General features: G+C 39.0%; 1 pseudogene across 1 annotated transcript; it reads right to left on the bottom strand.

Moving 5' to 3' along the window:
• Positions 1 to 21313: 21313 nt before the first annotated feature.
• LOC307101071 (activated RNA polymerase II transcriptional coactivator p15-like) lies at positions 21314 to 66780 on the bottom strand (annotated as a pseudogene). The gene is made up of 3 exons: positions 66581 to 66780; positions 25126 to 25234; positions 21314 to 21759 (listed from the first exon to the last, which is right to left on the bottom strand). The product of its transcript is annotated as an activated RNA polymerase II transcriptional coactivator p15-like (transcript).
• Between the last annotated feature and the right edge of the window lie 5309 nt (positions 66781 to 72089).

Raw genomic sequence — 72089 nt, 5'->3', positions numbered from 1 at the left:
TAACATTATATTTGTTCCAGGTTATAGATTGCGTCAATGCTTCCTAGTTACCTAAATTTGCCCTAGAATTATAGTTGGTAATTGAATTTTCTTCTTTAGTGGTTGAGTTATATTAAATAGCTAATATGATGTACATAAAAAAAACAAAACCCATAACATCAAAAAGCAATGCACCTTAAGTTGTTAAGGCAGAATCACATAGAATTTTCTCAACTTTGATTATATCAGAGATCTCCAAGATGTTTGTAGTTTTGCACATTTTTGTCAGTTTTTTGAGTTGTAATTTATATAGAATAAAATCTAGTAATTATAAGTATACTGGTACAATCACAGGAATTTTGACAAATATATACTGTTATATAACCACCATCACAATGATGTTATAGAACACTTCTATCACTCTAAAAAGTTCCTTAATGTGCATTTGAAATAAATTCTCTCCCTGCCACTCCAGCCCCTGACAGGTAATCAACTATTTTATGTCCTTATTATGTCTTTTCTAGAATTTCATGTGAATAGCATTAAAAATACACATAATGTAATGTTTTGTGCTTGGTGTCTTTCACTTGGCATATTGGTTTTAAGATTCATCCATATTGTTGCATGTATCAATAGTTTGTTCTTTTTTTAAAATAAATCTTTATTGTTCAGATTATTACAGTTGTTCCTCTCCCCCCGCCCCTCCATAGTTCCCCTCCACCCGGTTCCCACCCCACCCTCTGCCCTTACCTCCCCCACACTGTCCTCATCCATAGGTGTATGATTTTTGTCCAGTCTCTTCCTGAATCCTCCACACCCTTTTGCCCCTGAGGATTGTCAGTCCACTCCCTTTCTATGCCCCTGATTCTATTATATTCATCAGTTTATTCTGTTCATCAGATATTTTATTCACTTGATTTTTAGATTCACTTGTTGATAGATATGTATTTGTTGTTCATAATTTTTATCTTTACCTTTTTCTTCTTCTTCCTCTTCTTAAAGAATACCTTTCAGCATTTCATATAATACTGGTTTGGAGGTGATGAACTCCTTTAGCTTTTTCTTATCTGTGAAGCTCTTTATCTGACCTTCAATTCTGCATGATAGCTTTGCTGGGTAGAGTAATCTTGGTTGTAGGTTCTTGCAATTCATCACTTTGAATATTTCTTGCTACTCCTGTCTGGCCTGCATAGTTTCTGTTGAGAAATCAGCTGACAATCACATGGGTGCTCCCTTGTAGGTAACTAACTGTTTTTCTCTTGCTGCTTTTAATATTCTCTCTTTGTCTTTTGCTCTTGGCATTTTAATTATGATGTGTCTTGGGTGGTCCTCTTTGGATTCCTTTTATTTGGGTCTCTGTGCACTTCCTGGACTTGTAAGTCTATTTCTTTTATGAGGTAGGGGAAGTTTTCTGTCATTATTTCTTCAAATAGGTTTTCAATATCTTGCTCTCTCTTTTTTTCTGGCACCCTCATAATTCAGATGTTGATATGCTTGCAGTTGTCCCAGAGGCTCCTTACACTATCTTCATATTTTTTAATTCTTTTTTCTTTTTGCTTTTCCAGTTTGGTGTTTTTTGCTTCTTTGTATTTCAAATCTTTGACTTGATTCTTGCGATCCTCTAGTCTGCTGTTGGATCTCTGTATGTTATTCTTTATTTCAGTCAGTGTATGCTTAATTTCTAGTTGGTCGTTTTTCATATCCTCTAGGGTCTCACTAAATTTATCGGTGGTTTCTAGAAGATACTTGAAAAACTTTATAAACGTGATTTTGATCTCTATATTCAGTAGTTTGCTTTCCTCCATTTCTTTCATTTGTGACCTGTTTCTTTGTCTCCACATTTTGGCTGCTTCCCTGTGTTGATAGAGTGGCTTTGTGTGCTAGGTGTTCTATAGGGCCCAGTGACTCAGCCTCCCCAGTTACCTGAGGTGGACACACTTGGTGCACCCCTTTGTGGGTTGTGTGCACAGTCTTGTTGGAGTTAAGTCTTGATTGTTGTTGGTATCACTGGGAGGAATTGACCTCCAGGCCAATTGGCTATGAGGACCAGCCGTGCCTATAATGGGAGAACTTCTGTGCTGGAGACACCCTTATGGGGCAAGACTTGCTTCAGTGGGGGCTTTGTTGCTCACTGAGTCTGCCCCCTGAGTGTGTCCCTTATGGATCTGAGGAGTTATAATCTGGATGGACCCACTCTGACCACTGGGTACACTGGCTCTTGGATCTCCAAGGAGGTGCTAATTTAGCTTCTTCCTGAGGCCACCCAGAAGGAGCTATGGAGAGATCTGCAGATTCCTCTTCTTTGTTTGGGGTTTGGAGGTGCCCCAATGAGGCCCAGCTGTGAAGCAATAGCAAGCTGCTGTGGGGCTTTGGGCCTTCTTTTGGATGTTCTGGGTCTCTCTGACCCAGCTACAGTTTGTTAGGTATATTTAGATTGCAAAGGGCCAGGCCATTCATATGCAAAAGCCACTGTGCACAGCTTGGGTGGGGTGGGGTCTCAGGGAATTAACAGTGTGGAGCAAACAGCTATGGATGATCCTCAGCCCTTCCCTAAGAGGCCTCGGGTCTCAGTGTCCCTTGGTAATCAATGCAAGCACCACTGAGAGAAATTGCCCTCAAGTTCTGCCCTATGCCAGTCAGTCCAGTTTCTCCCAGTATGAGTCTGGGTCCCCAGAGTCTCACCTGGAACTGGAGTTCAGAGCAGTTGGTAGCTTGTGTCTCCCTCCCGATTGAAAAGACAACTGTGTACTCAGTTGCCAACCCTTTCCGCAGGCACCTCCGTACCTGTGCACTTTACTTCCGCACCTCCACTCCTTCTCCGAGTCTCAGTGTGCTTTTCTCTTTCCTTCTAGTTGTAGAATTTCCACTCAGCCAGCCTTCCTGTGGTTCTGGATGTCTATTTTGTTTTTTAGTTGTAGTTTTGAAGTGGTTGTGTGAGGCAGCAATTTCAGGTGTTTACCTATGCCGCCATCTTGGTTTCTCCTTGCTTGTTTTGTTTTAAAGAAATAATTATAGGTGGTTAGATTAAATCTCTCCTTTCTTTTATTTATTTTATTTTTTAAATCTTCAATATTGAATATTACGTATGTCCCCTTTTTTTCTCCATTGACCCCTTTCAGTTATTTATTTTAAATTTTACAACTGGGATTAACTATTTAGGGCAATAATTTTTCATGACTTTGACCTACCCATAAGTGACATGAGTTTAAACCCAATTAAACACTTAAATACACTGGTTATTTGATTGTTCTGCTCATTTAAGTACTTGAAGTCTTTCAAAGTACAAATTTGAGTCTTCTCATGCATCTAAAATTGGTGAGAACAAGAAGACAAAACGCATCACCTCTCTTACCAGACGGCAGACTATGCATTTGGCATCTTGCCTGGAAAGTTGCAAACTCAATTAAATGCACATATGGCCCATAGCAGTAAGCATTCATCTTTGCCAAGGCACATTCCTCCATGGCATTTCCAAACCATGGCTATGCTATAAACCTTTTCCTTAATTAAATGGTATTTTTTGCTTAATAATTTCAGATTATACAATGCTTTCTCTACCATAAAGCTAATAATATAAATATATCTAATAGAATATCAATACAAATTCTACAAGTGTGCTTTTCCTACTGAGGTGCAGTTAATTTAGGAAATCAGATTGGGAGATATCTAGCCTTAATGAGAGGTAGTGGTAGAATTAATAAATCTCCCAATACTATTCCCTGAAGCAGCTGCTCTCCTTTGAAATAATGAGCATATGGTTTCATCATATTTTATTGATTTTATGCCCTTCAGCTAAAGACATATTTTAGTGGAGTGCAAACAACTTTCACAATTTTTGCACATTTCTCAAGCCCCCTGTTTTTCTTGGCTAAACAGAAAGCTAATGAACATACAAATAAAAGGCCAAAGACAGTATTTAGATTTCTTAACCAAAGGCAAGACAAAAGGGAAGATGAGACCCATGCAACATCTTTATTTCTGAGATGCCTACCTAAATATTTACAAGATTTGAAAAACAAAGTGGGAGGTACTAAAATAAGATAATGGTAGAAAGAGGCATCCCATGCTTTGCATAGATGCAGGAGTTGTCAGGGTTTGAGCTAATAATGTGTATATATTAAAAGGGAGAAAGTAACTATAACTTTCTAGCAAAGTGTGACCAGGGTTGATTCAAGTAACTAATATAAAAAATATGTAAGGACTCATGAAATGCTGGGCTGAGGTTGAATTACATGGGTATGAGTAGGAGTCCATTAGAAAATATACACACGCCCAAAAAGAATGGGAAGAGATTAGATATAATACATAAAAATAAAGAATGTTCTAATCAGCCCAAGATTGGGTTGAAGCAGCGAGTGAGTGGAGGAAAAATTAAGTCAGTATCAGAGGCAACAGACAGATAATTTCTGAGGGAGGTGAACTAAGCTATTTGAGATTTACTGAGCAAATTTGCCAGTTATTCTTTCAGTTAGAATTCCTCTTTCTACTATGGCAGGGCATAGTACTTCTCCAAGAATAGACTCCAGCGGGTGTGCTCTAACTAAAGATTGTTGATTTAAAATGTAGATGATTGGACCCCATTCTCAGAGGACAGATTCATTAGGTATGATGTGGGGCTAAGAGCTGCATTTTAATGAGCTCTCCCAAAAGCTCTGGACCTAGAATTCTTATCTTCTGGTTTCCTGCTACATGTGGCCCTGGAGGCTCTGAGTTCTGTAGGCTGTTTGTGAATACGATCTTGATTAATTACAAAAAAAAAGAACTACTTCAATGCACATTGTGCCAGAAGAAGCAAAGAGTTCAGTGTAATTTATTTGTTGTCTTTGAAGTCTGACAATAAAGGAAAATAGTAGGAATATATTCTAATGCAGAACCAAAAGAGGATACTGTTACATTTATTGTGTTCTTCAACCACTGTTTTCTCTATACCTCGCAAAATTAACTGGTTATTAATAACATAAAATACAACAATTATGATACTGGCCTGAAAGGAAAGATTGGGTAGTGAGCTGTAACAGATATAACAAAATACCCTTCTACTTTTCCGTGTTACAGTTTAAAGAGGTCATATACATCATGTGAGGGGCATGAATGAATAATTCCTCAAAATGAAAGATGTGGCCAAAGCTTAGAAAAATTTCCTTATAATACAAAATGTCATTGTTGTTTCTTGTATTTGTACAGGTTGTTTAATCAGGTCATATCTTCTCCTCCGCTGTTCATGGGAGAATTCTGTTTTCTATTAGGTTAGAAAAGTCTTTAATTATACCCATGGTTGTTTGGCATTAGCACATCATCCCGATCAATCCCTAGATGTTCTGATCTTAAACACTTTAGATCAAGAGCTTTTCTTGAAGCTACAATTATGAATAGCTACTATTTTCATTGGCTTTTCGGTCTGAGAATTCCATGAGATTAACATTATTTTCCCTGTTTTTCAAGTGAGGAGACTGGAAGACTTGCTTAAGTATCACAATCAAAGCAAGTCACTTGCAAAATTATACTTAGACTCTAAAACATGTGAAATACTGGTTTACCAATGACTGAATAAAGTGCATTTCTTTTCTTTCTTTTTTTTTTTTTTTTGATAATCCTCACCTGAGGCTATTTTTTCCATTGATTTTTATTTTATTTTATTTTATTTTATTTTACCCGATTTTTACAGACAGTGGAAAGCAGGAGTGTGTGTGTGTGTGTGTGTGTGTGTGTGTGTGTGAGAGAGAGAGAGAGAGAGAGAGAGAGAGAGAGAGAGAGAGAGAGAGAAACATCTATGAGATAGACAGATGAGACAGACACATCAATTAGTCGCCTCCCACACATAGCCCCACTGGAGCTGAGGATAGAACCTGCAACCCAGGTACATGCCCTTGACTGGAATCGACCTCACGACCCTTTGGTGTATGGGTGGATACTCTGACCACTTAGTAACAACAGCCAGGGCAATAAAGTGCATTTATTTTTTTCTTTTTTAAAATATATTTTATTGATTTTTTACAGAGAGGAAGGGTGTGGGATAGAGTTAGAAACATCAATGAGAGAAAAACATTGACCAGCTGCCTCCTGCACACCTCCTACTGGGGATATGCCTGCAACCAAGGTACATGCCCTTGACCGGAATTGAACCTGGGACCTCTCAGTCCGCAGGCCAACGCTCTATCAATTGAGCCAAACCAGTCAGGGCAATAAAGTGCATTTCTTATGCTCTAAAAATTCTTGCTTCTTTTTAAAAGAAAATATTGCAAATAAGAATCCACACTATTTTTTAAATGAATTTATATTTATAAATCTATAGAAGGCACTAGAAATGACAATAAATAAATATCTAAATATTGACAATTTGGGGCCATAAAGCAAGTTTTCAGAATATTATTAAATGCTAATTATTTATATCCTATTGTATTATATACATCGCTATCATTTTTCTCACATAGGCTTCAATTTTTATTTTTTGAAGAATTAGGAAAAAGCACACACACTTTTTAGGGAGGAAAAAAAAAATCAACACCAGAGTGTAGCATTTGTGCTTTCTGTACTAATCTGAGATTGAGCTTCCTCATGTAAAAACCAACTAGATCTCAGTATGAAAGGCAGGTCTTAAAATACCTTGGTTTTTTAGGACTTGTGATAACCAAGATAATCAAGACTTATTTACTTAAATATTTCTATATTAATATGTGTAACACAACTTTTGTCAGATTTTAGTGAAGCAGTTCAAGATTATAAGCAAAGGATTTCCCTCAGTGATATTAAATGGCAATAAAGGAGACAAAGGTATCACTTCATGTAATGTGATATTTATATACTATTATATATAATATATATACATATACATATGCACATACATATGTATTTGTAACATTTGGTACACATATTGTACTTAACCAAAATAATTAATTTTTACAAATTAGCAGCCTCGTAAATGTGTGGTAAATTAACAAATGATAATCTAGTGTAACTTAATAAAAAATAACTCTGAAATTATTCATCTTACTTTTGTCTTCATAAGATGATATAAACCATTTGGGTCCTGAGAACATCTGGTTTTAAGTGTATATATACTTAGGTAGTAAGCTCACATCCAGAGAATACACAGATAGAGCAGTGACAATGAATTTTTTTTAAAGTGAAAACCATTTTACCATGTTGATACTTGCCAAAGACTGGAAAATTATTCCTTTTTAAAAATCAACTGTTTAAACGTGCACATCATAGGAGATTAGTTGGAATGATAGATATGCATGAAAACATAAAAGAAAGGGAAGATCCATTTATCTTCAGTACATCAAATATCAAACATGATTTGCAATATTATGATCACTTTTTGTAGGCAGAAAAGAAAAATCCCATCTGTGCATGTTATTTTGATTTACAAGGGTGGGTAAAGCCTAAATAAGTAAATAAATAAATAAGTGGGTGGGTAAAGCCTAACTGTGAACAAAATAATGAAGAAAGTGTTTTGTTTATAAAGTATTTTTGTATATAATTTCTAATTCACACTCTAAATTCTTGAGCCCACAAGACCCAAAACTTATGCACAACCAAGTTTTCTTTACTTCGCTATCCCAACTTAGCACTGCTCTTGTGAAGGATGCAGTCTTTCAAAATTACTTTGAAAGGAGAACATAGGAGAAAAATAAATTTAATTTCAGAACCTATAAACATGAGACTCAATGAAGAGACTAACACAGATAGCTTTGATACCTTTTAGACAAGGAAACAATAAATTTGTGAAGAATTTACAAGAAAAAGGGGTTGGAGTTTGGGGTAGCAAGTCTTTCTATATTTGCTACCCCAATGCCTGTTTATATAGCCTTGTTGGCTATAAATTCCCTATGTCTGGTGATAAGGATGCCTTCTACCATCCTGGTAACTTTCATATGGGAGATTTATTTCCTACTTTCAGGAGACACAGGTGGACAGTATATCCTTCTTGTACAGGTTGTTTCTTAAGTAACTTTAATTCAAAATAATCAATATGCCAAAGTGACCTATTTTGGGGTGGCATATTCTTCTCTCCTGCAAGGATTAGAAATAATATTGTAAAACATCTAGCATACAGGGGAAACGTAATATATGGTAGGTAATATTTATACAATGAAGAAAAGGTCAGTATTTGAAGGAAGCCTTTAAATAATACATGCTTTGGAGGTTATTCATGGCTCTGGAAACATGTTTAATTTGACATTTAAAATAGTTTCACCATATGGTTTATTGTTTCCCTTATTCAAAATAAAAATGTCAAATGATGCCATAAACAGAACTAGCAAGCATTGGCCAGAGAGATTGGAAGAAGCAAACCTGGAAATTAGGTGCTTTAAAAATTTGAACTACATAGTGAAGAATCTAGAATAATGATGAGACTTCATCTTTAAAAGAACAGAATTTGATCAAATTTAGATTTTTATATTATGTTATCACATGCTCTTCTATATTATCCTATCAAATAATAGACAAATATGCAAATCGACCATACCTCCGACACAACCACAAGCCATGCCCACAAGCCACGCCCACCATCCAATCAGAGCGAGTATGCAAATTAACCCAAACCAAGATGGCTACAGCCACAGAGAGCAAGGTTTCCTAGGTAACAGAGGAAGCCAAGCTTTCCACCTGCCCTTGCCAGGCCTAAGCCTCCACTCAAGCTACAAAGGTTCAATTATAGAAGGTAAACAAATTCAAACAAATGGCGGCAGAATGGAGCTTGAGAGAGCAGGCCAGGGTTGCCGCCAGCAACAGGGGAAGCAAAGCTTTCCGCACACCCGGGCCATGCCCACCCGCTTAAGGCAACAAAGTTTCAATTATAACTCCAACACAAATGGCTGCTGGCCCTCGGAGGGAGCCCCAGGCTTGGCTCCGCTCCAGGCTACAAAGTTTCAATTGTAGAAGGAAAATAAATTCCAGATACCAGGGCCTCTGCTTGGGTTGCCAGGGGGCGTGGCCGGACTGCAAACCACCACAGGCCCCTCGCTCAGGCCGCCCCACACCCCAAGGGAACCCCCACCTGATCCGGGACACCCTTCAGGGCAAACCAGCTGGCCCCCACCCCTGTACCAGGCCTCTATCCTATCTAATAAAAGAGTAATATGCAGATTTATCATCACTGCAACACACAATATAGCTGCCCCCATGTGGTCAAAGATCCTGCCTCTATGTGGACACAAGATGGCCATCACAAGATGGCCAGCAGGAGAGCGAAGTTGGGAGGCACCCGGCCTGCAAGGGAGGGCAGTTGAGAGGGACCAAGCCTGCAAGCGAGGGCAGTTGGAGGTGATCAGCCCTGCAGGAGAGGGCAGTTAGGGGTGACCAGGCCGACAGAGGAGGGAAGTTGGGGGCAAACAGGCTGGCAGCAAAGTGGTTAGGGGGTGATCAGGCTGGCAGGCAGAAGCGGTTAGGGACAATCAGGAAGGCAGGCAGGCAAGCAGTTGGGAGCCAGCAGTCCTGGATTGTGAGAGGGATGTCCGACTGCCCGTTTAGGCTTGATCCCACCAGGCAGTCGGACATCCCTCGAGGGGTCCCAGATTGGAGAGGGTACAGGCTGGGCTGAGGGACAACCCGCCTCCGTGCACAAATTTTGTGCACTGGGCCTCTAGTTATTAATAACTCTAGTGGCAGTGAATAATGCTTATAGCTTTAGATAATAAAAAATTATATTTAAATTGTTTTATTAAATTTGATAAAGATATTTTGTTAATGTACACTTGAATATTACTTCCTATTTTATAAAATGATTTACGTAAATCATCTTTTAAAGTATAATTTTTTCAATTATAGTTTACATTCACTATTATTTTGTATTAGTTTCAGGTGTACAACATAGTGGTTAGACAATCATATTATTTACAAAGTGGTTCCCCTGATATTTTCAGTACCCACCTGGCATCAGACACAGTTATTACAATATTATAGACTATATTTCATATACTGTACTTTACATCCTTATGACTATTTTTTAACTACCAATCTGTACCTCTCAATCTCTTTACCTTTTTAACCCAGTCCATTAAACCCCCTCCCCTCTGGCAATCATTAGTCTGTTCCCTGAATTTGTTTCTGTTTTATTTGTTCATTTATATTGTTCTTCATATTCCATATATAAGTGAAATCATATGTTATTTGTCTTTCACTGACTAACTTATTTCACTTAATATAATACACTCTAGGTCCATCCATGCTGTTGCAAAAGGTAAGATTTTTTATGGCCTAGTAATACTCCATTGCATATATATACACCACCATTTGTTTTATTCCATAGCTTGACTATTGTAAATAATATGCAATAAGTATAGGGATGTGCATATTCTTTCAAGTCAGTGTTTCAGATATATTTGGATATATACCCAGAAGTAGAATCGCTGGGTCATAAGGCAATTCTATTTTTAATGGGCAAGGGGCATACTGGACAGTTCCATACTGCTTTCCATAGTGGCTGCACCACTCTGCATTCCCACCAGCAGGGCATGAGGGTTTCCTTTTCTCCACATCCTCACCAACACTGTTGTTTGTTATTTTATTGATGATAGCTATTCTGACAGGTATAAGGTGATATCTCATTGTGGTTTTAATTTGCATTTATCTGATGTTCAGCTTTACATATATCTATTGGCCACCTGTATGCCATCTTGGGGAAGTGTCTATTCAGGTCCTTTGCCCACTTATAATTGGATTGATTGTTTTTTGATGTTGAGTTATATGAGTTCTTTATACAGATATTTTCCTCTTATCTGATATATCATTGGTGAATATGTTCTCCCATTCAGTGGATTGTCTTTCCAATTTGTTGATGCTTTCTTTTGCTGTGCAAAAATATTTAGTTTGATGTAGTCCCACTTGTTTATTTTTTCTTTTGTTTCTCATTTCACAAATAATATTTTAATCCTCTAAATAGCTTTATGAAGATTCATCAGCTGAGGTAGTAAACATTTATGTAGCTGCTGTATGCAGGATATTCTTCTTAAAATATCTGTTGAAACCAAATCCATACTGCCCACATTTCAATATTTATTAGTCAAAATCCAACTTGCCCCTTGCCCATTGAGCCTTTCCTACACTGTAGTTCCTAACCTTGAGTACTTCAATGACCTGACCCAGGCCTCAAACTTTGGCCTATAAAAATGCCATGATTTAGGGAGAAGCTTTTTATATTTCCTTAAGGTGCTCCCTCAACCTCTTTAACAAGTGAAACTGGTTCCACCCAGCACACCCTATTTTCTCTCAAGTCTTCTCAAGCTTCAGAAATTCCTCTGTAATCTTAGGGTGTGTGATCTTTGCTCCTCCCCCCATCACCAATGCCTCTGCCAAAGATACTTCATTATCTTCTTAAAAAAAAGAAAGTCTCTGGGATTTATGGTATTCAGCTACAGTACCCTCTTTCCTTCCTTGTTCTTATTTAACAACTTTTATGTCACCCCCTCTCATTTGTTTATAATTTTATCTCTTGGCTTACAGACCTCCTCTGTATCCCTCTTCACCTCATATCTAGCCATTGCCCTGGTGACTTACATGTCTCATGAATGGCACGCTCTATCCAATGGCCTCCCGATGACTTAAATCATTCACCTCAGTGACTTTGGTTCTTGTCAACATGTGTAACAACTTTAAAACTAATAATCAAACATTTCACTCTGAATATTACCTATTCTCTTTTAAACTTGCTTATTTACTTTTGTTCTTTAACAAAAAAAGAGACTGCCTATTTTGGTGGTCCCTTCGCTCCTTTTCTGTTTGGATTTCATGGTACATCATTTCTGTAACCTTCTTGCAAAACTAAACTCCTTTGCCTTACTTTCTAATTGAACACATCTGCCCAAATCCCTACTCTGAGTGAACCTAACCATCTGTTTTCTCTAAGGCTGCACTGATTATTCTAAAACCACTGGAAAATGTCTCATTAGACAATATATTAATTCCAATGTAATCTGAGAGGGAACAATTTCAAATGGGCTCTCAGCTCTGCCACATTTCCTTAATTCTCTGATAACTCACTTTTACATTCTCCACAATTATCTTGTACTTCTCTATGATTTTTTTTTCAAACATTGGATGAACCTTATCCTGCTTACTCTCAGCAAGTAAACTTGACTTCTATTTTAAAGAGAAAAAAAATAACACCCTATCAGATGGAAACTTCCTAATTTTATTTATACAAAACATTCCATCTTACCCACATCTGTACATCTATTTTCTTCAGTTTATACTGTTAAGTAGAGAATCTGCCCCTCTACTCCCTTAAGGCAGATGATTCTACAGTTTTGGACTCTATCCCCTCTCCTCTTTTAAAATTATAAATAATCAATTATTCCATTTTTATTATTTAACCCTTTCTCAGGCTGTATTATTTCTAGTGTTTTTTTTTAATTGCAAAGAATAGGAACAATGGGAAGAAATCTTTATTTTTTACTGAAAAGAATAGGACGAAACCTTTGTTTAAATTATACAATCTTGACTAAAAATACCTTTCTTAGTGCCAGCTACTGCCCCATGATTGCCCTACGAGTTTTCAGAAGACTTGTTCACATCTCTTCATACTTCACACATCTCTCAGACTGTTCATGTCTGGCTTCCTTTCTTTTCTTTCCACCACAGTGACTCTATCGAAGAATTCCAATACATTTAATGTCACCAAATCAATTGACATTCCTCAGTCCTCACCTCGATGCAATCAACATCTCTTTCTTTTTCTTTACATTTTTTATTTTAATTTTTAAAAAATGATTGTATGTATTAATTACAGTTGACATACAATATCATATTAGTTTCAGGTGTCCAATACATTAATAGGCATTTATATAACTTACTAGAGGCCTGGTGCATGAAATTCGTGCACCTGGGGGGGGGGGTTGTCCCTCAGCCCAGCCTGCACCCTCTCCAATCTGGGATCCCTTGAGAGATGTCCAGCTGCCCGTTAAACGGGCAGCTGGACATCCCTCTCACAATCCAGGACTGCTGTCTCCCAACTGCTTGCCTGCCTGCCTGCCTGATTGCCCCTAACCACTTCTGCCTGCTAGCCTGATCACCCCCAAACCACTTCCCTGCCAGCCTGATTGACACCTAACTGCTCCCCTGCCGGCCCGATTGCCCCTAACTGCCCTCCCCTGCAGGCCTGGTCACCCCCCAACTGTCCTCCCCTGAAGGCCTGGTCCCCCCCAACTGCCCTCCCCTGCCAGCCCAGTCACCCCCAACTGCCCTCCCCTGCAGGCTTGATCACCTCCAACTGCCCTTCCTTGCAGGCCTGGTCCCCCCAACTGCCCTCCCCTGCAGGCATGGGTCCCTTCCAACTGCCCTCCCCTGCTGGTCTGATCACCCACAACTGCCCTCCCCTGCCGGCCATCTTGTGTCCACATGGGGGCGGTCATCTTGTGTGTTGGAGTGATGGTCAATTTGCATATTACTCTTTTATTAGATAGGATGAAGTGATCACCCAATGCCTCTAGTACCTATCGACACCACACATAGTTATTACAATATTATTGACTATATCCCATGTTGTCCTTTACATCTCCATGACTATTCTGTGACTACCAATTTGTACTTCTTAATCCCTCACCTTTTACACCCATTTCCCAACCCTCCTCTCATCCGGCAACCATCAAAATGTTCTCTGTATTTATGAGTCTGTTTCCGGTCTGCCTGTTTGTTTATTTTGCTTTTTAGATTCCACATATAAGTGAAATCATATGGCATTTGTCTTTCTCTGTCTGACTTACTTCACTCAGCACAATACCCTCTACATCCATCCATGTTGTTGCAGATGGTAAGATTTTATTCTTTTTAATGAATGAGTCATATTCCCTTGTATATATGCACCATTTCTTCCTTATCCATTCATCTCTTGATGGACACTTAGGTTGCTTCCATATCTTGGTTATTGTAAATAATGCTGCAAGGAACATGTGGGTACATATATCTTTTTTATTTAGAATTTTGGATTTCTTCAGATAAATACCCAGAAGTTTAATTGCTGGGTCCTTCTTTGTCTCTTCTTATAGCCAATTTATATACTAGGTGTACCGGTTAATAATGAGGGATTTTTAATCAAAGAAAACATGATAATTTCAAGAGAAACATCAAAAGTGCCTTATTCAATGTAATGTCCATCGATAGCTACACATTTCCCCCATCTTTCAGGTAATTTGTGGATACCGTCCCAATAGAGCTTTTCTTGTTTTGAGGCAAACCATTCAGAGACCCAATTTTCCACGTCTTTGTATGTTTTGAAGTGCTGCTCAGAAAGTGCGTGTGCCATCTATCAGAACAAGTGGTAATCTGAAGGAGCAAGGTCTGATGAATACAGCGGGAGGGTTAATACTTCCCAGGCAAGATCTTTTAATGTGTTTTTAACTGGTTTTGAAGTGTGTGATGGTGGGTTATCATGAAGCAAAATTACTTTTCCGTGTCTTCTGACACATTCTGGTCATTTCACAATCAAAGTGTGGTTCAAATAGATTATTTGTTGTCTGTAGCAATCAATAGTAATGGTTTCACCTGGTTTTAGAAGCTCATACTATACCACACCTTCTGATCCCACCAAATACAGAGCATTGTCTTCTTTCTGAAGCGATTTGGCCTTGCAGTCGATGTTGATGGTTGACCTGGATCAATCCATGATTTTGTGCATTTGTGATTCTCAAAATAAATCCACTTTTCATTGCCAGTCACAATTCGATGCAAAAATGACTTTCTTTCGTGCCATTGAAGCAACATTTTACTGATGACTTTTTGGTTTTCCATTTGTCTTTTGTTCAGTTGATGTGGCACCCATTTCCCTTCCTTTAAAATCTTTCCTATTGCTTGTAAATGATCAACGTTTAATCTTTCTTCAAGTTGTCTTTGAGTTTGACACGCATCTTCATTCAATAATACTTGTAATTGTGGGTCTTCAAACTTTTTCGGTTGACCTGGACATTCTTTGTTTTTCACATAGAAATAATCACTTTTAAAACATTTAAACCAGCATTCACAAGTATCTTGAGATGGAGCATGTTCACCATAAGCTTCCCGAAGTATACGATAACTTTCAGCAGCACTTTTCTTCAAAATAAAGTAATGAATTAAAACTTCCTGCAAATGCTCTTTTTTTTTTGGCACGAAATTCGACATTTTTAAGCGTAAAAATATCTATGATGTTAACACCTTCAGCAAATTTGACATATGAAGTTTTGAAGCTTGCTGTCACTACAACAAAATAGCATACATATCAAATCGCATATATATCAACATATGTGTAACTCCATCTATTGAAAAAAATCCGCATTATTAACTGGTATACCTAGTAGATACCATGGGCTTAGAGAATGATAAGAGCTGAATGGAAGGCTTTCTATGAATAAAATTTAGATTCCCTTAGAAAGCAACTCTGGCTCTGTTCTAGCACATACAGTATTAAAAAATAATTATAACCTAGAACACTGTTAAGAATATGAGTCCATTACAAAAAAAAAATTAAAATCTCAGTATGGTATCTACACAGCATTTAAGCAATGCAATGCCCTATTAAACACAGTTATGTATCCCTAAGTTATTAAATATCTGATGTTTTATATTGGATATTTAGATATAAGTCCATTAAGTAATACATGTCTGCAAATGTTTGTGTTGTGTTTTTTTTTTTTTTTTGAGTAATGGATATATTTTTGAGAGTTAAGATTCTTACTTTTAGTGTAAACATATACTATACATTTTTATAACTGCCTGGATATACCAACCAAAAATAACTTATACATTAAAAAAGATAAATTGTAACATTACTATAATATGCATAAACAAATCAGCAAGAGTTTCACATATTTGTAGCATTGTAGTAACAATGCAGATATCCTATATAATAAAGAGGTAATATGCAAATTAACCCTCACGCCCTCACAAGATGGCTGCCTATGACCAGGCTGGCAGGGGGGTTAGGGAGGGATGACCAAATGACTGAACAAGCAGGCTGTGTGGGGTGACCAGGCTGGCGGGGGGGGGGCATGAGGGGTGACCCAGCCGGCAGGGGGGGCAGTTGAGGATGACCAGGCCAGTGGGGGGTGCAGTTGGGGGCAACCAGGCCAGCAGGGGGGCAGCTGGAGGCGATTAGGCTGGCAGGGGGGGCAGTTAGGAGTGATCATGCCAGCAGGCAGAGGAGTTAGGGGTGATCAGGCTGGCAGGGGGGCAGTTAGGGGCAATCAGGCAGGCAGGCAGGTAAGTGGTTAGGAGCCAGCGGTCCTGGATTGTAAGAGGGATGTCCGACTGCTGGTTTAGGCCTGATTCCCGGGATCCCCGCCCCCGTGCACGAATTTCATGCACCAGGTCTCTAGTTTATTATAATTTTGTAGTGTGGTTTACCTTAAGGCACTTGTTAATATAGAAATGACATAAGATATAATACCTCCAAATTTCAAATATAGTAGTCCTGTTATTTAAAGACAAAAGAAAAGATTAAAAATGATACAAAAGATATTCTGTATATTAAATAAGTATTCTTTGTTCTTATAAGGGCTCAAGCATATCCAATGGACACAGACAGTATGGGGGTGAGGGCATGTACTGGGTGGTGGGAGTGGCCGGGAAGAGGTCAATGGGGGGAAAAGGAGACATATGTAATACTTTAAACAATAAAAAATTTAAATTAAAACATAAAATAAAGTGAAGTTATTTATAAAAAATAATAAAAATATAAATACATAGTTGTACACATAAGAAGCAAATATTGAGCAAAAAGAATATTCAAGACTTTGATATTTCTCCAAGCTTTGTAAAAGTATCTAGTGTATTACTTTGTAGAATTAAAAAGCTATACAATTGGATTAGATGTTTTGCTAATGATCATATTATTATTCAATATGCTAACATTTGCAGTACTGGCGTATAAAGCAATAAAATAGGCTGTCTTCTCATGATTTACAGCCACTAATGTATCAAATAACAAGGATGTATTTAAAACAGATTTTTTATTAGTTTTAATCTTTAAAGTAGCTATGAACTGTGCCTTGGAGCACCTAACAATATTTAACTGTAAAAACATGGCAAATGGTAAATCCTTGCATAGCTTAGAAGGAAACATATGCTCTAGAAGAGATAAGTGTAAATACATATATTCTAAGTGGTATTTCATTTTTAATCTCAAGTTCTTTAGGGTAAATTGCATTTTAAGCATTTTGTTCAGCTTATTTCAGTAAATTCTCATGCTTCCACAATCATTACTTCTTCTAGGCATTTTTTTTTTTTTGCAAAGAAAAGAATACTGATTCTTGTTATCACATTACATTGCCCGATGAAGAATTGTCAGCTTTTGTTGCTTCACTTCTTTCACGTTAGCTTCATTTAAAAAAAGTTTGCTCCATATCAGTCTGTCTTATACCAAGCTATTATATTTGTTAACATTTGCTATATACATTGGAATGTGGTATATTCCGTGCATGAGATACCCTATGTTGCATGCTTAGGTAATGTCACAATGTAAATACACTACTGGTTATTCAATTCATATGAAGAGATTTTCTGGGTATTTTCAACAAATATCTTTCAGATATATTTAAAATGATGATAACTTTACATGGTTCTCTCTATACATCATGCTATACTACATTGAGAAGTTTTGTATTTTTAAAGAGACATTTTTGCTCTCTCTTAAGGAGTTTGAGTGGCTGCTATTCAATACTGAAACTGGGTCATCAGTAGCAACCTACAATTTACTAGAAAACACATTTAAAAATTAATCTAAGAGTACAATGTGAATCTATTAATAGTAAATAATCCTATTGGTAGTTTCAAATTTAGAACTTTCTCCTCATTAGAGTAAACTAGTAAATAAATAGACATTTTTGTAGGAAAAAGTGTGTGTATACATATATTTTATAAACTGAAGCAAAATGCTGTTGACCTTTTCTATTTTCACTCAAATATAAACTTTATTATTAATTCTTTTAAGCATTGTACACAGATTTATTTTTTTTTTGAGAGAGAGTGTTAGATTCAAGCATTTAATCTGGAGATTAAAATATAATAACCAGCATCATAAAGTCACCTTGAGCTCCGAATGGAAAAAAAAATCTATGATATTGCTCCTGAGATAACTGAAGTAATGTAAAATGCACGCTAAGTGGAACAATTGCCTGAATCTCCCCCTCCTGCCCTAATATTTTGGTAAGCTTTATAAATTTTATTTAATTTTCCCCACCAAAGTTCAGTGTGTACTTGGGCGTAGAAGGCAAACTATAATACAAAATCCCATGATGGAAAACAAAATAAAAAAAAAAGAATTGTCCACAAGATGGGAAATTTCATAACCTTAGTCAAGAAAATATATCTATCTATCTGTCCATGTCCAAATTTATCTGATGACTCTTCATGAAATATTGGCTACCATAGATTATCATGGTGAGTTTGGGGTTATCTAACAGACACAGAACTTGTTTTGTGGGATTCTGATGGAGAGGCAACTCAAAGAGATAAACAGCAATTCTGACAAGATTTTGAGGAACTGAGAGACTTACGTAACTCATTGGAAAGAGACATGCTCTCTTAAAACTCCATGGACAGGGAAAATACCACATGCTAAGCACTGACACTGATTTTACCTGGATATTCTCTGGGTTTTGAGACTATGGCATTAGAAAAAAATCAGCATGTTTTTATATTATAAAAGTGCTAAGAAACTGCTTCAAGGAGTGGGTAGTAAATCCTCCGTGTCAGATGCACTTTAAATGTTGCCACTAAAACTTAGATGAAGATGCGTTCCACTCATCACTGAGAGCAGAAATTAGAGGTATCACCTGGCCAGAGTGGCTCAGTGGTTGAAAGTTGACCTATGAGCCAGAAGGTCAGGGTTCAATTCTCACTCAGAGTACATGCCTGGCTTGGGGGCTTGATCCCGTGTCAAGTGTGCATGAGGCAGCTGATCAATGATTCTCCCTCATCATTGATATTTCTATCTCTTTCTCTCTCTCCCTTCCTCTCTGAAATCAATATATTTTAAAAATAGAGTTGCATCTTATAAAAAAACAGAAATTAGAGGTATCAAGTTAAGATGGAGTTATTATATATCTGGCAGAAAATAGTTATTTTCTAAGAAAGTATCCATTATAGAGACTCCCTGGAATATATAGCAACAAGAATAGAAGTCACAACCTCAAGAACTGGTACCTTATACCCTCTGTAATTTGCTCTGAATAACTTCATGATATAAGGAACCCAGTGTTTTATCAAATCAGCCTATTGGAAAGAATTGATCTCTTTTGTGTTTAGAGAAAAGATCTCACAGAAGATGCTAACTTAAATCAACTATTCTAACACTGTCCTTATTGTCTAAAAAACAATGTTAACACTCTTAAGGTATTTTTTTTTAAGTTTTCACAATTTTTATTAAATCCTAGTCTAATTTAACATCTATTTTATAGACATCATCCTATGGTGAACATCTTCTCTAATAAAATGGTAATATGCAAATTAACCATCACTCCGCTACATAAGCCACACCCACCAGCCAAGCCACGCCCACCAGCCAATCAGGGCAAGTATGCAAATTAACCCAAACCAAGATGGCTACAGCCACAGAGAGCAAGGTTGCCCAGGTAACAGAGCAAGCCAAGCTTTCCATAGCCGTTGCAGGCCTAAGCCTCCACTCAAGCTACAAAGTTTCAATTATAGAAGGTAAACAAATTCAAACAAATGGTGGCAGAATGGAGCTTGAGAGAGCAGGCCAGGGTTGCCGGCGGCAACAGGGGAAGCAAAGCTTTAAAGCACACCCTGGCCGGGCCCACCCGCTTAAGGCAACAAAGTTTCAACTGTAGAAGGTGAATTAACTGCCACAGAGATGGCTGCCACCCTGGAGGGAACAGCAGGCTTGGCTCTGCTCCAGGCTACAAAGTTTCAGTTGTAGAAGGAAAATAAATCCCAGATACCAGGGCCTCAGCTTAGGTTGCCAGGGGGCGTGGCCAGCCTGCAAACCACCACAGGCCCCTCGCTCAGGCCACCCCACGCCCCAAGAGAACCCCACCCTGATCCGGGACACCCTTCAGGGCAAACCAGCTGGCCCCCTCCCGTGCACCAGGCCTCTATCTTATCTAATAAAAGAGTAATATACAGATTGATTATCACTGCAACACACAATATAGCTGCCCCCATGTGGTCAAAGAAACTGCCCCCATGTGGACACAAGATGGCCACTACAAGATGGCCAGCAAGGGAGGGCAGTTGAGAGGGACCAGGCTTGCAAGGGAGGGCAATTGGAGGTGATCAACCCTGCAGGAGAGGGCAGTTAGGGGTGACCAGGCTGGCAGAGGAGGGAAGCTGGGGGCAAACAGGCTGGCAGGGGAGCAGTTAAGCATCAACCAGGCTGGCAGCGGAGTGGTTAGGGGGTGATCAGGCTGGCAGGCAGAAGCGGTTAGGGGCAATCAGGAAGGCAGGCAGGCAAGCAGTTGGGAGCCAGCAGTCCTGGATTGTGAGAGGGATGTCCGACTGCCCGTTTAGGCTTGATCCCACCAGGATCGGGCCTAAACGGGCAGTCGGACATCCCTCCAGGAGTCCCAGATTGGAGAGGGTACAGTCTGGGTTGAGGGACAACCCCCCGCCGTGCACGAATTTCGTGCACCGGGCTTCTAGTGTTTAATAAGTGAAAGCAAATCAGACACCCACGTCAGTATTTTCTGCAGACTAAGCAATAAGATAACTCCTACACAGAACACTACAGGTAATGACATACACTTACTTGCTCAGAGTTTTCAGACAAGCCGTGTTGTTTATCAAACTGTATCTCCTAATATTTAATACAGTCCAATTAGTGATTGTAGTTCTCATATAATATTTTAATTACAAGTATCTTATTGAGATAACTAACATTCCGACTTGTTTCACTGACTTTCCAGATTAGCAAAATATATTCAAGAAAGAAGAGCAAATAGTGAAATGAAAACTTAACATGACAAGTTATTCAAGGAAAAGGAAGTAAAGATTAGAAGGGGAACGTGAAGGATCACTGGGGTGGAAAATCAAAGCCTAAGCATTTGTTTGGAAGAAAACAAATCAACTATGAATTTCACAAATTAAAAGTATATAAATTCAATACAATATAAATGTTTTGGAATGTAAAAGCCAAGATGAAATGAAAAGGTCTATAAACTGTTAACTTTTGGCCTTAAATAGTACCAACTTTTCTGATCAAAGAAGGCCTCAATAGTTAAGATTGTATTGCTTGATTTTGTTTTACACTAAGGGGGTGAGCACAAAGCAATCCCCCCCTTAATAAAGTTGACAATTGGCTTCACTCAGAACATTTTCAATAATGCACATTAAAAAATATTCTTAAAAATTGTTCTGCAATCCAAATATACAATAGCTTGGAAAACAATGTTAAAAAAAATCAAAACCAATGTAAAAAGATCAAAACAACTAGAACAGTACAGGTTTTATAGGGCTCTGACTTTAGTTTTCTTACTGCATCATCAATGTCAGAAATCTATTCCTTCAGCTGGCTCCATTGCTCAGGATTTAAAGAAATACCTTTTCTTCCTGGTTTCATTTCACCTTCTGGATCCATCCGATATTCTTTCATATCAGTTAGGACTGTCCCTTTAAAGTCCCCAGTGCTGATGGACCTCATCTTCCCAATCTGAAACATTATATCTGCTGCTGCTGCTCTGCTTAGAAGATGACAGGGCTCTTGAAGTTTCAAGTATTTTGCTTCTTTATAGGTTTTTATGAAGTAACTTGCTTTTTCTTCTTTAACTTTTTATCAACTTCACTGTCAGAATAGCTGCCAGAAGAGTTTGAAGAAACAAGCTCCTTAGATTTAGGGAGTGCTCGGCTCTTGAAACCAAGGCCCTGTGCTCACTCGCCATGTACCCACTCCTTAGTTTTTCATCCAAACTGATGGATGGCTCCTTTCAACTTCTATATCTTTATTTTTAGATACCTTCCTTTCTATATTATATTCTACTAGAGCAGTGGTCGGCAAACTGCGGCTCGCGAGCCACATGCGGCTCGTGAGCCGCGGTTTGCCGCTCTGGTTTGCCGCTCTGTTGACTAATGAGTTTGCCGACTACTGACCTAGACTCTCGATTCCAGTAATTACAGGCTCTTGTTGTTCCTTGTGATTAAGCCCTTATTCCAGTGGTCAGCAAACTCATTAGTCAACAGAGTGGCAAACCACGGCTCGCGAGCCGCATGTGGCTCACGAGCTGCAGTTTGCCGACCACTGTACTAGAGGCCCAGTGCACGAAATTTGGGGGTGGGGGATCCCTCAGCCCAACCTGCACCCTCTCCAATCCGGGACCCATTGGGGGATGTCCATCGGGCCTAAACCAGCAGTCGGACATCCCTCTCGCAATCTGGGACTGCTGGCTCCTAACTGCTCACCTGCCGCCTGCCTGATCATCCCTAACTGTTCTCCCCACCTGCCTGATCACCCCTAACCCCTCTGCCTGCCTGCTTGATCGGATCAACTCTAGCCACCTCTGCCTGCCTTCCTGATGCCACTAACTGCTCCCCTGCCAGCCAGATTGCCACTAACCGCTCTGCCTGCCTGCCCCTAACCACCTCTGCCTCGGCCCAGCCACTGTGGCTTTGTCCAGAAGGACTTCCGGAAGACATCGGTCTATCTGGTCTAATTAGCATATTACCCTTTTATTAGTATAGATACCCAGACATGCTAACTTTTAAAAAATTAGTTGTAGTTCCATAAAACAGTAGAAATTATTTTTATTTCCTTTGCACACACCTTCCTTTCAAAATTATCTCAATTTTGCTTTGAGAATTTAGTAAGTCCCAAAGTACACATGGCATGACACATAGTAGGTCCAGCTTAGATATCAGCTCCTCAGTTTTACTTCCCCTTGACCTTCCAGTACCTTTTAGAACAAATGCAATGACTGCTTTTTCTATAGAACTCTGTGTTCTAGGAAAGTAAGTAAAACTCAGTTTCTCAGACAGCAGGTGGCAGAGTTAGGAGGTCTGTCCAGCTCCAAATCTCATACTCTTTCCACTGTTGGAAGTGAATTTATCCACTTAATTCGTATTCATTAACTACTCCACAAGCTCTTAATGTCCTCTAATTTGTTTCTAGACCAAGAGGACCCATTTCATTCAGAAACAAAAATTACCCCTGTTTTACTCCCTCCTCCTTTTACATGGATTAATGACTAGAAGTGTGAAAGTCCTGAAAACTAGATTCTTTAACAAGTTTCTTTCATATAAACAGTAAGAATACTGTATTAGGAAATAAATGACAATTTCCTAGGTAAGGTCTTCCTAGAAAGTTCAGTAACCTTTTACCTTGAGAAGTTACATAAACCTTATAGAAACTAATTTTAATCTGGATCAGAGAAGAAAAACATTTAATTGGACAAACTGCCTTCTGTTATTCTAGATTACAAAAACAGAAGTCAGGAAACAGGCCTCTAACTAGATTTAGAAAATTTGATAAGAACAAAATAAGAATACATGATAGTAATAAATGATACAAAACTTAATCTGACTAGTGATGCTTTGCCATATAGATTCCAAATTTACTATAGACAACATCAGTTTTAGGAAACCATCAGTTCCTGGTCTCATTCTGTGGGGTGATTTTATGCATAAGTTCAGGCTTGATCATGCCTCACAGCCCCCATCCCTACATACCTTGGGTAACATAGCATATCACTTAATTTAAAAATATTTACTATCGTTAATAATTTTTAAAAATATGCATGTTTTTATTGACTTTTAGAGAGAGAGGAAGGGAGAGGGAGAAACCCCCATGAGAGAGAAACTGCCTCCTGCAAGCCCCGTACTGGTGATCAAGCTTGCAACCCAAGCATACGTTCTGACCAGGAATCAACCACTGAGCCGCACCATCAGGGCTCATTAATAGTTTTGATTCAAATATAAATTATAGTCTAGTCCTTCTACCATTCCAACTTTTAATATAACTTGAAAAAGCACATTACTCTTGGCAGACTGGTAACAGTTGCCTACAGTGATTAAACACATTAATTTGAGCCATCAGTAAAGAAAGTTGCATTCACAGCAATCATGTAATGGATTATGCTATTAGTTCGTGGACTGTGTATGGTGCTCTGATTCAAGGGCTAATGCAAAGGTAGCATTGGGAAACGAAAACATATTTACTTCTAGTATATTGTTAAGTGAAGGGCTCAGCAGCTCCAGTAACTGCTCTTTTATTCAAATAACTGCTTATATTGCTGACTTTTATTTCCTTTAATTTCATGAAGCCATCATTAAATATGGAGCAAAAATACCAATTGTTTATAATTAGATAAGCTTGGCCACATTATTATCAGGGGAAAAGAAAAAAATATGTTTGTGGAATTGTATTAAAAACATGAATAATTTCTGATTTAATCCTGGGTTTTAGTTTATATTAATGAAGTATTTCTTTTTCTCATTAACCTGAATTTGAGTCATGAAATGAAAAGTTTTTCTTAATTTTCTATTTATAAAATCTGGAACCATGGTGCCTGCCACAAAGGAGCCATTTTTGTTGAATGAATATACTTGAAATCTACAAGTATATATAAATTTTGATTAATGATTATTGTCACCAATGGATTTTAAGGAGGACCAGCAGGGGTCTAAAGAATCTGTTAGGGTTGACATAAGCATTTATTCCCCAAATTTACAAAAATGAACTTAATATCCTGGAATATATTTAACTTAATATCATACCATCAATATGTCATTTTCAAGATATCTAAATGTTTGTTTTTGCCCAGCTGGTGTGGCTCAGTGGTTGAGCATCAACATATGAACCAGGAGGTCATGGTTTGATTCCCGTCCAGGGCACATGCCTGGGTCGCAGGCTCGATCCCCAGTAGGGGGTGTGTAGGAGGCAGCCGATCAATGATTCTCTCTCATCATTGATGTTTCTATCTCTTCCTCTCACTTCCTCTTCGAAATCAATAAAAATATATTTAAAAAATAAAAAATAAATGTTAGTTTTTATTAAGCAACATAATGAAAATTAATTATTTTAAAAAGAATTACTTATATCCTAAATCAACTGGGTCCAGTCTTTTGTAGTACATTAGTTCTCCACTGTTATTTTTCAAGACTTTTTTTCACATTTGGATGAAAACACCAAATGCTACTGATAAAGTTTCATGATATAAAAATGTCTAAGGTTTAGCCAAAGTGTTGCTCTCTATGCCATGAAGATTAGGATTGGGGGGCTACCTGCAACTCTCTCAGTATGAAGGCCATAGAGACAGACCGAGCTTGTGGCAATGCAATGTCCAGTTCCAACTGGCCCTCCGCAGTCAGTGCCAATCCTAGTTTGCTCTTCCTGGTAGTGTCAATAATTCACATTCTAGTGATATAAATATTGAAGGTAGATATGCAAATCATCGTATTGGGCCACATGAGAGAGGCAACTGCTTTCTCATGATACTTTAGTATTTAACAGACTGACCAAATATTTATGGTGTTATGCTATAAGACAGATATTACATTTCACGGAGTGTATGAAAATGTCATAAAAATATTACAGCTTAGATGCATATATGCATAACCCATGGACACAGACAATAATGCAGTTGCCCTGGGGGGATGGAGGGAGTCAGTGGGGGGGGGGGGATAAAAGGGACATATGTAGTATTTTCAATAATAAAGATAAATTTTTTTAAATATTATCAATAGTTTCTCTGCCCTTAACAGTAGATGTGGAAAATGAGACAACCCAAAAATTATTATAGGAACAAGTAAAATGTTATTGGTGTTGTAATAGGTATAACGTGGTATGGGGATTAAGGAAGAAAATAAATTACATTTTATTGTGGTGACTAGGTAAGCAGAATATTGCATTTAGTTGGGTCTTAAAAGTTGAGTAGAATTTACAGATGGAAATTTAGGAAGGCATATTTTACAGATGTAATTTATACCTGATATAAGAGGTATTGATTAGATGGTTGATTTTGTATTCTCTGGATAAAGAGAGAATATGGTTTTACTACAGTTTACAAAACATTTCTATACATTTGGGGAAATTATGGAATCCATTGCCAATATTACTGATTTTCTGGGGTGGTTCAGTTAAGGAAACTTTAATACGCCAAATCAGATAATTATCTAGCTGCTTTCCAATTGAAGTCTAATCTTTTTTTTTTTCTGCCTATATTTAGACGATTCAATTGTTCAAATCAAGAAGATTAGGAGAGGAACAGAAGGATAATTTCAAGTTAGTCAGTTCTGCTATTTGTTAGCTCTGGTAAATGTTCTGGTGCAGAAGGTGATCGGAAATAATAATCTTTGGTAATTGTCTATGGGTAACGTTAAGTGGCAGAATGCTGCATCCGACAGCAGAATGTTGCATCTGTCGCTGTTTCCATGACTCCAAGATTATATTTCTGTATAAAAAATAGCTTTATGTGAGTTCCATAGTTTGGAGTCCATTCACACATCTGTGTATTTTAGTTATCCAGGCTGCAACCGTCCTGCTTTGCAGTGGATAAATGAGAGCTATTTTTAAATCTATGTTTATGTTCCCTCAACTGACACTCCTTGAAAGAAAAAATTAGCAGTGCTCCTAAGCATCCTTAAGAGCTTTACTTTGGTTCTTTAAAGAAAACTTTCGTTTCCCTGTTTTCAGTATAATTTCTGCCTGTTTGCAATTTGATCACAGGGTCAGAGTGTTTTCCAAGAGCTCATGTTCTTCTATACTAATTGACTAAATATTCAGAATCCTTTATTGTGAAGGGCCAAACTGAAATTCTTTACTGAAGGACAATAAACAGGTGAAGAAGTAGCCTACACTTATAGAGAATAAGAGAATAATTTGAAGATGCCACTTTCCAAAAATGTATCTATTAAATTGATGAAATATTTATGTTCTAGTAGGATTATTAATAGGACTTGATAAATTGACTTTAAAAATTGTATTAAAGACCAAGTTGCTAAAATTAGCCAAGACTTTAAAAAAAAGATGAGGAAGAAAATAAAAAGAGAAAGGGTTTGCTCTACAAAATATAGGGACTTATAGATAGGTCTTAAAAGCAAACAAAGTGCATGTTATTGACACAATGACAGAAAAATCAACAGCATAAAACAAAATAAAAAATCTAGAAGCAGATAATGCCTATTTGGAATTTTGTCAGAAGACAGAGAGGATGTAGCAAGATCAAGTTTAGGAGTTGGATTATTCAACAAATGAGCTTGAATTAATAGTTATCCATAAGAAAGAAAAACAAAATAAATCTCTGCTTCACACCATCATGAAAATGGAAGTTTAAATGGATTAGTATCTTGCATTTCAAAATTAGAAATTTAAAACTTTTAGAAGCAAGTACATTAGTATATTTCTTAACTTGTAGTATGAAACAATTTCTTAAACAAGACACATTAGTATCAACAACAAAATAATTACTACATTTTAGTTCACTAAAATTAAAAACTTTTAAATATTAGAGTCACTGTAAACAAAGAAAAATCAATGTTCAAAAGACACACCCCTCCCTCTCACCCCCCTCTCAAAAAAAACATACACAAAAAAACCCACAACCAGGAAACAGGGCAAAAGATGAATAGGCATTTTACAGAAGTATGAAACATATATGATAAATATACATATATCTAATAAACATAAAAAGACATATGCCAGCCCTACCTGGTTGGCTCAGTTGGTTGGAGTTTCATTTTATACACCAAAAGGTTGAGGGTTTGATCCTGGTCAGGGCACATACCCAGGTTGCAGGTTCAATCCCTGGTCTGGGCACATATGGAAGGCAACCAATCTATGTTTCTCTCTCACATTGATGTTTCTTTCTCTCTCCCTCTCTCTCTTTTTTTCTCTCTCTCTCCCTCCCTCCCTCCTCTTTCTCTCCCTCTCTTTCTCAAAACAATAAAAACATATCTTCAGGTAAAGATTTAAAAAGGCATATGCTATATTATCAGTAATAATCAGAAATATGCATATCACGCCCATGATGTGTTCATTTTATAAGCATTGATTGTAAAAGTTTAATGCCCAAGATTTAAAATAAATATACATCAGTGACAAACTCTTTCAATGTGTGAACATTCCTGTTAATGTGAAGGTGAAGAATTTTGGAATATAGGAGTTAAAAATTTATATGGCAAAGGGTTGGAAGAGTTACCTGTGAAATCAGAGGATTATGGATGACATTCCTTTTTGGGTAACTAAAAGAAGATTTTTAAAAATTACATCTGGAAAAATATGAAAAAACTCATATCTCAGGGTCTCTTCCTTTTATGTGCTATGTTTTCACTGAATTGCTTTTTAAATGTCAGAGTGATTTGTTGCCCAAACTTCACAGTGTGGCTCCTTTGTGCAGGTAACTCATTACTTACAACTGCTTAATGTGCTTGATTTAAATTCCCAGAGTTAAAATAAGATATTGGTTTACGAAGGAGGCATTTGAAAGCAGCATAAACTGTGAAGAGGTGTGCATTCAGTGTGAAAGTAGGTGTGCGTGTCTCTTATCTTGAAGGTAATTAGAGTTGCCCAAAGACAGAAAATCAATGCATTCTAAATGAGAATAATTTAGTTGTTATTGCATTGCATAAGCATAAAACCACCAAAAGAATATCTAGAACTGTATACATTCTCGTCATCTTACTTAAATAATGTCTATTGCAATGTCAAATGATGAGCGCTAAATTAAGTTAAAAATGCTAACAGGACAGATGATGACACCTAATCAATATGTGCAAAGCTTCTGTTGGAACCTTAACGTTCCATATGAAATAATTATTTTTGAGTAACAACTCTGTTTAAAGTAAGTTAACATCTTTTACATGGAGACCTTTCCCCTCACAACATTATTTAACAATCTAGCCTCGAGTCATGTTATGAGGAATGCTACACAATTTTCTTATGGCTTATTCTCCAGCAGAGGTTGCTAGGCACAATTGTTGAAGGGCATGAACTAATGCTACATGAAGGGTGTCTTTAAGAACCCACCCATCCAGTACAGAACCAGTACAGCACATTCTGACTAGGATGCAGCAGTGGAGTGAACTTTGCAGCCAGAAATAAGCTCAAATTTTGTATTTTCGAAAATGATAGATAATTATCTCACCTTTTAGCAAAGTTTCTCTTATATCTATAAGTTACTGAACTAAAACTCCTCTGGACAAATATAATGTACTAGGGGCCCAGTGCACGAATTTGTGCACTTTAAAAGGAACTGAGGGCTGCAAGGATCCAGTGGGCATAGGGGCGGGTCTCAGCCCATCATCTGTGCCCCAGCCCGGCCCTTCCTGCTATTGCCACTGGTCCCCTGTCTACCAGCAGCCCCACTCCTGCTGTCACCGTCGCTCCCATGTGCTGATGATGCCAGCCCCGTTCGCACCCACTGATGGCGCGAAGTGATTGGGGCCAGCACCAGCAGTGGGTGTGAGCGGCAGCTACTGCCCAGATCACCCCTCAGGAGCAGGGGGAGGTGAAGAAGCCCTGAGGGGCGATCAGGGCCAGCAGCCGCCGCTCACACCCACTGATGGTGCCAAGCAATTGGAACTGGCGCCGGGCGCCAGCAGTGGGTGCAAGTGGGGCCATTGCCAGCAGTGGATGCGAGAGGTGGCTGCCGGCTCCAATCACCCCGCAGGAGCAGGGGGAGGTGGAGAACCCCTGAGGGGTGATTGGGGATGGCAGCTGATGCTCACACCCACTGATGGCACCAAGTGATCGGGGCCGATGCCAGGTGATGGCAGCAGGTGCGAATGGAGGCTCTAGCACCAGCAACAATTTTTCAGTAACCACTAGAGGCTCACCCTGATGACAGCGACTGGCACCCCGCCTTGGTCTGGAGCCCCCACTCACTGCTCCACCATCCCACTGCGGCTGACACTCACCATGTTCCACACGTGCCCCCTGGTGGTCAGCGCACGTCATAGCGACTGGTTGTTCAGTTGTTCTGCTTTTCAGTCTATTTGCATATTAGGGTTTTATATATATATATATATATATATATATATATATATATATATATGGACTAGAGGCCCGGTGCATGAATTCGTGCATGGGTGGGTCCGGCCGGTGGGAGGGGATGCGGGAGATTGGCTCACTGTCCTGCCCCCAATCAGGGGTGGGGGTTAATTGGGGATGGGGCTTCCTGAGGGGAGGGGCCGCGGGAGGTTGGCCGGCCAGCTCTGTCCCCGATCGGGCCAGTTGGTCCACTGCAGTGCACATCATAGCTATGACCAGTCATTCCAGTTGTTCTGGTCATCCTGGTCATTCCTGTCACTTGGCTTTTATATATAGATGACTTTTATATATATAGACTAGTGGCCCAGTGCATGTAATTCATGCATGGGGCGGGGGGAGGGCATCCCTCAGCCCGGCCTGCACCCTCTCCAATCTGGGACTCCTTGGGGAATAACCGGCAGCCGGACATCCCTCTTGCAATCTGGGACAGCTGGCTCCTAACCGCTCACCTGCCTGCCTGCCAGATCACCCCTAACCACTCTGCCTCCTGGCCTGATCGCCCCCAACTGCACCCCCTACCAGCTTGATTGCCCCACTGCCCCCGCCCCCCCCCCCCCCGCCAGCCTGCTTGCCCCCAACTGCCTCCCCCCTGCTGGCCGGCTCACCCCCAACTGCCTCCCCTGCCAGCCTGATCGCCCCCAACTGGCCCCCTTCAGCGGCCTGATCATCCCCAACTGCCCTTCCTTCCTGGCCTGATTGCCTCTAATCTCCTCTACCTCGGCCCTGCCACCATGGCTTTGTCCAGAAGGATGTCCAGAAGGTCTCTCGGAAGGTCTCCCAGTCTAATTAGCATATTACCCTTTTATTAGTATAGATTTTTTAAGAACAGCACAAGGCTTAATCAACAGTATACAAATATAGTGTGTATTTTTCAAGCACAGCAGATGCATATTATTATTTGTAGCCTTTTCCCATAGTTTTTGTTTGTTTATTTGTTTGTTTGTTTTATTCCCTGTTCATTTACTCAATAATTACTTACACAGACAATTAACAGTGTTAGGACCTGTGGCAACAATGGTGATCATGGTCTCCACCTTCATGGGTCAAAGCATCTAGTGAAAAGGACAGCATGAAACAAGAAAGCAAATAAATTAGTATATAATTTAAAATTATAGCAAGTGGTATAAAGAAAACAAATAAGATTTTCTTTAAAAAGAAATATAAATGGGAGATCTAATTTAGATAGAAAGTTAGGAATATATCTGTGATTATGATATAATTGAGAGACATAGAAGCATGGAACAGACTGTGGAATCTCAGAGGGAAGGCAGGGGAAGGTGGGTGGGTGGGAAGAGACCAACCAAAGAACTTGTATGCATATATGCTTAACCCATGGACACAGACAATAGGGTGGTGAAGGTCTGAGGTGGGGATGGGGGTTAGAGGCAGGCTAGAAGAGGTGGGTGGGGGGGAAAAAGAGGACATATGTAATATTTGCAACAATAAAGATTTTTTTAAAAATAGAGATAGATATATTAAAAAAGAAAAAGCCATTGAAAATGCTGGGTGAAGTGTTGGAGGAGGGGTAATTGCGTTGGTAAGAAGATCAGCATCTGCAAAGATCCTGTGAGGAGAGTAACAGAGCAAGCTCAAGGAAAGGACGGTGAACAGGAAGGAAGATAGGACACAGTAGGTGATGAGGTTAGTGAGGACATTAAGCTAGAGAATGCAGGTTAACTTCAGCAAGCTAAGCACCCTGATACATGATCTTTTCCACGTAGGAAACTCATTTTCTGTTCCTCACATATTATATACTATACAACAAGTTCTTTCTGCTTTTGTAGGCTGGTCCTTGTCTGTCAAATCCACATTTTAGAAATAGGTGTGTGTATGAGTGTAGTAGTCTCCTGAGCTATTAGTAAACATTCTAATGAAAACTAATAGCATTAACTGATAATCTTAATGACAAATCATATGAATAGTTTTGCTTTTTAGAATGCATAGTTTGAAAGCCCTCTAAACTTTTCGGATGGAGTGTGTGTGTGTGTGATGGGTTTCAGAAAGAGAAAATGTGCAATTCTCAGAACAAGAGTCTAGCACTGCTCAACACATTATATCCCTGTGATTGCTTTATTATTCACTACTTAACTTAATGGAAGATATTTTAGAATAAGTTTCAACTACAGTAAAATTTCAAACATTGATGGAAAAGTTTGGCCATGATTATGGAAAGCAATTTGGAAAAATCTTCAGATCTTCAGATATTTAGATATTAGGAGAAAATAATATTTAAAAATCAAACTAATTATTACTACTTAACCCCTCTAAAGGGATAACATATTTCACATTAAAAGGAAAAGAAATCTTCATATTACTCCCCTTTATTCAGACAGAGATTAGAGAAAAGAAAAAGGTGAAATGTGGAAGTCTCTGCCAGCTCTTCCATGCTATGAAAGAAGGATGGGCATAAATAACCCATTGTTTTAGCAAAGGCATTGAGTCTTTAGACATGCAAAATTATGCTTGGAGTTTTGCCAAGTGCATTTTAGAGAACTAAATTGTCCTATATAATAAAGTGATATGAGTATCTATGAAGGAACCTAAAGGTGGGGGTTAACAAAAAGGTGGATTCTTAGAGTCTTGAAAGAAAAAGGGATCAGCAACCCTATGCTAGGAAATCACTCTGTTTTCCTCAAACCTTTAGTAAAATACATTCCTGTCACAAGTACTTTCTGGGTGTGCGAGTGTGTGTGTGTGTGTGTGTGTGTGTGTGTGTGTGTATGGAACCTTGTAAAGAGATTGAATTCATGTAAGTGAAGAATAGAGGGAAAATGATAGTCAAGGGCTGTAAGAAACAAGTAAAATGGAGAGTTCAAAAGTAACAAAAACTCAGAAGAATTAATGCTAAAAATAGAAGTCCCCTGGAAATTAACATGAAAATTTTGGCTAGGGCCCTTAGCAACAGAATATGGGTTGGGATAATCAAATGTCTCTTACTTTCTTAATTTCAAAGTAAAAGGTGACAACTGAGTTTCATTAATCAATAAGCAACACAAACTCTGAAGCTAGAATGAAATCACCCCTCTAGTCAAAGGTAGAGCTATCTTAAGGATAAAGCAGCCCTAATAATCAGTGTTACTTTCTTGCACTAAAACATATTCCTCTTCCCAACGAAACACTCCTCTCAGAGATAATAGCTTAGATACACCTTTGTTTTACAAAACTAAATATAGTCTTACTATGTGATCCAGAGATTATATTTTTAGGTATTTACACAAATGAGTTGAAAACTTATGTTTACACAAAAACCTGCACATGACTATTTACAGCAGCTTCATTTATAATAGCCCCAAATTGGCAGTTTTAAATGGTTGGTATTACTGGGGAGGGAGAGCATCACCTACCCACCCCCAACCCAGTTTACCATTCTTAAGTTCTGACAGCTGGACTAATAATAAAATTTACATAAAACCAGATTAACAGGAGCAAAAACAATTGAATGTGTGCACATGGGAGAATCATGAATGATTCTCAGAGAAATGATAAACCAACCAGGTGCTTTATACTTTTTAGACAATGAAACAATACAGTTGTGAGGAACTGACAGGACAAAATGTTAATACTCTTTACAAAGGCATCCAAGCAAGATGTAAGTATTCATTAGTGAGGTATCGAAACAAAGTTTGGGTGTGGGCAGCAAGAAGAGACAGCAGGTTTGCTTAGACAAGCTCTTTGGCTCTGGACTCCTTAACACTAGTAATAAGGGTGTTTCCAGGTACAGGGAGGGCACCTTTCACCTGGCAGATTTAGCTCCTTCTTTTAGGGGGACCTTGAGAGAGAAGTCAGAGTGTTCTTTATAACCTGGCGCTTCTTAAGTAACTTTAATTCAAAGTAACCAATATGCCAGTGTGGGGCAGCTTACCCTGGGCCTGGCAGCGTTTTCTCTGCTCTTATTAAATTCCTTCTTATCTATAATAATAAAAGCGTAATATGCTAATTAGACCAGACAGCCAAACAACCTTCCGGATGTCATTCCAGACATCCTTCCGGACAAAGCTGCAGCGATGGGGGCCGAGGCAGAGGTGGTTAGGGGTGATCAGGCAGGCAGGCAGAGTGGTTAGGGGAGATCAGGCAGGCAGGTGAGCAGTTAGGGGCAATAAGACAGGCAGGTAGAGATGATTAGGGGTGATCAGGCAGGCAGGCAAGCAGTTAGGGGTGATCAAGCAGGCAGGCAGAGTGGTTAGGGGAGATCAGGCAGGCAGGCAGAGGCGGTTAGGGCCGATCAGGCAGGCAGGCAGACTGGTTAGGGGTGCAGCAGGCAGGCAGGCAGGTGAGCGGTTAGGGGCCAGAGGTCCCGAATTGCGAGTTGGACATCCCCCGAAGTGTCCCAGATTGTGAGAGGGTGCAGGCTGGGCTGAGAGACCCCTCCCCAGCCCCCCGGTGCACGAATTTCATGCACCGGGCCTCTAGTTACAGATATAATCATGAAAATTTTAAGAATTAAATGAAGGCAAGTAGAATAGTGAGGCTTGGGAATGGCATATACATTCAAAACATAGAAGAGGAAATGAGGTCTCAGAAAGAGTAAAAAACAAAGTTGAATCTGTTGGCTATTAGCTATTATCATTTTGCTTTAATCTTTTCCACCCTTCACACTAAGTGGGTGACTAGTTGACTGTAAATTGTTGGAGATTATTTTCAACTGAGCATTCCTCTTCCCTTCCAGGTTCTGAACAACTAAGAATAATTATGAGAAGAAAAAATGGGGATCGAAATATCAGTCTATAAAAGCATAGTGTAAAAAGTATAAAAGGTAAATTAGAAAAAAAACATTGGACTTGAAGTCAAAATGAAGAATTTTCTTCCTCTCTTGCCCCTAATTAAAGATAACTCTGCTCCAGGAAGTGTCTGCATTATCTCTCAGAGGCACATAGAGAAGATGGAACACAGAAAGCAGAGACGTGGCTGGATCTGCCATTGGTTGGATAGGCAAGACCGATCCTCTGTGTTTTTGTGTTAAGTGCAAGATACAATAAAACAAGAGAACAAGACATGAGACAAAAATGCATGGGCACTGATAAAAATCTCATTCCAGGGAAACAACCCCTGTGTGGTTTAAGTGACTTATTCCTAATTATCCTTCTGGTCTGCATTAGTTTATGACCCATTGGTAATGCAATTGTCCAATTTTCCCCAGAAAAATAATTCATTCTCTTTGCCTGGATAGAGAGTTGGTTTATCAGTTATGTGAACTGAGGGCATCTAAAATTGTCACTGTACTTTAAGACTGTTTCTTCTTGTTTATTTTTAAATAAAAACCAGGAATGAAGGATTTCCCCACTTAAATTAATTAGAACTTATTTACTAGGCTAAAATCTATACAAATAATATCCTCTGTGATTTTCTGTATTATTTAACTGGACATTAATAAAAGGGCCAGAGTCCAGCAATCAGTTCATATTGAAACCTCACAAATATTTGGTGTTTGCATACTTAATTATTCTATTAAAATGAATTGAAATAGCTGTTCAAGAAAAGCAAACAGTTCTCCCCAGTGTGTAGGTGGGTAGCAGTTTAAGTTAGTGGCTGTCTAACAAACTTGTCATTTTGTCACTTACTCACAAAAATAGACACCAGCTAGTTATTTAAACAGTCCACCAAATCAGACATGTTATTTCCAATGCATCTTCTACAAGGAATTTATTCCTTAATGTTAATTAAGTTAAAAGCCTTAGGTCTTTTTAACACTGTACACTTCACCAATTAAATTATATTGACTATTGTATGTCATTATCCATGACAACCTATTACTGTGACTATCCCAAATATCATTCTTTGTTTCATCAGTTATTTTTTTAAAACTTATTAGGAGTTAGAATTTTTTTAGTTTGTTCAAAGAAAAAATATTAACATGTAAGTGATATTTTATTTGAGTATTCTAATAGTAGTACTTAATTCAAGGTGCTTTTAATGTGCACCCTAGCCCCCATTCTCTAGTGATTATAATTTAATATCAAATAGAATTGGACAAGATAATACTAAAAATCAGTCCATTATAAGAAAAATTAAGTTTTGGATGACAATATATTAGCAGAGAAAAATTAAAATATGGATTTAAAATTTTTCAAGATTTCAATGGTGAATTTTAGAGACAGGACAGGCAGTGTTAGGGAATGAAGAGGGTCCATAGGAGAGGAATGCGTATGTGAAGAGCAGAAATAACTCCAGGATGCCAGAATGCTTTCACAGAGGATAAAGAAAAGTCACAAGATACCAGGAAGAGGGAGACATATTTTCACAGAGGATAAAGAACTGCCACAGGATAAGGGAAGAGGAAGGAATACATTCACAGGGGCTAGAGGAATGTTGCAAGTTAAGGGGCACCACGTGTTCTTTGGACTTTAAAACTGACACTATGTAGCAGAATGACCAATGAGGAAAGCACAGGGGTCCTAAATTAAGGAAGGGTCCAATTAGAAAGGGTCAGGTTCAGACAAAGAACTGCAGCATATATAAACCGAGACAAAGGGGCATGAGACAGATTTTTAGATTTTTTTTATTTTTCCCATTAGAGCAAGAGGGCAGGTTTTTTCTATTTGGGGACGCCTCTCCAGGGGGGTTCCCCTTTGGGGAACTCTCCCAGGAAGTTTGTATATACTTCCAATAAACTTCCACATTTTTATTAAAGAAGCCTTTAGTCCACGAGTTTATTCTTCAAACTTTGTAGGGCAAGGACCCACGGAAGAAGAATCTTCACCCTGAACCCCATGTTTCAAAAGTATCATAAAAAACAAAATGAAGAATATGTCAATCTGATGTCCCAGGCAGCTACTAGGTGATGAATGGGTGTGTAGTGTATATAGCACCAATAGGCTGGACAAAGGGGTGATTCATGTCCTGGGCCCACAGAGCAGGATGGCATGAGATTTTGTACTATTCAGAACTGCAGAAAATGTAAAACTTATGAAATGTTTATTTCTGGACTTTTCCATTTAGTATTTCCAGATTGCAGTTGACAGCAGGTACCTGAAACCATGGAAGGAAAGTGAAACCATACATAAGAGGGAACTAATGAATATAGTGTTTCCTAAGGTATCCACAGTTTTATTTCTACTCCTTATATTCTGGTTAGGTACACAGATTTATGTTTGTAATCCTATCTAGTTGCATTTATTTATTTATTTTTTAATTTCTTAAAATGTGGAATATATTTTAATAATCTGTTTAAGGTTGAAAGTTTTTAATAATCATCTACATATGGTATTTTGATTAAAGTTGTAGCTATTGTCCTATTTTATTGACTCTTTGAAAAACCATCTTTTTCTTAAAGAGCCCTCAGTTATAAAATATGGATTTACTACTTTTCTGAAATAGCCATAGTTACTAATTCAATAATTTAATAAAATACTTTCCTATACATAACTGAAGACAAAATGCTCATTTGCATATGTCTCATTGTATTCTTTTGGGTGAGTGCACTTTCAGGGGGTTGTTTATTTTAAAAGCATTAGCCAGAAATCTCTGAGTGTCCTTTCTAGATATCCACTAAACCAAAGGAGAGAAAACTAAATGGCTATTTTTGAAGCTACATAATGAAGAAAGAATTTCCCTATGTAAACCAAGGCTATCAGAAATCCTTGGTATTTAAAAGCTCTTCTAAAAGTTCACAGTCAAAATTGTGGCAGAAAATGTGAAGTATTTTCCCATAAATAGTTCCATTTATAAAACTAAAATATTAACTGTTGTTACATGAACTTTAGAATTTCAAAAAAAAAGTTTATTAAAATTCATGAGTATTAATGGTATCTTCCCAGCTTCCAAGCTAACATTATAAAAAATATTTCCTAAATTTTAATACACTAAATCTAATTTTCTCATCCCACCTATCCATAACATCATTATTGCTTTTTTATTTACTGAATTTTGAAATAATTTCTTTTCCTTTTTGTTTTCCCCAATTATTATTGATAATGATGATTGTTCAAGCATATAGTTTTTTCTTTCTAAGTTTCTATGTAGAGTTATCAAATTTGGATAATCATTGATATATGATATGCTAGAGAAATGCCAAAATAATTTTATTTTATAAAAGTTGACAAATATTGATAGACAGCTATGAAAAGGGCAAGCTGATATGAATTTTTATTTAACTTACCAATTGCCATTTTTAAAGAGCAATTTAGTGCCTGAAAAAAGAAGTTAAATTATTCTAGTTTATAACTGCTTCCTTAATGATGCTTGTTAAGTAACATCCATACTTTCAGGGAGAAAAAATGAGGTATTTTTTTTCTTTACATTTTAAAGATTCTAAGGCACATATTTAACCTAATTTCATGGCCAATGAAAAATGGTAGGTTTTAAATATTATTCTATTAAGTCATATAATTTATCATAATGGTAAAATTAAAGATCTAACTTTAAAAATAACTTGTCAATTTTAGTTATATAACTTTTTAGTATTATAGCACTTGTTAATTTATTTGCTAAAACAAGTAAATAAATTAGTGAACATAAAGTTCTATATTTAAATACAATCTATATATATAAAAATCTAAGTAACCGAACGACTGAATGACCAAATGACCAAATGACTGGTCGACCAGTTGCTATGACGTGCACTGACCACCAGGGGGCTGACGCTCAATGAAGGAGCTGCCCCCTGGTGGTCAGTGTGCTCCCACAGCCAAACTCCCGTGGCTGGCCAACCTCCCATGGTCCCTCCCCCCAGCCAGCCAGCCAACCTCCGGTGGTCCCTCCCCGCAGCTGGCCAGCACCCCTATTGGCCCCAATCTGGGGGTGGGGGTGGCCCGGATGGCCAACCTCCTGTGGTCCCTCCCCCCAGTTGGACAACCTCCTGTGGTCCCCCCACCAAACTGGCTGGACCCTCCAATCAGCCCTGATTGCCAGCCAGGCCAAGGGACCCCACCTGTGCATGAATTCATGCACCAGGCCTGTAGTCTATATATGTAAAAGCCTAAGTGACCAAACAACCAAACGACCAGTGACTGGTCGCTATGACGTGCACTGGCTACCAGGGGACAAACGCTCAATGCACAGGATCGGGCTCCCTCCTGTCTGGATTGGGCCTGTGGAAATTGGGCTCCCTCCTATCTGGATCGGGCCTGCAGTGATCGGGCTGAAACCAGCTATCTGACATCCCCCGAGGGGTCCCAGATTGCAAGAGGGCACAGGCCAGGCTGAGGGACCCCACCTATGCACGAATCTATGCATCAGGCCTCTAGTATATATATAAAACAGAATCACTTGATAGTTTCTAAAGTTCACCTTCTTTTTTGAAGTTTCTTGGTAATTATTATGGCTTCAGGAATTTTGCTCAACATCAGGGAATTCTCTGTAATAATGACTCAGACCACCTAAATTCCAGTCTGTCAGTTCCTTTGTTTCAATTCTTCAGAAAACTCCAATTAACTGACCTCATCTTTCTTGATATAAGCCTCACAAATTATAGTCAACTATATAGTCCATGGATCGTCACCATTGTGTCAGGGGCCTCTCCTACTCCAGGGAGCCATTAGTGTAGGGTCTTGTGATATAAAATATACCTGCTGCCCTTCAGAAGGCCCTGATAAAGGCAGTTTTCTCTAGGGGCTTTCATCAGGTAAACATTTAAACAAAGCCTATTGCATTTCTTTGCATGGCAGTGTCACCTAGTGAAACAGATTGGGTTGCTGATTATAGTATCCCTACATTTGACACTGAGCTTTGTGACTTTGAGCAAGTTACTTAAACTCTGAGCCTTAGTTTGCTTATTTATAATAAGCTAACTTCAGGCAAATTACTTAACTTTTAGATGCCACAGTTTCTTCATGAGTAAATGAAGACAATATCAGTATTCTACATCTTTTATGAACTAGTTGCTTTACATATAGTGATTACCATAGGCTTTGGTATATAGGGAACCTTCAAGCAAATATAGTTACACATATTAATGTCCAGAGAGATTTCTTACCCAGTTCTCTGGGTTCCAAGAGCTCTCCCTTGGGGAGGCCTGAAGTGCACAGCATAGTTTGTGGCTGGATAGAAAAGTCTAGCACTGAGGTTCATTTTTAGGAAGTATAAAGGTGCCTCACCCACCAGCAGCCTCCCATAAAGTGTTAAAGGGATGGTGTTTTGTTTTCTATTTGCTTCATTCCTCTCTTATCTAGTGAGCTCAGATGGGTAAGTGGGGTGTATTTGCTGGGTGGCCTTAAATATACACAAAAGTATTCCTTTGATTACAAGCGACTAGTTTGGAATATTTTAGTACAGCAAATGTTCTGTGAGATATGCAAATTTTCAATCCTTAATCTTTGTATGTGTGTTTATGCCAAAAAAACTCTCATTTCATTTTATCTATTTACTAGAGGCCCAGTGCATGAAATTTGTGCACAGGGGTGGGGGAGGGGGCGTCCCTCAGCCTGATCTGTGTCCTCTCACAGTCCAGGAGCCCTGGGGGATGTCTGACTGATGGTTTAGTGGGCCTAAGCCATCAGTCGGACATCCTTAGCATTGCCACGGAGGTGGGAGAGGCTCCCACCACTGCCACTGTGCTCGCCAGCCATGAGCTCGGCTTCTGGCTGAGCAGCGCTCCCCCTGTGGGAGCACACTGACCACTAGGGGGAAGATCATATGTTGAGTGTCTGCCCCCTGGTGGTCAGTGCGCATTATAGTGACCGGTCATTCCACCATTCAGTCATTTGCATATTAGTCTTTTATTATATAGGATATTTATCTAGTCTATACATATGCTTATACATGTCTGTATAGACAGTGTGTGTGTGTGTGTGTGTGTGTGTGTGTGTTTTCCTAGACCAGTCTGTGTATCTAGACAGCTCTGGAGACACTTCTGTTTCATAATATTCCTGCAAGCTTGGTTACTGTTATGGTTTCAGAAGTTGGACTAACCTGGTTTGACTACTCACACTTTCCAATGGAAACCACTCAGCTGGTATTCAGTAAACATATAACAAAAAGGATGACCATCAGTATCTGCATGGCCCTTGCAGAGAAAGAAGACTTTGGAATGCATCTTAGTTTAGAGATGCGGGTAACAAGCCCTGCGGGAATGATGCAGGTGGAGAGACTCACAGAGATGTGCAGAGAGTTGAATTGAAACTGCAAATTAAGGCTTTATTCATCGATTTCTTTGCTTCCTACATGTTTTATCTTCATTATGATCGTCAGGAGCCAGAACCTGCTAATGCTCTCCGTGGGGCGGAGAGGGAGTCTGTGCAGGGGAGAAGAGACGTTCACTCAGGTACCTTCAACTCTCAGGATAAAAGCTGAAAATGACAACACTTGTTGGCAGTATATGTCATTTCCAAAGGGAATTGTTTCTTTTTCAGTGTGTCACATACTTCATTCTAAAAATTTTCTGCCCTAAGGTGGTAAACACTTAAGCTACCTAAGGGAAATTTATTACATTAAAAAAAAGTGCAAACACATTTTTGTCATTGAATTAGTCTCCCTGGTGCATACTCCCCTGAAGAATAGAAGAAGTAGTTATTTGGGGCTTTGAGGGGAAAAATAAAAACATAATTTTCTTGTATATGTCTTTGGGGTACAGGACTCAAGTCACAGTTCATACAACTCAGGACATTTACCTACCCATTTAACAGTGTCTCCAGAAAAAAAAAGAATTAGTAAATTTTACTAGTCAATATTATAAAATGGTCTAAAGTTACCCCCAACAGCAGCAAATCACAAAAGAAAGACCATTCTTTTTCTCCCCAAATTACACATCTCTCAAGTGGGCTTTCCTACCTTTCTTTATTTCTCTAAAGCTCCCTTTTAAAATAACAGAGTTACACAATAACTTTTGAAGAAAATGTGATCTATCTTTCCCTGGCCACACCAGCCAGCAGAGGGATAAGGGGAGTCACAAAACCACTATTTTCCTGGTTTTTTTCCTTTCTTCTATTTTGAAGACCAATTTTCTTCAAATAGTGAATATGCCACAAGTCACCCCCGCCAGGCTACCATTTCAGCTCCTCTTCTGTTTCAGCTATTTTGATGGTGGGATGCTTAATTTTGCATGTCAATTTGACTGGCCACAGGGTGCCCAGATTAAACAATATTTCTGGGTGTATCTGTGAGGGTGTTTCTGGATGAGATTAACATTTGAATTGGTGGACAAAGGAAAGTAGATTCCCTCCCCAGTGTGGGTGGGCATCATTCAATCCATTGAAGGCCTGAAAGACTTCTCAGCTTCCACAATTGTGTGAGCCAATTCCTCATAATAACACACCTCTCTCTCCTTCATTGTGTGTGTGTGTGTGTGTGTGTGTGTGCGCGCGCACACACACGCTAGTGGTTTTGTTTCTCTGGAGAACCCTGAATAATACAAATAGTGTTGATAGGGGGGACCTACAACCTGATAGATAGAGCACCTGAATTAATCTGAAAAGTAATCATATTATTTTAAATCTTAGAACACATATACTTATGTGCATAGGGGGTTAAGTTTCTTATCAAGGCCTGTGCAAAGCGATTGAGGAGGTGACTCAGCTGGTCCCAGATTTGTTCCTGGACACATGAAATACTCCTGACAGGTCACTTAACCCTCTCAAGCCTTAGATTTGCTCTTTGTAAAGTTAGGAGTTGCATTGGAGAGCCCCTTTTGATTTGAAATGATTCCCTGGTTTAGATCATCACTTTTATTTTTTAAAACATGTTTTTATTGATTTTACAGAGAGGAAGGGAAAGGGATAGAGAGTTAGAAACATCGATGAGAGAGAAACATCGATCAGCTGCCTCCTGCAAGCCCCCTAATGGGGATCAAGCCCGAACCAAGTACATGCCCTTGACCAGAATTGAACCCGGGACTCTCAGTCCGAGGGCCAATGCTCTATTCACTGAGCCACACTAGTTAGGCTTTTATTTTTAATACTAGGAGCTCAGCGGGTGATTCGAAATCGCGCGGTGCCACCCACCCTTGAGTCGCCGGCCCCGCAGCAGCCACAGCCGCTGCCGGTCCAGCCCCGCATCCCTCTTCAGCCCTTGAAGCAGCCGCGGATGCTGCTGATCAGGCCCTCCTCCAGTGCAGGTGCGTGGAGGCCCCTGCCGCCCCACCCCTGACGCTGCATGCGCAACCTCCTCCTGTCAGGTCGACCCGTTACAGCATCCCAGTTAATTAACATATTTCTCTAATATATATATATATATATATATATATATATATATATATATATACATATATACATATATATATGTATATATATTACATTATTACCAAATACTATAATCATTTTCTGCTTTTTGTGACTATTAGAGAGTGAATGGATGTGTCCTGATGGTCACTCTAGTAATTGTTAACTAGGCCTCACACTCTTTTATTGTTGTGATCATCTCCCATCCTAAATGGGAAAAACAGGCCATTAGGAAGTAGTAGCCTTCCTCAAATTTATGTTGCAGAGCTAGGATTTGAAAACAGGTTGCTTAGCTGTGAAATCCTTGTTGTTTCTACTAAGTCTTTTTATGAATCACATCTGTGACTTTTTTGTGTTCAAATACTAAATCTGATTGCAATCCTCAATAGCATCATTATTACTGGGTAAAGATACTAAAACTTTATGACTACACACTTCACAACTCAGCTGCAGAGAAAGCATTAGAGTGAAAATCAGCAAGTACGTATTAGAGCAAACATCTAGAAGCATATGTCAATAGTAATGGAAACATACAGCCAACGCTGAGCATAGTAATCGAAACATACACTGCATACACTCCCATAGCTAACGGGCGATCTACATTGAGCATGGCCTATAGAAATACAATAAAATTTTAAAATATTAATCTGTTCTCTCTCTTCCTTATACATCTTGAGGCTGCCTTCAAGCAGTCAGTAGTACCAGTGTGGCTTTGAGGAGAAAGGATTATTAGACAAAGAGAGAGAAACCATTGGTATGCAGTGTTTTGGCATATAAAGTAAGCTGTTTAGAATGAAAAGGGCAATTCTTGTAGATAATGGAACATGGGGTCTATGGGGAGGATCCCTGTTGACTGTCCCTGGCCTGCACTAAGCAAGTGACAGCAGAGATTTGGAGTCCCTTCCTTTTTCAGCCTAAAGCTCGAGGCAGGATTACAAGAAGAACAAACAGAGAGAAAGGAATCCTTTACTAGTACATTTCTGGAGGAAGCTGAGGCTCTTCCCCAAGTGGCCCATTCATAAAACCCAACACAATCAAAATAGTTAAAGCTTTGATAACGGGAACTATGGTGTGGAATACCACCCAGGTTGCAAGCAGGGTTTTCTGGCCTGATGAACAAGGCAGACCAGAATAGCACTGCAAAGGCTTTGGAATATACACTGCCATTTGAACCACAGTCCACAAATGAGAGATGGATGTACATTCTGAACCTAAATACTGCCAACTGAGAAGAAAGATTTAAGTAGCAACCAGGGGCACAGAGTATAACATTCCAAATATTCAAACTGCAATTACCAAGAACCAGGAAAATCTCAAGTCAATTGAGAAAAGACAAGAGATAACAAGGCCAAGAAAACAAAGGTAGAATTATCTGCCAAGAACTTTAAATCAGATATTATAAGAATGCTCTAGTAAGCAATCATAAATACCCCGGAAACCAATGGAAAAAATAGTCTCAGCAAAGAAACAGATGATGCCATATAGAGATTTAAATGTGAAAAATAGCTGAAATTTAAAAACTCATTGGATGGGCTCAAGAGACCATATATTTAGAATACAGAAAGGATTCTCAAAACTTAAGAGTAAGAACACAAGCAACCTAATTTAAAAATAGGCAATCACTTAATCAGACTCTTCCCTATGTACAGGTGAGATAAGTACATGAAAAGATGTCCAACATCATTAACCATTAATTAGATGTAACTTAAAACCCCAACTAGATATGATTTTACAGCTACCAGAATTGCTGAGACATGAACTGCTTACTGTAGCATGCTGGGGAGGATGAGGAGCAACTGGATCTCTCCTACATTGCTTATGGAATTTAAAATGGTACAAACAGCCCTGGCCAGTGTTTCTCAGTGGTTGAGCATCAGCCTGTGCACCTAAGGTCAAGGGCATGTGCTTGGGTTGCAGGTTTGATCCCGGCCCTGGTCAGGGAGTGTGGGGGAGGCAACCAACCAATGTGTCTCTCTCACATTGATCTCTCTCTCTCTCTCTCTCTCTCTCTCTCTCCCCCCCCCTCTCTCTCTCTCCTCCCTTCCCTTCCAACTCTCTAAAAATATCAATGGGAAAAGTATCCTCGGGTGAGGATTAACAACAACAAAAAATGGTACAAACACTCCAGAAAACATTTTAAGTTAAACATGCATTTATCAAATTTCCAGAAATCCCACTCCTGAGTATTTAACTTAGAGAAATAAGAACTTGTGTTCATGCAAATCCCTCTACATGAATACATGGATATGACAGCCTAATTTATAGTAATAGTAAAAAACTGGAAACAACCCAAATATACTTCAATGGGTAAATGGATAAACAAACCAAGGTATATTATTTGAACAAAATACTACCCAACAATAAAATGAAACATGCTATTGATGCCTGCTACAATTTGGATAAATTCCAAGAAAATTATGCTGAGTGCAAAAAGCCAGTCTCAAAAGAATACATATGGAATGATTTCATCTACATAACAATCTGAAAAGAACAAAATTGAGTGATGGAGAACAGATCAGTGGTGCTATGAGGGAGTTCCTTTGTGGTGGTGAAACACATTATTATAATGATGGCAGTGGTTCCATAAATGTATGTATGATAAAATTTCATAGAATACACACAAAGGATGGCATGTAAAAAACTGAAAACTGATGAAATACGAACATGGTCTGCAGTTAATAGTATTTGTACACTAATATTAATGTCCTGGTTTTGACTATTGTACTATGGTTATTTATAATGTTATTACTGGAAGAATGTAGATGAAAGGTAAATGGGACCTCTGGAGCTTTTGTAATTTTTCTTTGAGCCTAAAAACATTCCAAAATTTAGGAAACATCTAAATCTCATATAAATATACTAGAGGCCTGATGCACGAAATTCGTGTAAAGGGCTTGGCCCTCGTAGCCCCAGCTTCATCAGGAAGGTCGTCCAGAAGGATCTCTGGAAGATTGTTCGGCTGTCCAGTCTAATTTGCATATTATGCTTTTATTATTATAGATAGTGATCGTGTATCAGATAATTATTTAACTTATTAATGTTGGTACTATCAAGCTGACAAAGCTTGTTCAAGAAGCCTTGAGAGACAGATGTTTATACAGCCAACTAATGAATGATGCTGAGCCGGGCCAGTGTGGCTCATTGGTTGAGCATAGACCTATGAACCACGAGGGTACAGTTCGATTCCTGGTCAGGGCATATGCTTGAGTTTCAGACTCAATCCCCAGTAGGGGGCAACCGATCAATGATTCTGTTTCATCATTGATGTTTCTATTCCTCTCTCCCTCTCCTTTCCTGTCTCTGAAAGCAATAAAAACATATTTTTTAAATGATGCTGAAATGAGATTACTAAGATACAACACTGTTTAAAAGGCAATAAAGTTATAATATTTGTATATATATACACTTTCACTTTTGCATCATTGTTGGGCAAAAAATCAATAATAGCACTAATTCTTGGGTGGAAATAGACCATAGGAAAAGCCACCTATATTAACCTATTTAGAGCATTCTAAGGGTCACACCTGAATATAATAAAACTGTGTTTAATAAATCATTAAGACAGCATTTCTAATTTGAAGAGATCAACCAGAGAACTTGTATGCAGATATATACAAGTGGATTCAGATAAGAGTGTGGTGAGGGCCTGGGGCAGTGAGGCAGGGAAGGCTAGATGGGTCAATGGAGGGGAAAATGGGACATATGTATACTTTCAACAATAAAGATTTAAGAAAAAAAGAAAAAAATTACTCTGTCTAGGGTAAAAAAAAAAAAAAAAAGGTGAAGGAATTAAGCAAAAATCCCCACAAAAAAACAAAAACAAAAACCAACTCATGGACAGACAACAGCATGGTAATTCCCAGAGGGAAAGGTAGAAGAGAGTAAAAGGGGGCTAAATGGTGATGGAAGGAGACTTGAATTTGAGTGGTGACTATACAATATAGTATACAGATGATGTATTATAGAATTGTACACCTGAAACCTATATAACTTTATTAACCAACTAGAAGCCTGGTGCATGAAATTCGTGCACGGGAGGGGGGCGGGGGGGTGTCCCTCAGCCCAGCCTGCACCCTCTCCAATCTGGGACCCCTCGAGGGATGTTTGATTGCCCATTTAGGTCCAATCCTGGTGGGACTGGGCCTAAACAGGCAGTTGGACATCCCTCTCACAATCCAGGACTGCTGGCTCCCAACCACTCGTCTGCCTGCCTGCCTGATTGCCCCTAACCACTTCTGCCTGCCAGCATGATCACCCCCTAACCACTCCCCTGCCAGCCTGATCGATGCCTAACTGCTCCCCTGCCAGCCTGATTGTCCCTAACTGCCCTCCCCTGCAGTCCTGGTGTCCCCAATGCCCTCCCCCGTAGGCCTGGTCCCCCCCAACTGCCCTCCCCTGCAGGCCTTGTCCCCCCCCTCCACTGCCCTCCCCTGCTGGCCTGGTCCCCCCCACTGCCCTCTTCTGCCGGCCTGGGTGCCCCCGACTGCCCTCCCCTGCTGGCCATCTTGTGTCCACATGGGGGCAGCCATCTTGTGTGTTGGAGTGATGGTCAATTTGCATACTACTCTTTTATTAGATGGGATGTCACCCCAATAAATTCAATATAAATAAACTTAAAAATTATTCTATACAAACATCAGTTGTTTTAGTAGAAAGAAAGTATTGGAAAGCATAATGTACATCAGATGCTAGAGAGAAATCAAAATAAACCCACAATTTTCCAATAGTAAATTTGCTTGATGGCTCTACCTTCTAGAATAAAGAACATCAGAATGCTGATTGGAGATTGCCCACCCCTACCATTTGTTTCTGATCCAGGTGAAGGGATGCTGCAAAATCTACTTGTCTGAAAGATAACTCTGGGATATCAGCAGAATTAGACACTAAAAGAAGCCAGCAGAGGGTACTTTAGATGTGGTACATTTCTAATGAAACCACAGACCAAACATTTTATTTTTTCCCTGTTAATTGTACAGTGTTTGATTTCTCTAGAGAAATTTAGGTCTGGTAAACATTTTTCCCGAATGCTTTGCAGGCAGGTTCTAATGTATTGACACTGAAGGAATGATCCAATTAGTATGTGATTAATTGTAGGCTGTTGTTGGTCTTAGACTGATTACATTGACGATTTATGGAGCAGGATCAGTATTTGGCTCAAATGTCTTCACCTAAGTCATCAACTTCTACCTAGGGATCAGAACTACACTGAGAAAATATTGAAAGCAGAAGCTCGTGTAATAATTATTCAGCTAATTCTCATTGTCACTCAGAGACATGCAACTAAGCAGTGGTAATTACAATCGCAGCACTGTTTTACAATTAAGGAATATTTATTTTCTACACATACATATAGAACTACCCTGCACTTGCTGTGCAAATTTCCAGTGTTTCAGCAACAAAGACAAATGAAATGTACCCCCATGCAAATTTAATTGCAACATGATACCTGGGAAAATGAATGACATTACATAGATTAGAAAGATAATTAGAAATTCAAAATGTAATTTTTAATGAACCCAATTAACACACACTAAAATTAAATGCAATCATTGGCTTCAACAGATGATTTTTCCATTCTTCTGTAGTGTGGCATTGAAATTCAAGATGTGAAGAAAAGAAAATGTTCAGGATATACTAATTATGACAAGAAAAGAGTATGAATTCAGGTTTCCCTTCAGGGGTTTCTTTTAAACAGGTGACTGATAACTAGAAAAAATTCTCTTCATCTGCTACTTCTGAGATGCCTTGCTGTGTTTTGTTAATGTTCTCTTCTATTTTATTTGTAATATCTTAGCTGGTTGGGAATCTTCCAAATCCATCCTTTGATTCCTTGTGTCATAGGGTTCACTTAATCATGGTAGAGATAGGGACCAATTGAAGAACATAAAGGGTCTAATATTAAGGCCACAGAATAAGAAATGTTTCTATTGCTATTTAACAAATTACTTTTTTTGATGGGTGTTTTAAAAAAATATTGTTGAAGTTTATTCACTGCCTGGAACAGAAACTAAATAATTATCCTTTTCTAAATCTGAGGTAGAGTCTTTTGCTACCCTATATAGGGTACAGACAGATTTTTGTTCGTGCTTGCTTTTGAAGAAGAATAAAGATAAAATTATGAAATCTACTACATGAGTTGAAAATATAATAGGGCTTACTTTGATCTGAAAAGAGTGCTATTTTACAAAAGGAGGAAAAATGACTCATTGCACTGTGTTGAAACAAACTAAAACTTCCATTACATTTTGTTGTTGCTATTAGAAATAATATAAATCACATTTTTAACCCTTCCCACCTGCCCAACACTGGAAACAATTACTATCCAATCTTTCATATTTATCATTGCCATGCATGTTTTCTATTTTAAAGTATACATACATATATGTTTATATATGCACACACATGTAAACGTTTTACTGCTTTTATATGAATAATCACACGCTGTATATATTTTTCTGCGAATTACCTTTTTTTACCAACCTTATGTTTGTGAGATTTACCCACATTAAAACATGCATCTCTAATTAGTTCATTTTCACTGATGAATAGTATTTCATGACATATGTGTAACATTTATTTCACTATTGATGAATATTTAGTCATTTCCAGTTATTTTTTATTACAAAGGATGCTGCTGTAACAATTCTGGCATAAGTTATCATTTCTATACATATAAGAATTTCTTTAAGGCAGTAGTCTTGAAACAGGAGTCTGTTTACCCTTGGGGGCACGCACAAATTTTCCAATCATACAGCAATAAGGATAAATTTAAGGTATAGAGTTCCATATCATGAGCTTCCATGTGAACTCCTTCATAATTATCTTCATATTTTACAAAATAATTTACATATTCATAACAGCAACACTCTGATACATGAATCTGATGTCTTTCTCCAGTTACTTAGTTGCCCTTTAATTTGCTTCAACAAAATTCTGTAAAATACTTCATAAAGTTCTTCCATATATTTTGATAGGTTTATTTATAGCCACATTAAGCCTCTTTTCTTAAATTATGTTTTAAACTATCTGTGTCTATATATAGGAATGGACTGATTTCTGAATATTGGGAGGCTCATAAATGCTCATCATTTTTCTGCACTTTATCTATAGTTTCCTATTAAAAGAGATAATAAAATTATTTTTGAATGATGATGACTTTTTAAAAATTTTTGAATCCTAAAAGATTTGACTCCTTTTTCTGGTCTTATTTCAGTTGGTAGAATCTCCATTAAACTCTTGAAGCCAGATAGTGAAATATAGATTTTTTCCACTTTGTTTTGCTTTTGAGGGGATAGGTAAAATTTGTGAATATTCATTTAGTTTCTTTGATGATTAAGTTATTCAGTTTTTTAAACTTTTTCTTGAGTTTCTATAGTAAATTATATTTTTGTTCAAAAAATTCCCCTTTTCCTAAGTTTTTGATTAATTGGCATATAGTTACTTGTGATATAGCAGGTTGTTACAATGGGTCTTCTTCTTTCTCAGCCTTAGCTGAAAACCCAAGACAACACAATAGCTATTGATCACCTCGCTTTTTAAAAATATATATATATATATTTTTTATTTCAAAGAGGAAGGGAAAGGGAGAGAGATAGAAACATCAATGATGAGAGAGAACCATTGATCAGCTGCCCCCTACTGGGGATCAAGCCTGCAACACAGGCATGTGCCCTGACCAGGAATTGAATCATGACCTTCTGGTTCATAGATTGATGCTCAACCACTGAGCCACACTGGACAGGCCAAACACCTCACTTCTTAAAGCAAGTTACCACTTATGATATTGCCCATATTTTGCACCTCCACTGTCATGGTATAAAGAGTAAGTGTTGGAGGGAACTTGTAATGAGATCTTCACATCCTCCTCCCTTTGTGTGGGACAGAAACAATTTCCTTTCCCCTTGCCTTAGGAAGTTGAATAATCAGGACTTAAAGAGAATCAAAAAGAGAAATTCATATGTGTCTCCTGGAGTTGAGACTATGTAGGGAATGGTGCTTAATTTTCATAGAAACAAATTAAAAACAAGTGGTGGTGCCCTAGCTGGTTTGGCTCAGTGGGTAGAGCATCAGCCTGCAGACTGAAGGGTCCCAAGTTTCATTCTGGTCAAGGGCACATGCCTGGGCTGTGGGCTAGATCCCCAGTAGGGGGCATGCAAGAGGCAGCCGATCAATGGTTCTCTCTCATCATTGATGTTTCTATCTCTCTTCCCCTCTCCGTTCCTCTCTGAAATCAATAAAAATATATATTAAAAAATAAAAACAGGAGGTGGTTTGGAGTCAGCCAAGCATCATCTCAAAAGGGATTCAATCCAAGAGGACCATCTGGGGGGGACAATGTGACCCACCTAGAAACTCAAGGGCTGAAGGGAAGTTATAACTGGCCAGACATCAGGGGATCTCCAGTGGGGAATGTCTGAGAAAAACATACAAGTGCTTATAAAATAAATGCAAATAAGAGTGCCTCTGCCATATTCAGAGTGAAATGTTAGTCACATAAGCATTTCTTGTTCTCTTTTAGTCTCTTTTACCCTAATGTCTTCCCAGTGGGGGAAAAAGTGGAGCAGGGAAGAGAGAAGACAACCATCCATCCACCCACTCCCACCCTCACTGAAGGCTGACTGGGTCTAAATTGGAAGAAGAAGGAAATATTTTAAGAAGTTCAGAGCATCAATATTAACCTGAACTGGACTTTTATTACTAAACGTAAGTAAGTGTTGTTGTTTTTTGTAAGAGACCAGAAAAAACTATGGACTTGCTAGAGGTTTCATCCAACAGAATATTTTCTTACTATATCTCATAAGGGAAGTGTAAGAAACAAAAGAAGTTCATTTCTGCTTATATCCAAAGAGGTCTAGTCCATTAAATAAACTGGTATGTTCTATGGTATCATTTTAAACATTTCTGCTGCATCTGTAATTATGTCCCACTTTGTTATTCATTTTATTATTTGTTTATTCTCTTTATTGATAGATGGAGATAAATACATATTAACTGTAAATTTTGTGTATATATATTGTTTTATAAAGAGAGAGAGGAAGGGAGAAGAAGAAGAAGGAGAGGGAGGGAGGGAGGGAGGGAGAGAGAGAGAGAGAGAGAGAGAGAGAGAGAGAGAGAGAGAGAGAGAGAGAAAGAGAGGAAACATCGATTGGCTGCCCTAGGGATTGAGAGGGATCAACCAGGGATCAATGAGGCATTGAACCTGCAACCTGGAACCTGGGTATCTGTCATAACTGGGAATTGAACCTGAGACCCTTCGGTGCACAGGGCAATTCTCTAACCACACTGGCCAGGGGTCCATGATTATATTTTATTAAAAAAACAGTTGAGTTATATTTATGTATTTCTTAAATTAATATACCAAATACAAGGGTAACATTATCTCTCAAGCTGACTTTCTAGTTTTAAAAAAAATTTAAGCACTGCTACCAGTCCCTGGTACATGGTAAATGTTCAAAAATATTTATTAATAAATGAAAAAGCATATGAAGAATCATAGAGAAAAGACCACTAAATGAAGAAAATATAGGGTTTTTATGCATTGGGAAGTAATATTCCACTGCCGTGTGATATTAATTTTTTCATTTGGAATGTTTTTAATTTACATTTTACTCTTGAGGTGCAACAATCAGAAATGCATGTAGTTGTCAAGGTGCAGATAATATTTGTAAAAAGTGCTTTATATTCTATTGCACCATATATTGAGTATATTACTATTGGAAATAATATAAATGTTTGAAAAATTGGAAAGTGGAATATATAACAGAGGTGCTCTTTCTACAATCTTCTGTGGAGAAAGACAACTAGATATTGCTGTTCACTGATAATATCTGCTGCACATAGTACAGTTCCAAACTGAAAAATTATATCCTCTATCTATCTATCATCCAAACATACATGCATCTTGAAAAGTATATGCATACTGATTTTATTAACATTAGGAATATAAAGCTCTTATACCAGTAATTAGAACAGTAAAATGATTTTCTTTGTGAACAATTCATGGACACTAATGTAGTAAAATTTAATTACAATATGCCAACATGCCAAGAACTTGTCAAGCCAATACAAAAATTTAGGAAGGGCATGAGAATGCTAATGGAGACTAAGTGGTGCCCTGCTGGGGTCAGCTTCACTTTGGTAGGTGGCACTAAAGCACTGCTACCTATTTTGGTTTGGATTCTGTTGTTGGAGAAACCCTGTGACTGCCTCTTTCCCCCTCACTGAATTCATTTAACATGCCCATAGACTCTTACCGCTGAGTCTATGGAAAGCATCGAAGTTTCTTCCTCCTAGCCTGGCGCCTTAAATGAAAAAAAAAAGTACTATATACAGTTTTCATAGCTCTTTCAATGCATTATCTCACTTAATCCTCCTAACAGCTTTGGCAGGTAGGTCTTATACTCTATTACTAACCAGGAAAGGCAATTTAATTAGCTTTAGAAAGTACAATTGATTCCCAAGGCTAAATAATTTCTCCAATGTCACAATTAGTAAGGGACAGTGTAGGAATTCAAATTAGTTTCTCCTGACTTCAACATTATATGCTCTTTCTACCATATATTTCATCAAATCCAGAATTCTTTGAGTCAGTGAATACAGAAATATCTCTATTTTATAGGAGAGAGTTTGTTATAATTAAATGATTTACAAATGAGCCATTATAAGACTGAGTACAGATTGGATTCTTCCTGACAAAACCTTGAATCTAGGATTCGTGACTTTTTGCTCAGTCATCTTGCCACCCCCTGATGCTCCCTCAGGGTGTGTGCTGGCAGCTCCCTGAAATACCATTCAGGTTTTGATGTTCTTTGGGGCTGAGTCCCACCCTTTCCAGTCTTCAGCACTGTCCAGTCCTCAACACTCAGGGGAAGCCAATACCCTACTTACTTATTTGAAACTTTTTATAAACAATTCTAGTGATAAATATAGCAGTCAGCTTGCACTTCACGCAGCCAGGTGGGGATTAAAGAAAAATTCACCTCAGCAAAAAGTGAGAAAACATTTTCCCTGTTCTCCTCAGGAGAGTTTAAGCTAAAATGATCTCTTTAAAAGCAGAAATTACTTGAAATAAAATCCCATTTATTTTCAAGTAAATGAAAGATGTTTGCGTTTGTTTGCACATATATTACTTTTGTCCCAGAAAGATACAGGTAGTTTACAATAATTTGTAAATGAAATAAGAGAACAGAGATTAATTTTACAAGCAAAATCATAGGGTTATAAAATTGTCTGGAGAATAAGGGAATGAATAGCCTTGCTATGTATGAGCAACAACTTTGGTCTAAATTTTTAGTTGGGGAGATGGTCACCGAACTTTTTTTATTTTTTTCTGGTCCAATCTCCTGGAGTTTTGTGAGAAATGCCCAAAGGAAGTTGCAGTTTTTGAGATATACAATGAAACTTACAGTGGAGCAATGCCTTTTATTGGATGACTAAAAGCACTGCTCTGCAAGGTTAGATTTGTATAGACTAGGTGGCGATGATGGAAAGGGTTAAAATGTTAAGAACAGGACTGTACACAAAAAAATTACTGAAGCACCATCCACAATAAATAAAAATATAGATGTAATTAGGTGATCTAAATTTGCTGAAAGCCTGGTTCTCTTAGTAAGGTTAAGTCCATGGTGTGCAGGTGAGGCTAAGTGCATGGTGATGAATCGTCCAATCCTAAAGGGAGGTGGGCAGACAGTGCAGTCAGTGAGTTTTTAGCATCTGACTTGAGAATAATACTTTTAGTGGCATTTTGTTGCCATGTGTGTTTTCATAAACCATTGAGTTAATAAGTAACCTGGTGCTTGCAAGTGTCCTATGCTTGTTGCCCACTGGCCTCACCACTGCCCCTTTCCCTGTAGGGTTCTGCTTGGATGACCTTTGGAAGGTGGGAGAGAGGGAGACACCATCGACAGCCTCTGGAGGGCACTGCAGGTAACACCTGGGCAGAAGACAAGGTGTTGAGAATCACCTGCTTTAGGAGCCAGCTAAGACTGGAAGCTGCAGAGATGACTGAGATTTAGCAAGGTTTCCAGGGAGCTTCTCTATGTAACATACCTCTTTGTGCCCTACACCTTCAGCTTTGTGTCCCAAGCCTGCCAGCAGCTGTGTAAGTCTGCCAGCATCTGTGTAAACCACTAATTCCCTGTATTAAAACCCTTACTCTTAGGAATACCTGGAATGGCTTTTTTGTTTGTTTGTTTTTCTTGCCAATTCCTGATACTCCAACAAATGCTTCCCAAAATAACTTTCTAGAAGCTATGATGTTAATGATATCATAAAAAATTTGGATCTGTTATATAATTCTCAGTGTTCCAAAAGAAAAGAGAACCATTTACTCATGATACATACAACTATCATTGATGTAAGAGAGCTTTTCTTCAAAAACATCCTACAAATAAATGAAAGTTTCAGAATACTTTTTCTAAACATCCTTCAGTGAGGCTTAGGTGCTTGGGAAGGAGCTTTCTAAACATCCGTCAATGGGGCTTAGGCTCAAAGGCACCAGGTGGAGACAGGCAATACAACACCATCATGGCATTCAGCTCCCTGTTGACACAGCTTATTTCAAGAATACATTTTAGAAGATCTAACCAAATGGGTAAGTTTACTCTTCAAGAGGTCTTTTGCTTAACTCAGTCTTTAAAAAAATAATTAAATATATATATATATATATATATATGCTTTTATTGATTTTAGAGAAAAAAGAAGGAAGGGTGAGAGCGAGATAGAAACATCAATGAGAGAGAAATATCAATTGGTTGCCTCCTGCAAGGTCCCCAACAGGGATTGAGCCTGCAATTCGGGCATGTGCCCTGACAGGGAATCAAACCAGTGACCTCTTGGTGCATGGATGGATGCTCAACCACTGACCCTAATCAGCTGGGTACATAGCTCAGTTTTGATAAATATCTGTTGGTAGAGAGTTATATTATATTGGGGAACATATTAACCTAAAATGTGTCTATTTTGAGTTACCAGTAAAATGAAAGTTCATAAGCTTTAAAGACAACCAATGTTGATATAATAGTATCTATCTCAGAGGAAAGCTAAGGAGCCTGACAAGATTGAATTTCTGATTCCAGATTCCCCCCATTTTCTTGGATGTAGAACCTGCATACAAAAATCAAAACTCTCCTTAGAAAATTGTTTCACATCCTCTCTAGCACAAGGACACTTCATTAATCAAGGCCTATTGACCACATTCCTTTAATGAAGGTTCTAATGAATTTACTTACGTGTTTTTTCTTAAAAATGCAAACACTCTTAAGGAGAATGGTGCATATTACAGTATCTACATTATAAAAGGCCAGGGACTGTCATGACCTAAATGACCAGACCAACAACAGGTCACCAAGAAGTGCATGGAGCACCTCTCAGTCCCTCCCCCATGGCCCACAGGCTCCTATTACAGCAACGCTGGCAGCCTGCAGATGGGCAGGGTGGCGGGGCGGGGGGGTAGGTGGGGCGAGGTGGGTGCAGTGGCTGTGAATCAGGCCTGGAGAGAGGCCCAGAGAGAGAGGCAGGGCCTGATCCGCAGCCACCGCAGCTGTTGGCGAGGCCTGGAGAGAGAGAGAGGCAAGGCCTGATCCACAGCTGCCATGAAGGCTGTGGATCAGGTCCGGAGATAAGCCCAGAGAGAGAGGCAGGGCCTGATCCGCAGCTGCTGTCGCGACTGTGGATCAGGCCCAGAGATAGGCCCAGAGATGCTGACTGGCATGGAAACTGATCAGTCAGAACCAGATCTGGGTGAAGTGCGAGGAGCCAATGGCTGCCTAGGAGGCAGAGCTTTTGATGCTGACTGGCATAGAAACTAGCCAATCATAACCAAATCTGGGTGAACTGTGAGGAGCCAATGGCTGCCTAGGAGGTAGAGCTTTTGACACTGATTGGCATAGAAACCAACGAATCAGAACCTAATCTGGGTGAACTGCGAAGGCAGAACCAAAGGTGGGGGTTGAGGAGGGGTTTTAAGGGCAACAGCTGTTTGGTGTAAAGTGTAAGAAAGCAGTTCAATTTTTTAATGACCAGTTTGGCAGTATAGTGCATATGGCTGGCTATCAGTCCAGATATTGGGATTATGTATTTTTGTCTGCCAAGAGCATCTCCTCCTACTGAAAAGGACTTTTCCCCCGCATTTAAGCAATCCTATCCTATATAATCTATCTATACTAATAAAAGGGTAATATGTTAATTAGACCGGGTCGACTGGCCATCTTACGGACATCCGACTTTTTTTCGGACAAAGCCATGGTGGTGGGGGCTGAGGCAGAGGCAGTTAGGGGTGATCAGGCTGGCAGGGTAGGGCAGTTGAAGGCAATCAGGCCAGCAGGGTAGCAGTTACTAATGATCAGGCAGGCAGGCAGAGTGGTTAGGGGTGATCAGGCAGGTAGGCAGGCAGGTGAGTGATTAGGAGCCAGTGGTCCCAGATTGTGAGAGGGATGTCCAACATCCCCCAAGACGTCCCCAATTGGAGAGGGAGCAGGCAGGGCTGAGGGACCTTCCCAAGTGCATGAATTTTTATGCACCGGGCCTCTAGTTTTATATAAAAAATACTTTAATACCTAAATTCTAGATGTAGACACTATTTTTGGATTGCCTCTATAAATCACATTTTTTAAAAAGACACCTATCTAGAAATTAGAATGCTACTGATTAGAATTCTTCCAGACACATCCTCATTTAAGGCAATTAGATTGTTGCTATTTAAAGCTTCTAAAGACAAAAGAGGTTGCATTTTTATACTAATAGTATAAATTTACTCAATCATCAAAAAATATTTATTGGATACCTATGTGTCAGACATTTGTTTAGGTTCAGGGATGTAGCAATTAACAAAATGGACAATTGAGGGAGGGAAGAGATTAAAAGAACTTATATGTATATATGCATAACTCATGGACACAGACAATAGTGGTGTGAAGGCCTGGGGAGCAGAGAGTGGATGGGGAAGGTGGTCAAAGGGGACAAAAGGGGACATCTATAATACTTTTTACAATAAAGATAAATAAATAAAATCAATAAAAAACAAATGAAAACTATAAAAAAATAGACCAAATTATCTGCTCTCATATTTTAGTGGTGGGGCTAGAAAAGTTGTAAGTTAGAGAGGATAGTGGGTAGCCCTGAAAACAATTTAGAATAAAATGGAACAGGGAATGGCAGGTAGGAATTGCAGTGTTAAATTTGCAGGAGAAAGCCTCAATGACATGAGGTTTGAAAGAGATAAGGTTATGAGCCATGCAGACATGAGTGGGGGAGAACATACCATACAGAGGAAACAGCCAGTGCAAAGGCCTGGCAGTGGGAATGTGCATATATGTTTGACCATCAGCAAGGCTAGTGAATATGGTGCAGTGTGGAAAGTAGGAAGAGATGATATAAGAGAAGTAATCAGAAGCCAGATAATGGCAGGACTTGTAGGCAATTATAAGGATACTAGAGGCCCAGTGCATGGATTCGTGCACTGGTTGGGGTCCTTCAGCCTGGACTGTGTCCTCTCGCAATCTGGGACCCCTCGGGGAATGTAGGACTGCTGGTTTCTGCCTGATCCCCACAGGCCTGGATCAGGCCAAAACAGGCAGTCCAACATCCCCCAAGAGATGAAGCAGTGTGAGAAGCGGCAGGAGACCGGGGAGGAGCCCGAACCAGGCTCAGTGCTCCTAAATGCTCACTGCTCACTCCTAACCGCTCGCTGCTTGCTTCTTAGCACTGCTGTGGAGGCGGGAGAAGCTCCCGCCACTGCTGCTGAACTCGCCAGCTGTGAGCGAGGCTTCTGCCTGAGTGGCACTCCTGCTGTGGGAGCACACTGACCACCAGGGGCAGCTCCTGCATTGAGCGTCTGGCCCTGGTGATCAATGTGCGTCATAACGACTGGTCATTCCAGTTGTTCTGGTCATTCTGGCCATTCCGTCGTAATGGTCGCTTAGGCTTTTATATATGAAGATTAGAATTTATTCTGAATGACTTGGATAGCTAGGTGGAGACTTAGAGTAGCCAAATGATACGATCTGAATTACATTTTAACTAGATCACTCTGACTGATGGGTTGAGAAATTGGAAGCAATTATTTCCAGGTGCATCAGTTTACTTTGTCTCACTGAAATTCTCTCACTTTTTCTTCTTGGCACTTATGTGTTTGAAATCTACTAATGTATTATGTCTGTTTGAAGAAGAGCTCTATTAAATAGCTTTATATTTCACATTGTATTTCTTGCCCCAGATTTATTATAATAAAGTGTTAAATAAGCTTGGACTTGGCACCCAGAAACGTCCACAATCAATTAATACGTTTACATCCAAGTGTGTAATAAATGTGTTAAGCATTTATGTTATGATGTTGGGTGATAAATGAGGATATTTAATTATATATGCATGCACATATCCAGCATAAACTTAAATATATAAACAATGCACAACAGAAAAAAGACTAAACAGAAATATCCAGTGTCCAAAAAATTATTTCCTTCCTTCTTTAATTTCGAGTATATTTTCATTCATTTGAGGAAACAAAATCATTAGAGTGTGCAAACACCACCCTCTACACATACACTGTTTCCTATAAGCCGATACTGAGAAGTTTGGGGTGAAAGATATTTATTGGGGAGCAAGAAGAAACATCTTGAGAAAGGAAAGTAGGGGATGGGGAAGCAAGAATGGGAAGAGGGGTAAGTAAAACTGCCATGCAGGTCCCACAAGATCAGCCAAACCAGTGAAAAGTTCTGAAACAAAAGTTGCCTATAAGAGTTGTCCTATTTTAGATCCAAATAGTTGTCCTGTTTTAGGTCCTTTCTATTCACACCTCAGCCAGTCACTGTCTAAAGGCCAGACCTCTGATGAGGCAGTTATGTGAAGTGAGGTCTCTTCTAAGTGGCTGACAGCCAGAGTTGTCTACTGACTCAACTTCCCTCTGCTGAACACATCCTTTCTTGGAGGGTGGCATATTTCTGTGTTCCCTATACACACATGCCTTGTGACAGAGCATGTCACATAGATATCCTGTGACAGAGCATTGTAACCTTAGCCTGACCTTTTGCTTCTCACCCTATAGATCAGGAGAAAAATAATAAAAAATGACATTTGTAACAAAAGTAAATAGAAGAAGAAAAGGACTCTAATCTCTTAGGCATCTCTAAGTGGGGCTGTGAGGAGGATAGGGATCATTTCATACATTGCAATGATTCATGTGGGAAGCAACAGAATTTTGAGAAAATGGGGTACTGGGAACAGAAAGTTATTAGAAGCAGAAGTGAGTAGTCTGGTACCTGCTTTCTTCATCTCTTTTCCTTCCATTATAAGGTTTGTCCCTCTAAATCCATTGTAACATATCTGGCCAAAGACAACCGTGGTTTTCTCAAACCTAAAGCATATTTTTAGTGCTTACCTCAGCCAGGTCCCTCCTTTTATTTGATACATTACATTACATTTTTTTTTTCTTAATTACATCTAATGACACTCTCCTAGCATGTGGCCTCTCTTTGTGTGACAAATTCTTGGCTCCTTTTGTCCATTTCTCATGCTTCTTCTAAGACCCAAATCTTCAATTTACTCAACTATTTCCTACACCTCTTCACTTCTCTCTCTGTACCCAATCCTGCACAATGTCATTACTTTTATGTTGAGTTTCACAGATCACCTCTATGAAATGACTCCCAAGTTTACATCTCTACCCAATCTCTTACTTGAGTTCTGACCTTGTATATCAAATTTACCTTTGAAATTTCCACAGAGATGCCCCCAAGTCATCACATATGGAATATGTGCAAAACTGAATATTTAATCATCAATTCCCCCTCCAACACACAATAGCTTTTCTCCAATTTCCCCCAATATGCTTATAGACAAAACAACCAAATTTTTAACCTCTAATTCTTTAAGCCAGAAAACTCACATACTTAGTATATTATGTGCTTCCTCTCCCGTGCCGCCACCATGACTCTAGTACACATCATCATCAGATCTTTCCCAGACCCCTTCTATAACATTTTCATTCTTTTCTTGCAAAAATCCATTCTCTAAAAAGTAGCCAGAGTAATATCCTAAAAATGTAAGTAAGATCACATTCAAAACCTTTCAATGAGTTTCCACTGCACTCCATATAAAAAAAAAAATCCAAATTTCTTATCATACCCTACCAGTACCTGCATAATCTGGGTCTAATTGGACTCCATCTTCACTCCTTGCTCTTCCCTGAATTCATTCTGCCCCAGACACCCTGACATTCTTCTTCTTTCTCTGATGCAGTGACTCCTTCGTATCCTTTAACTTTTGCATACACTGCTCCCTTTCTGGACTGCTTCTTCTCACTTTCTATGTTTATATGAAATATCATTTCTTTAAATAGGCCCTTGTGGAGAACTCATTCTTGAATAGACTCCTTATGTTCCTTTATCTGTTCTTTTCCTATAGAACACTTAGCACGACTACAGATTTTACATCTATTAGTTGAGTTGTCTAATATCTGTATCCCCTGTTAGATGTAAGATCCATGAGGACCAGGAAAGTATCTGTTTTGTTCACTACCGTATCCCCTCCGATTAGCAAAATAGCTGACACCCACTAAGTCCCCGACAACTATTTGTTAGATGAATTAATAAATTAAAGTCTTCAAACTATATAATCATTAAGAAATGACATTTTAATCCTTTTAGGAAGATAAAATGTCTTGAGAATTTGCCCACATTTTGTAAATGATGAGCATGAAATAAAAAAGGATTGAGGACATTTTCTAGTCCAGGACAAGCCTCCATCATGTCCCATCCAGAGGACTTCCAGTGTCCCCTCCAGGGTCTCCTCACTTCCTCCTTGTCCCTGCCAAGATTCACTCTTCACAGAGCAGCCACATCTGGGACTTGGGGAAAAATCTGAATTTCTTTTTTTGCCATGTTTCAAAGGTAAGGAGAAAAGGCAATTCAAAAATAAACACAGCTCAAACTGAAGCCTCCAAAGACTACTTATACTTAGGCTCACTTAGTTTTTTCTCTCCAAACTGCTTGAGTTTCTTCGTTACTGAAAGAAATATTACGATGGACAGACCATCTAAGGAAGGCATTGGCGGCTTCCTCGAACATCAGGAAACTTTAATACTGAAATGGCAGTGGGAAGCAGCATAGATACAGCCTCCAAAGGGAACTCATCAGCATATTTCCTTTAGTATCAAAGACTCACAGACAAGCTCAATTGACTTTAATTAAGGTCTCCCCAGGCTCACCAGCAGGGGAAGTTTCCTAGCATTTCTAGCACAATAGATAAGTAATTTGCCAAACAGGGTAAAATACTGTGGCCCCAGGGTAGCTATACAATCCTTAGATATAATTAGTAAGAGATTATAACCTGTTATTCTTCACTCACAGAAAAACACCATGTTATCATAGCAATGGCCTCGATGTATGTGTTAATTTGACACCTATTGTACAAGTATCTTAAAATCAACACACCAAAAAACATGGACAGCGGTTTGTGTTAATGTTATCATCATTTTTCCTATGATGATGATATTTAAATGCAGTACACACCTGTTTGTCATGCTGTATAATTATAAGAAAGCAACACTTTTTTTGAAAAGAAACTCAAGCTTTCATTTTTTAAAATATATTTTATTGAATTTTTACAGAGAGGAAGGGAGAGAGAGAGTTAGAAACATTGATAAGAGAGAAACATTGATCAGCCGCCTCCTGCACACCCCCTACTGGGGATGTGCCCACAACCAAGGTACATGCCCTTGACCGGAATAGAACCTGGGACCCTTGAGCCCGCAGGCCGAAGCTCTATCCACTGAGCCAAACCGGTAGGGCAAAACTCAGCTTTTTTAAAATCCACAATCATGTAGGCCACAGCAATACCAGGCAAAGAACAAGAAACTTCAATAACTAGCTGGAGTTTAAAATTTATGTTGGATGCCATGTTTGCAGAAGTCTTTCAAGGACTTTTACCCATTGCCCCTCACAGCAATCCTATAAGGAAACTCAGCACTTACTAGCACCCTAATATTACATATAATGAAAATGGAGATGCAGAGGTTATGTGAGCTGCCCAGGGTTTAGGAAGTCAATGGGGCAGGGTGGAATGGTGGGGGGGTGGGGGGGGCAGAATTAGAGCCTGAAGCCCTTCTCCTTCTCTTTTATTATTTTAAAAATTGATTTGAGGGAGAGAGAGAGAGAGAGAGAGAGAGAGAGAGAGAGAGAATGAGAATGCATCTATTGGTTGCCTTCCGAACATGCCCTGACCGGGGATTGGACCTGGAACCTGGGTATGTGTCCTCATTGGGAATCAAGCCTGCCACCTTTTGCTGTGTGGGACAATGCTCCAACCTGAGCCACACCAGCCAGGGCACCCTTCTCCTCTTCAAGCTAGCAAGTGGTCCTGGCTCTGTGGGGTTCTTTTCCTGAGCAATACAATATATAGGCAAGTATCTATTATGGACATTTAAAATGTATAAGAACATTCAAGAAAGCAGTTCTCATAATGCAAAATGTTCTTTCAAAAGAATAAATTTCTGCCGAAACCAGTTTGGCTCAGTGGATAGAGCGTCGGCCTGCGGACTGAAAGTTCCCAGGTTCGATTCCAGTCAAGGGCACGTACCTGGGTTGTGGGCACATCCCCAGTGGGAGGTGTGCAGGAGGCAGCTGATCGATGTTTCTCTCTCATCGATGTTTCTCACTCTCTATCCCTCTCCCTTCCTCTCTGTAAAAAAATCAATAAAATATATTTAAAAAAAGGAATAAATTTCCAAATAAAGATAATGAAAGTCACAGTAATTTTTGACACCCCCCCTCAAAAAAATTTTCTCTTTAATTCTACAGTCCTCCACTTACTAGTTATCTGTCCTTGGGCAAAACAACTTTTCTATAACTCAGTTTCTTTACTTCTAAAATTAATATAGGAATAGAAACTACTCTTGCAGGAATGTGGGAAAACAAAGAAACGATTCATTGTAAGTTCAACAATTTATTCCTTGGGTGTCTATTATATGGCAAGCACTACAAATACTATGTAAGATTTGGAACTTGGTCTCCTTCCAAGAATGTAGCATTAATGAAAAGTTCAAGGTTGCTAATTTTATATTTGGGCAACAAGTGTCCTGTGGAAACGTGTGTTGGCATATTCTCTACCTTTCCCCGGCACTCAGTACCTTTCTATTACACCCTGCTTGGGGCTCTAGCCCTCCCAGCAGTTTTCCTATTATTCTCATTGTAAGTTTCACAGGCCATGACTAACGGCTTCCAGTCTCCAGGAAACTGCCTGCACCTGGCCCAACCAGTCGCCCTGACCTGCACACAAACATCCTTCTCTCCCTACTCTTGCTCATGGATGCCATTTTGGTCTCAGCCCTTCTGTTCGCAGACGTAACAATATATTTTGCTTTTAATTTCCTTCGGCCTGGTTCCTCTCAGCATCGACCTAACAATGTGGAGATCTAAATTGTCTCATCTCGGGCATTTATTTCCTCAGCAAGTCAGCCTTTAGTTCTAAACTATGGATTAAGACAAGTGTCCCTTAAGGGGTAGAGTGCAAGGCAGCTGTAAAGGTAATTCAAAGTTTGTTCAGTACTTTATTTCCTGAGAGAAAAATACAATGCAAATATCAGCAGGCAAGCAGGTCCCAATAGAATACCCCAGAAAAATATGCAGGTGAGTATAAACTCTATAAATAAAAAACAAAGCTAGACATCTACCATCTAGATTGCTATAAATCAATATGCAGAATCTTCATCCTAGTAGAGTTATGTGTGACTGAAAAACATAAAACAGCAACTCACTCTTTTTAAAAAAATTAAAATCCACATAGAAACAAAAGATAAACGTATACTATAATTTAGGAAATTATTTTCTTTTATAAGTAATTTAAATGAAATGTTTTCATCAAATAAGATTTATTATGCCTTTTTTTCTGTAAAATGTATTCCTGAATTTCCTAGCATTCTGATTTATTTTGTAAGTAAAATGTCTGAACTCACAGATTTTAGTTTATGAACAAGTAGCATATAATTCATTTCATTATACATTTTGTGACTAAAAAAACAAATGACTTTAAAATACTTTTTCATAAGTACTGTATTAGTTGCAAATTGCCTGGCAATTTATCACAAACCTTAGTGGTTCAAAACCATAAACATTCATTGGCTCACAGTTTCTGTAGTTCGGGGATACAAGAGCAGATTAGCAAGACGGCGCTTCCTTCAGTTGCAGTCAGAAAGTTGGTGTGGGTGTTGGCATCTGAAGGGTTCCCGGGGGCTGTAGAAACTGCTTCCAAAATTATTTATTCACATAGCTGCTGGCAGGCAGTCTCAGGTGTCCTCACACAGGAGCCTCTCCATAGCCTGCTTGAATGTCCTCAAAATACTTCCTCTGGCTTCTCCCAGGAAGAGAAAGATCCAAGAGAGAGGAAGGCAGAGCCACACTGTCTCTCCTGACCCAGTCTCCCAAGTCTCACATGGTCACTTCCTCTTTTTGAATCTTTTCGTAAGAAGCAGATGACTAAAGCCAGCCCACAGTCTAGGACAGTGGTCAGCAAACTGCAGCTCGCGAGCCACATGCGGCTCTTAGGCCCCTTGAGGGTGGCTCTTCCACAAAATACCACGTGCGGGCGCGCACGTACAGTGCGATTGAAACTTCGTGGCCCGTGCGTGGAAGTTGGTTTTCAGCCTGGGCGAGTCTATTTTGAAGTGGCGTTAGAAGAAGTTTAAGTTTAAAAACTTTGGCTCTCAAAAGAAATTTCCATCGTTGTACTGTTGATATTTGGCTCTGTTGACTAATGAGTTTGCCGACCACTGGTCTAGGATGTGATGAGGCTCCACTCTTGAAAGGAGGCTAGAAAAGAATTTGTGAACGTATTTTACACTATCATAGTTACTTATTTTAGAGCTATTTCTCATGTTTGGCTATTATCAGGAGACCAGTGTATGTTGGTGACACCTAATTCTCTATTAATTACCTCTGAGGTAATGAGACCATCCAGGATAGTGACTCAGAGCCCGGATTCTGGGGCCAGACTCTCCAGGTCAAAATCATGGCTTCAATATGTACGAGCTGCGTGATCTTGGATAAATTACTTAACTAACATGTGTCTCAGTGTTTCCTGTTCAAGCAGGAGCTATTCTTACCTTTTAAAATTTTTTGTGAGGACTAAGTGAATGGATATGAAGACAGTACTTGAAATATTTCTTGTGACATTATAAACACTCAATAAGTTTTAATGACTTGTATGAATTGGGGGTCATTGTAATAGCTCAGCTGTATTGTAATGATTTTTTTCCATAGTCAAAACATATATTTCTTTCTTTGTCAAAAATAGAAGGTTTTGAATTGAAACATTAGACAACAAACATATCTGACCTAAAACAACAGAATAGGTAATTCAGTGTAAAAAAAAATTCACTTTAGACTATTTCGCCACTTATATTTCTTTCCAGTGAAGGAGTTACCTTCTCATTTCTAATTGGGGAGTAATTTTCTTTGGGGCACTTTAATTCCCATATATAGTTTTATTTTTACTCCCTCAAAAATGGGATATTTCTTCACCTCAAATAGTTGGATCAAGTGAAAACAATGCTCTCTACAATTAGTTAGGTTAATTGCTTTTCCCTTCCCGAAAGCTTATGCCTCGGCTCTACCTGAATGTATACTTGGTTTTTATTCCTTTGACAAGTTCATTATCCCCCGACTTCGCTGTTTCCCTCCAGCTTGACTGCAGTGTGTCAGAACTGCTGGCTCTAATCATGAACCGTTTTTCAAGGACTCGGCTGCTTCCCAGTAGCTGAATGCTTCCATCCATCCGCTGACTGTTACTGTCAGTATCCTGCTGCCTCCTCATGTGAGGAGTTCCCAAGTCCTTTTACTGCAGCAGCTTAATGAGCACTTTGAGTTGTGAGTACTATATTCTCCGTGAGGCCAGGGCCCTACATTCCTCCAAGTCTCTTCCCCACCACCATGTTAGAGAGAGAGAGGAAATAAGCGTCCGCTCTCCCCACCCCACTGTTCTTTCTCCTGACAGATAAAACAAATTTTCTCAGCCCTTCTAAACTAGTCATTACCAGTCCTGCAATCTCAACGTCTCTCTTTCTCTGCCTCCTGTTCAGAACCAAATGTAATTTTTCTAGAAGCAACCCGTGACAGCAGATCTGTCACACACCAGGATGATCAGATTGGGGAAGCCCTTCCAGGACTGCAAAGTAGAGAAGTGCCCTGTGCACACATGAACTGTTCACCTGCACGGTTGTATCTTCAGTCTCTCCTTTCACTTCTTTCTGAGAGTATTTGCATGTTTTTTCCTGATAGGAAACAAGGATATGAAATTACATTTCTATCCTACGATTAGCAAAGTCTCAGGAATTTTTGTTCTCTCTATTTCCACCTGCTGTGCTACATATACTCCTACCTTTTAAACACACACACACACACACACACACACACACACACACACCTTTTTCCCAAAGTGCACTCACAACATACAGAGTTGCCTTTAATTTGCTGCGTTCTTAAATTATTATGGGTTGTTCCATCTATCCAACCAGTACCAGTGAAGTACATGATATTTGCAATTGGACTATCTGAATATACATACCATCCCCTCCAAAGCAGCACTGTGTTACATTGGGTAAATTATTTAACCTTTCTAACCCTCGCCTATCTGTGAAATGGAGATTGCGTCTACCACATACAGTTATTGTGAGGATTAAATATGATATGTCAAGAATTTACCATACTGACTAGCATTTGGAAGGCAACTCGTGTAATTTAGCTATTAATATAATTATTAGTTATATCACAATTATTTAACAAATTTATTTCATTTATTAAAATAAATATGCAAATTGACCCTCATACCCTCACAAGAGGGCCATCCCCACGTTGTCACAAGATGGCCACCACCACATCATCACAAGATGGACACTCCCATCTTGTCACAAGATGGCCTGCAGGGAAGGGCATTTGGGGCGATCAGGCCTGCAGGGGAGGGCAGTTGGGGTGATCAGGCCAGCAGGGGAGCAGTTAAGTATCAATCAGGCTGGCAGGGGAGCGGTTAGGGGGTAATCAGGATGGCAGGCAGAAGCAAGTTAGGGGCAATCAGGCAGGCTGGTGAGCAGTTAGGAGCCAGCGGTCTTGGATTGTGAGAGGGATGTCCGACTGCCCATGTAGGTAAACTGGCAGTTGGACATACCTCTCACAATCTGGGACTGCTGGCTCCTAACCTCTCGCCTGCCTGCCTGCCAGCCTGATTGCCCCCTAACTGCTCCCCTGCTGGCCCGATCACCCCCAACTGCCCTCCCCTGCCAACCCAATCACCCACAACTGTCCTCCCCTGCTGGCCTGATCACCCACAACTACCCTCCCCTGTTGCGATCCACCTCCTCTGCCAGGATCTGCCTCCTCCGCTGGGACCCGCCTCCTCTGCACAAGGCAGTGGAGACACCGGGACTGGCCTCCTCCATGCTGCACGGAGCCGTGGGACCCCCAGGCCTCACAACGTGGAGCGGCGACTGTGCCCTGCCTCCGCTGTGCATGTGGCCATCTTGTGGTGACCATCTTGTGGCAGCCATCTTGTGGCAGCCATCTTGTGGTGGCCATCTTTGTGGCAGCCATCTTGTGACAACATCATGCGTGAGGGTCACCTAGGTTTTTATTAGTATAGATATATGTAAATATTACATTTATAGAGGATGGGGCAAAAGTAGATTTACAGTTGTTTGTATGAAAAATAATATAATAATTTAAAAATTAATACAAGAATGAACTCTGTGTTTTGTGTACTCATAATGCAAACCTACTTTTGCCCCTCCCTTCATGTATGATAAATATAATATGATAAAATGCCTACAGAGCCCCAAGTATGGTCTGTTGCTTTATATGTTCATACCTTCCATATGCTGTTTTCTTTCCCTTGAGTATCCTTTCCACTTTTGTCCATATAGATGATGCCATTGGTGTTCTATCCAGATCCTTTCTTAAAGAGTAAATGGCCAAAACCTCCAACTTCTGTGCTGTTGGTTCAAAGCTGTCCCCTTCTCCAGAGCATTTCTCTTGGCTGAACAGGAGCTGCCTTGGCTAGAAAATTAACCCCACTTCCTGAAGTGACAACCTGTACCATCTGAGTGATAACCAATTTGTGACTGATGTGGGCATACAAAAGATGTCCCTTTTGCTTCGAGGTGGGACCACATAGTGCAATTCATGCTTCAGAGATTCCCATGGGACCAGGCAGAAGCTAATCTCCAATGGAAACCGTGACCTTGCTTAGTTTTCCTCCATTACTCTATCCTATTTCCCTCTCTCCCTTTCTTCTGAGAGCACTCCTATAATAAATTATTTCCAAAGAATCCTGACTTAAGATAGGACACCTGAATAATACCTGAATATCCTTCACAGCAAAGTCTAGTATCATTTATTGTATAAAACTTAAAATTGTCCTCAGCTAGCTTTAGGCATTTCCTTCTCCATGATCACACTGTATACATATCAGCATTTAGAACCTTCTTGGGAACATATTAAAATTCCTTGGTAATTGTTCCCTCACACGATAGGTCCTAAGAAGAAAAAAAATGTATCTACTAAATAGGTGCATTCTCCATAACACTATGTATGGCAATAATAGGAACTTAATAAAAATTTAAATAAGAAAAATATTTAGATTAGTAATTGTAGTTTTTTCATATTAACCATGAAAATATATTACATAAATCATTATAAGATGTAATAAAATTAGTGACCAAAGATAAATATTAGCCCCAAATGATTTTATTATTTTAAAATAATTAATTCAACACATAGTTATTATCTATTATATACCAGTATTAATTTAGGTGCCAGGAATATAATGTAAAATAATATAGACATGAGTCAGATTCTAATGGAAGGAATAGTCAACATAAGAATTTATAAAAACATTAAAAGAAAATAAGACCAAAAATAGAAAAATAAATGGGATTATAGTAATTGATATAGAGATTTATATGAACATTGGGTACAACTTTATGATAATAAATTGGCAAATCTTAATTTCAATGTAAGCTTTTCTGCTTAAGTAAAACATATAAATAATATATCTGATTAGGATTAGAAGACCTAAATGGACCAAGCAACATAGAAGAACCAGATAAAGTTATCAAAGATTTATATTCAGTAATGACTCTAGGGCCAGGGTGTTTTTCCAGATAATTTTTCTCAGACTCTCAAAAGAACATATGTGCACCCATTCAATTCTATCCAACAGCAGTCTTACATTAAAATATTTAGAAAACTTGATATAAATGCATGTTTTCTCAATATTATAAAGATTATCACAGTGCTAATAGTGACACGAATAACTGCCTTCCCTCAGCCCATTTTACCACAAACTGCTCCACTAAACATACTCTGGCACTGTGAACTCTAGGGCCAAGCTCCATCAGTATGAATGTTCTACAAGATGATGGCAAGCCCATGGCCACAGCAGTGACAGGGCAATGGAGCTGTCACCTTGGGCCCAGAATTCTTGGACGGCACCTAAGTGAGGGGCTGAGAAATCAAAGTTTAGTGATACTTATAGGACAATGGACGTTTTAGAAAAAACTCAGAGAAAATTTTAGAAAGAGAGAGAAAGAGGAGTGGAAGGAAGTAGAAAAAAAGAGAAAGGAAAAGTATGAGGAATGAGCAGAGATAAGAGAAATAGAGGAGACAAGTGGAGGAGGAAGAGAGAAGAGGACAGGGAAAACAATGAATTAAAGATCTTTTAAAATAGTTATTAATATCTCCACTTTAAAGGTAAGGGAAGAACTTGCTCAAGATCAAATAACCAAGTAATGGGACTGCTATTTGAACATGCATAATAAACACTGAATTCCTGATTCTGAAGCCTGTCTCCTTTTCATTACTCCATAATGCTTCCTCCCACTTCCTCTTGACTCTCACCATTCTTAAAAGCTTGGAGTATAATTTATTAAATGACTTTTATTACACTTTTGTACTTGACCTTAAGACTGTTGCATGTTTTCCAATCCTGGACTTACATATTTCTGTGTTTGGTTTCTTTGTTTCCTTGGCTTTCTACTCATCATGAGAACTTTACAGTTATCCTTGTTGAATTTTATCATGTTAGATTAACAATATTGACAGACTATAGCCCGTCAGTATATTTTTAAACACACATTCTGATTTATAATTCAGAGCTTCTTTGAGCTTTGTTCAGTCAGCTATTTATATAATTGCCCCTTTTACATTTTCTTCCAGGTTACTGATAAATACACTAAACAGAATAGGACCAAGAAGATAGTATTAAAAAGCTCCCTCCAAGTTATCCTCAATTCTTTAATTAGTACTATGTGAGTAGAGTATTTTAGCTAGTTACAAATCCATCTAATTATACAACCATCCTAATAGTATTCTCCATTTTTTATACAAGTAAAATAAAAAACCTCTGATAAATATTTTATTGAAATATAGTCTCATTATATGCACTATATTTGACTTGTCCTCCCATCTGGAACCCAATTTTAAGTTACTTACCATAGCCAAACTGAGAAGGTGCCATAAATTTCATATGATCTTACAAGTAGATTATTAAATGTCAATAAGAAATACTGATATATTTTAAAGTCATTACATGTGGTATTACTAGTAAACATAAGCTTAGTTAAATCATAGCCATCTGTTTTATATATGGTGTCCTAGTAATTAATTATAAGGCCTCAACAGATTGTTTAATGCACTTGCATATCTATCTGTCTATGTAATGAAGATGGGCCTGGCCTGGCTGGTGTGGCTCAGTGGTTGAGCATCGACCTATGAACCAGGAGGTCATGGTTTGATTCCAGGTTGGGGCACCCTGGGTGGAGGTTGTGCAGGAGGCAGCCGATCAATGATTCTCTCTCATCATTGAATCATTGATGTTTCTATTCTCTTTCTCTCTCCCTTCTTCTCTAAAATCAATATATATATAAACATGGGCCTATGGTCAAAACCAAGAGAAAGAAGAGCTGGATTCTGCTCCCAATCCTGACAATAACTACCTTAGTAATGGTATTATGTCATTCTATATAGTAATCCTATATAATAAAGAGGTAATATGCAAATTTACCATCACACCCTCTCACAAGATGACTGCCTCCATGTGGTCACAAGATGGCCGCCCCATGTGGTCACAAGATG

The sequence above is a fragment of the Cnephaeus nilssonii genome, assembly GCF_951640355.1.
Source record: "Cnephaeus nilssonii genome assembly, chromosome: 6".
Classification (NCBI taxonomy): domain Eukaryota; kingdom Metazoa; phylum Chordata; class Mammalia; order Chiroptera; family Vespertilionidae; genus Cnephaeus; species Cnephaeus nilssonii.
This window is presented reverse-complemented; position numbering and strand designations above follow the sequence as displayed.